Here is a 66976-nt window from a genome sequence, read left to right as displayed (position 1 = left end):
CACCAAAGATTTAGAATTAACAATATGTTCTCATGCAGTGTAGTGTCTTGTATATATACATGCATATATATATACTTTTACTTCTTTATTTAGATGTAAAACACATTTGAATAATAATTTTTCGAATGAATAAGAAGAAATTCTCTTGAAGTCTAGGAGAAACGTATTACAAAAGAAAAAAAAAAGAAAAAGAAAACAATTCGCAATATAAAAATACCTACATATTTCGCAAGTGTATATACATATATATATACACACACTCACGCACGTAAATATACATAATATATACATATGTATGTATACACGCGCGCATACAACACAATACACATATACATACATACATATATATTATCAAGTTATCCCGAATAGAGTTCTTTATAAAATTAATATAAGAAAGATAATAAGAAAAACACTATCCATAAGTAAAAGTTCTCATGGTTCTTTCGACGTTCCAGCGCAGATTTAATAAGACTCTTTGTAAAGTAATCGATATTGTTCGTGTTAAATTTGTTGGACCGATTGTGAGATGATAACACTGAAAACAGCAGACATTGCATATACACGCATATGTACGTACAGCACGTGTGTTACGAATGGCGTGCACGTTACATAGCCAATGGTATTAACATTTCTCGAAGGAGTATAAGTAAATTGTCAAATGTAATAAGAAGAAAAAAAAGACGTAATGAGCTTCGTGCATAAGTGCAAGTAAAGTAATTAAGTAAATAATCACAAGTTACTTGTGTTTTTCGTGTAAAAGAGAAAGAGAAAGACAAAGAGAAAGACATGAATCAAGAAAATATACAAAATAATACATATTTAAAAGGATAACAACGAAGCTTCCGTCGACCTCTCGACGCCTTAATTCGCCGTCTACTATCGACGCCTATGAGCATGAACAAAGATAAGAGAAAAAAGATAAGTAACAAAAATTTTCGATCGTGAGAAAAAGAAAAGTAAAAAGTATGACATAAAAAGATGACGTTAAAAGATGTTAAAATTGGAGGAACATAAGTATCGCAGTACAACATAATATACATATATATATATATATATATATATATATATATATATATTTGTCAAAAAATGTTCTCTAGCGAAGACGACGAGTCTACTTTGATGAATTTCTCTTCCAAAATTGTTAAAAAAAAACGCGACGACGCATATATATGTACATACGCATAAATGTACTATATGTACTTATAGGGTGCTTCCTAATGAATGGTACAACCGGGTGGGGAGTGATTTTATATGTAAGAATCAGTGTAAAAAAAAATTATTAAGAATTTTCTCAAATTGAGGGTCTTAAAGAATAATGGAAGTCGCGTGTGCTCTAATAATTTTGTCTTTATCCGCTCGCGTCTAACAATGGACTGTTCGTTCTTTATTCTTTTCCACGCTAGTATATTTCGGAAGAATATAATGAATTTGCATCCGTACTCGGTCTAACAATAAGCTTGCTCGACAAAGAGAAAAACTTTCTGATCGTTTGTTCGTCTCTCTTTTTATATTACACTTGAGCAAGCTTGATGTCGTCGTAAAAGCCATTCAACTCGAAAAGTTTCATTGTCACTATAGATTCGTCATCTATCCTATAAATACTTACGACAAAGAGAAATAAAGTGCGATCGATCCTCGCGAGTCTTACAAAAAAGTAACGTGTTTTAATTTGAGCTCCCGCTTTGAAAAATATCGTATTTGAAAATCTTAGCTCCGTCCGCCGTATCACCTTTTTATCTAGATGGCGACGATACTAAACCTAAGAGAAATGTCTATGTTAAAACGTAGTAGATGGCAATGTATACGAATGCGTAGACGAAGACAAATCTTTATAACAAATAAGACATTTTCAAAGACGATTTTTTCGGAAACGGTACCTCAAATGCATCACTCTTGCATCAGCCGGTTGTCCTACTCATCCAGTACACCCTCTATATTACATATCTACATATATATGTAACAAATATACATACGTATAAGTAGCACACGCGCTCGCTCGCTCGCTCGCTTACTCGTACATACGCGACAAATAAACAATAAATAACGCTTACGATTCTCTATTATTTCTATGTCGAATGGGCAAATAATTAATTACAGACAAAAATATAACAAATTACAGATGTTTCTATGTGTTGTATAAACATACACGCGATCGTGGGCGCGCATATGTATACGTACATACGTGTGTATATTACGCACATATATGTATATATAAATACCACAAGTTACAACTGCAGATATTGTTGTTATTGTTTTACAAAAAAAAAAAGAAATTACAACAAACGGGCCTATCCTACTGTACGTCGTACGTGAATGATCTCGATCTAAAATCTGGACGTGAAAGCAACGGGGATGATAAAAGGGCGAAGGCAATTGTCAAATAATTGAGAAAACTTGAGAAAAAACTGGTGAAGATCCTGACGCAACCCTGACGTGGACAAAAATGGGATAAAAAAGAGAACGCGAGGGGTAGAGAGACGGGAAGTAACCTATATCCTATAAATTTAAGAATATTTGAAAATATTTTACGAATTATTATAGTAGAATCGTATCGCTGTAATATCCGTCTTAAAACGATATCGTAATAAAATCTTACGGAAGAGGAGAAAGTAAAAGGAAGAAAAAACAATTAAAGAATGTAAAGAAAATAAGAAGAACAAAATAGAAATTCGCTACTCCTCCGCCGCCGCCGCCACCCTCTTATTAACAAAATGAACATAAGTGAAAACCGTTGTTTGGTTCTATCGTTTTTCATTCAGGACCAATTATCTCGCTAGTGCGTTTCAAATAAAGTACTCGTTCTTATTAACTGTGCAGCATTGTACTTAAATGAAATAACAAATTCTTTAAGGCGAGTTCGTAAGTTTAACACTGTTAGAATAGTGTCGTGAGTTGAACGATGACATCGATTGATATTTGATCAAAAACAGCTACGAAAGAATTCCTCGGAGAGTCCATTATTTCTTCTTCTTCGTTTACTTCATGTTTTCTTTTAATTAGTCTTTATTTTGTCAATTGTACGAGAGAGTAGATATCGAATTGATAGATCGATAACTGCACGAATACGCATATATATGTACATGCATACATGCATAGAAACATAGATGTTTGACGCATGTTTAAAAGCTAGATTTTGGTAATATTCGAAATTACGATAAGCATAGTGTGCAGTATACGTAGGTCGGAAGTTGTGGCTCACACGCGGTGACAGTTTATTATTATCTTCATTACAGCCTTTCCCTTTTATTTCGAAAATCTCTCGAGAGAGAAAGAGAAAGAGAGAAAATTTCACAATTGCAATTTTTCCGCGTGCGTACTTTTTAGTAATGCGCGACGTAATGTCGGATATCAAATTGAAGGAAAAGAGAAAAGCGATTTTAAATAAAAGCGTACGCACCTGTTACCCCTATAATTCACAACAACGATGGCGCGGACATACATATTAGTTATGCAATGAACGAATAGCAGCCGTCTTTCCTTCCTTTCCAAATGATTTTAGCGCATTCTTTATGCATTGCGTGGTCGCTCCATTATCGCAACCCTTCGATGTCACCGTTCACATGACGCGAATTCAAATCTTTCAATATCTCTAATTGTCGCCATGTGATTAAAAACAAAGAAAAAAGAAAAAGAAGGAGTACGTATTGCAGGTGAAGTTTGTTGATTTTGTGATTAGTTTTCACGACAGTGGCAATGTATATCTTTCGTTCTTATCTAATTAATATCGAAATTAAACGAATGATCATAAAGTGAAAAAACTATTATATTGAAATAACAAGTTGCCTGCTTTTAAGGAGACGATGTTTGATTTTGTCCACACGATCAACTTCTTTTTTCCAACGTAGACTTTTAAACGCCTTCTCATATTCGTGTAAGGAATAAAACAATAATAATAATAATAATAATAATAATAATAATAATAATAATATTAATAATAATAATACTAATAAAGGAAAGAAGAGATAAAATGGCGATCCTGGCGACATGCATCTTATGAAGCGTCTCGTCTGAAAAGAAAAAAAAAAAAAATATATATATATATATCTTCCTCGAAGTAGCGAGAAAAAGGGAGAGAGTGAGAGAATGAGGGAGAAAGAGTGTGTGTGCGTGTGTGAAAGAGAAACTGTTGAAACTCGTTTATATACATGATTATCTCGTGCAAATAAAATTTTGAAAAAAGAAAAAGAAATGTAAAGACAGTGAAAGAGCGGATAGGAGAAAAGGTAAAGGGAGGAGAGGAGAGAAGAAACCCGTAAACGAAGTAAGCTTGATACGATGATTGTATCGGGAACTTGTAATCATTCCATTACATATTATACATACATATTAAGGTTTAGCGCGACAATGTAAATCCATAGAAGTTATTATTATGTCCTTAATTATTATATAATAAATATTGTTGTTAACATAAAATCGTATGAGCACGTTCTCTGGCAACGAGAAACGTTGACAGATAAGGTAAGCGAATTTTTTTTTATGAGAAATCCAATAAACTCCCAGCACCCACATACATATATATATATATATGTACATACATACATGTGTAAATTTGTAAAGTTGCTTAATCGTATAACCTTATTTACAGAGGAACGAAATTGATACGCCGAATATTACATAATTCAAAAGCAACATATTCATATGGCTTTTATAATGTTGCAATAATTCGTATTCACAGATTGGAGGAGCCTAAAAAATGAGGATAAATTTTATTCGTATCGTTTCCTCTCGCAGAAAAATGATAGAAAAATAATAAAAAAATAATGAAACTATAAGCAACATGAAAGCGTGTCGATTACGTGGATTATTTTTCTTTCTACTTGCTTGCATTTCATTTTCATTGAAAAATGAATAAAAATCATGATCGATCGGCTTAGTATGTATGAATAAAAGATGTGATTAGGTCTCTTTAATTAATTCATAGATTTTCTATTCTATAATTATATTGATGAGCTGCTTAAGCAAGCTTAATACTGGCGGTAAGACGATCGCCTCCGATTTATCTGTTGCTGCTTTTTTACGGGAAGTCCTCGGGCGTACGGTCTGTGTGCGTTTGTTGACAGATAGAAGATGCCTCGTGCTCTTTATACGAATGCAATCGATGAAACAAAATAATAAATTATTCATCGAGAATTGTTGTGTCATCTATCTCACAATAGATGTTATATATATGATATTGAACATTTGATATTGAAAACTAACGTATGTGGCGCGTCCTCTCCCATGAGAATGTAGTTCTCCAACGGTGGATTGCACCAGCCGATCAGATAAGAGAAGAGATTGCCGCAGGGTGCTGCCCAGAATCCTTTTTTCGTCGTGATCGACTCTATGTAATACGGCGTTACTTTTGTGTGGTCGCAAGAGAGAGTTTCTAAAAGGGAAAACTTTGAGATTCGATAGATAATTCAAAGGAAAACTTGTTACAATTCAAGACAATTCAAGACAATTCATTATAATTCACATTGTACATTACTTAGTTCGAATTATAAAGAAAATAAGTTTGGCGATCGTACTCACGGAGTAGAGAAGAGGTCGCGCATCCGGGTTGACTCGATCCGCCATTGACATAAAAATCCGCGTGCCCGTTCGGCCCCCACTGGCCTAAAATTCCCGCGCCGGTATGTATAACGTCGACGAAATGGGCGTCTGTCTCGTCTAAATCCATCGAACGATTGCCGTTCATGTAGAAAAATATCGTCGGGTCGAGGCCTAATCGGATCGGAAATCCAAAAGTACACAAACAGTTTCGACTTTGATTTCTTTTTTCCCGAGCCCGAAACTTGACCAAACATTAAATAAGTTATCGTTTAGTAATGAGACTTTCTCAAATAAATGAATGATGCGACAATAGTGTGCTAGATTAAGTCCCAGTGAAAGTTGACGCTGGCTGCCGCGTTTATACCAACAGATAGGAAAGCTCTAGTGAATCTCTCTTTCTCTTTTTTTCGAAAGTAATTTCCACAAAATGACCGAAAGTAAAACGAATATACAGAACAGAGTTAGCAGAGGTATTCGTAGCGCAAACGCTTAATTAACAGAGGAGTGCAAAAGATATGTAAATAAATATTTAGTGGTAGTATCTATAAAATCGATAATAATCGATAATAATCGATAATAAATCGAAAGTAGGTCGAAAATTTACCCGTTATTCTGCCGAGTTTATCGTCAGGCAAATAATTGGCTATCAGTCCAGCGATATGAGCACCAACGCTATATCCAAGAACATGAATATTGTCCACCCTTGTTCCTCGAGGATGATCCCTCAAGTACTTAACCAATTGCGCGATACATCGCGAACAGAAATCCGGTCCCCATTGTATCTGAGAGAGACAAGGCTCGCGTACCAACGTGCCGTAATCGACAATAACGATATTGTAATCGCCTCGACTGAAGTACGCTAGAAATGAGAAGAGTTTCATTGAATTCATACACATATTCCTTTCCAACGCGCGAGATATGAATTATTTACCACGTCTTAGATCCGTACTAGGTGCCAAGTTTCTACCGCCACCAAAGCCGTGAATAATGATCTTGGTTGGATTGGATTTGTTGAATCTGGAATAGTAGAGCGACTCGAAGCTTCGGACGTCCAAGAGTAAAGGATTTTTTTGCGTGTCTCTGCAAATTTTCCGATAAATTCATTTACGATTATTCATTAAAAAGCTCACCATAGTCAAGGTATTTGAGAGACAGGTATATTACTCAATGGTAAATCTCCATTCGTATCTACATGCATAGACGTCGGAGAGAAAGGTACGCAACGAAAGGAGGACACACCACTTTCGATACGAGAGATGAGAAATGGTCGTGATCTTGAAAAGGAAAGTATCTTTTATCTCGAGGCTTTCGATATGTACTAAAAGTTCCTTCATAGTTATTAAACGTTTGCAAAGGTCGCTAGAGAAAATAATTCAAAAGACGCAGAAAAATCTTGATCGCCTAAACGGTTGAGCAAGTTTACCTCGTGTACAAATAAAATTCGATTTGAGGATGTGGACACTCGAAAGGTGGTTTAGCGCACGATGTACTGTTGAAAAGATCCTTCAGGGTTTTATTCTGTGCGCTTACGTTATCTGCGAACGAAATGAAAAATAATAAAGAGATAGAGAGCATGAATCGCTAAAAAGACGAGTTCAAATACATATTTATTATCCAATAAACAGCATATCTATTACTATTACTATTACTATTAATATTACTATTACATGGCTCTTGCTTGAATAGTTCATTATTATCGGATCGTTGCATTAACGTTATGTTAGATGAAAAAGAAAAAGAGAAACGAGGCAAGTGGGTGAAGGTCGAGCCGTCGCGATTACTATCGACCGGCGGTCACTTTTTACTTTCTTTATAAGATTTTTATCCCAACTAATTATGTGTTGCAAGGTGTTTGTAACCTAAATTGTATCATATGTTGTTTTTTCGAAGCTTCTTCCACGATGCCAATTCAAATGTAATAATATTATTATTTATGTAATCTCTTTTTAAGGTTCATTTTTATAGAGATAAATGTTAACGAATAATTACTCGTTAACGAATAATCGATTTTCAAATTAGTTTTCACTTTGGCGTTTTTGACTGTGCGTTCAACTTGAGATGAATAGTAATGGTCTGCCCGTCCTGTCAGTCAGTCCGTCCGGTTAGTGAAAATCTTTCTGGCATCGATCTCGAACGATATATGTATATTCATTCGTGGTCAGTTAAATTAATGAATAGTGTCTGATTTTACTCACGTTGATGGACAAAGATCGAGCAGAAGAGGAGGAGAAAAAAAAGATATCTCTCGAAATTGATCGCCATATCCCACACTCCTCTGATTCGTATTCGTAATATAACATTCAGGCACGTAGAAGATCGAAACACTATTAAGATCGAACAAAATGTTTTTGCAAAATGTTAACTAAGCTAGCACGTTCGGCGGTGATAATAAAAAAGGAAGGATATGGGGAAAAAATAAATATTAGAAAGTAAGGGAACTTTTGTTGTGAGAGAGCTCTCTCTCACTGAAGAGAAATAAAATGCGCAATGAACAAAGTGTAAAAAACATGCGTGCTGGGCCTCCGAGTGGCCGAAAGCACTGCAATGAAGAACTTACAGAGGAACGAACTCGAATGAGCTCGCGTTCCACCGGCGAACACGTGGAGAACTCACTTTCCCCTACTCCTCTTTTACTCTTTTACTCTTTACTCTTCCTTTCCGTTACAGAAAATCCATCTTGTTGTTCCAATTTTAATTAAACGATTTTTAAGTCGAATTTATTTCAAATATATTATACATTTCAGTTATTTTCAACATAATTATCAATCGAGTCAATCTTTATTTTATAGACGATTGGTGAGAAACAATACGAATTATAATAACGTATAACGAGATCGTTTTCATTTCGATAAAACTGCTATTTCTTGGCTAATCTTTCTTGGAGTATAACAATTCTGTTGAAACTATTCAAATGAAGTATCCCCTTTGGCATTTATTATTTGACGTTCAAATAAATAGTCCTTAATCCTGAACTTTTTGTGCCAACTACCATAAATGTGCATTAGTACGTAATACTTTTTTTCCACGTTTCGAGTGGCAACTAAAAAGGAAAGAGGAACAGGAAGAGGAAGCTACATCGAAAACGAATGATCTCCTTAAACGTCATACGAGAAATTTAAACGCGAAAATGTTCTTTATTATTTCGAACTCGGTGATTATTCGAACGTTCTTACGTTCTTTTCTTTTCTTTTTTCTTTTTCTAATTAGAACGTTGAATCGTAGAACGTACATAAGTATACTTACATACACACATACATACGAGCGCACGCATCCACACACACACACACACGCACATTACATACATACATACATACATGCGTACATTCATATACATAAGAAGATATATATAAGAATTAATCATCCTCTCTCTCGAGTCCGTTGTAAGTCTCTACGTACTACGTACTACATATGTATGCATTGTAAATAGATCCGTCGACGATTTTGCATGGCGACATGCAATAATGAATTAAAGTAAGAGGAATTTATCAATCGTCGGCTATCTAAAGGACATTATCGAGCTGAATACTTAAGAAATTTGAAAAAGAACGGCTTCCACTTAATTGTCAATAATCGTCAATAGCAGCGTGTTTTGTTTTAATTACGATATACATGTACATATCTCACGGTACCGGGGATATAACGAGAAGTAATCGATCGAATCAATTTTGCGAACGCTTAAGAACGTAACAGCTTAAGATGTACTTTTTAGCCTAAGACAAGTATCTTTCTACATAATAAACGTGAAACGTATTAAATGTATTATTAAATAACAATTTATACATAGATATTTATTGTCCGAGAAAAATGAAGATTTTGTCACGAACGTTTTATGGAACGTGGAAATAATAGAAGTGAACGATGCTATTCGTGACATTAGAATGAATTTAGGATCGATTTAAAAACACAGACACAGATTCAAGTAACCTCGTTAGATCGAGTTAATGTATAAAGACTAGGAAGGAAGCGCCTTCCTCGGTCTTCTTCGTTTACTAATTCAAATGAAATTTGTCTATATACATATTTGACGTTAATTTCTCCATCTGAAATGGAAATTCCTTATTCTTTCATTATTATAAAATGAATCTTGTCGATGTTAATTTAATACAAAAATATGGCAGAAGCTACAAACTGACTAAGCGGATATACAACATTATCATCGAACGGAATGGAACGTTCGTACCCAACGCAACGTTTAAATCGCATAGGAAACGGTCTAGCTAGTACTTCTCGGGACAGGAAACAGACGAAATGACAAAACGGTTCGCGTGACGCAAAACGCTCTCTCTCTTTTCTGATGAGACTCGTCGCTTCTAGCGCGGAGGCTTATAATTTTAAACTTTCACGAAAAAACAGAAATACGACATAACAATGAGAGATCGTGACTGTTATCTATACGAGTGCGTTTGCGTTGCGTTGCGTTGCGTTGCGTTGCGTTTCTTCGTGAATCTGTACGTTTTTTTATTAGCCTACATACATATATCTGTGTATCTTTCTTTTCTTTTCTTCTTACTTCGTAATCAATCGAGATTTAACGCTATGCCATCCGGAAAGCCCATCTTGGGTGTCGTGTTCAGATGAATACCAGTGTCAGACGAAAGAATTTTGGTCATACGTGCGGACGCCAAAAAGTTAATACATACATATATATATATATATATACATACTACATATTACTAACGGCGAACTATCGAAAGCCATCAATTATAATCATTTCATCGCAATTAATATGCTTATCTATCTCGTTGCGTGCGATCGTCCAAATCGTGGTAGATAAAAACGTAAAAATAAACGTAAAAAAATTTTGACCATACAGAAAATTTCCTCCTAAACGTACATGAAATAACTTGGAAGGAGAAAAAAAGTAGATATAAAAAAGGACGATCAACAAAGCTCGAGAAATTATTTTCTTTTGAAGAAAAGCATCGATTGAATTATAAACATATATATATATATGTGCATCGAGAAGGATAACATTTATCGATTGTGAGAAGACGATCGCACGACGAAAGAGAATTATTTTCCATTTGTCATCTTATTGTCGGTAAAATGTATTACTTTTATTTGCACTTAAATTTTGTCCACGTTATTGTCTATTATAGTAATAATAATAATAATAACAATAATCAAATTCAGCTATATGTACTTATTGTTAGATAAACGCTTGTGCAACCTGCTTTTCCGACAATGGCATACGAGTATATTAATTATTATCATCCCCTATAACTAATTTTATTACTTTCATTATCATCATTATCATCATTATTATTATTATTATTAAATATTTTGATAAGTATCGACAATTATTAGCTATGTCTTCGATCTTTATCACGTATAGCCATTTTTTCATTTCTCTTTTTTTTGTTTCACATCCAAATTCTTTCGTTTTCCATTTACTTTGATTACTTATATAGTATATCAGATGTAAATCAACTCCAATCTTTCAGTTCGCAATCGTATACGTTCACAAGATGAAAATAATATCTATTGCGCTCTCTTCTTTGCTACTGATTTCAAAGTGATGTACATAAACATATGTAGAATTATATGTCAAAAATTGATTTCTATATATACGTACATACAAGTATTATATCATGTATACGTAGGTACTTATGTTTATGTAAAGCTTATTATTATAAAGCGTTCTCTACCGAGTGTATCGATGACAGTAGGGCAGAAAAATAAAGATTAATGAATTAACGTCGACTTACGTATATTACAATTATATATTTATATCTAGTGGAACATAATGAAACATATTTTTTTGGAAAATATACATATCTCTTTAGAATAAACATTTATTATTCTATTTGAATCTATTTGAATTTATTCGAAATGCTTTCCTACTTGAGCGTTTATAAGTTGAGCGTATTGCGAGCTCTTCTGCATCGGTACACTCCGTATTTATAATATATGTAGTATATAATAAATGTAAGTATATTGTCACACGTTTAATTATTATCATCGTCATCATTTTGACTATCATTTTTCGAGCTATATTTGTATTATCTATGTACTTATTTGTATGCATATATTAATGCATCAGTATTATTGTTCGAACAGCATTAGAACTTATCCTAGATATTTCGTATAATAATTCTCTTACAATCAATGTTACATTATAGAATGAATTCATTATATTTTTTTCCCCAATCTCAATCCCCATTACTATTGCCCCATATTTCATCAAAGATGAAACCGCGTGTTAACTTTAGGCCGGTTACTACTCCAATGTATAATGGTGAATATTACATATAGTACACTCTTAACGAAATAATGTTACTGCAATTTTTCTTGCCACGATTACGATCTACATATTTGCGATTACAGAACAAATTTGTTAACGCGAAACAATAGCAGCGAATCGTGTTGGGAAGGAAAACGTATCGCATTTTCAGCTGATATTTGATACATAACGACTTTTTTCAAATTCTTTCGAATAAAATCTCGAAAGATAAAAAAAAAGATATCTAGCATTTTATTATTAAATATTATTGTCAGAGAAAAGACGACGTAATCGTGGCTCCTATAGTAATATTATCAGCACAGTCTCTCTATCGTCGAAAAATGTCATATCCAAGCGAGATATGCGTATATACATATATGTTTGTATATATGTATATATCTATATAAGTGTATATTTAACGCGCGATTGATATCCATATATATGTAGAATTATTTGATATAGTTATCAAATGTATGTGTATAACATTAAATAGACATATTTCATTAAAATCATTCAATCGTTGTCAAAAAATAACGTATGCTTGATCAAATTAAATCGACGACTTAATTAACACTTAAGGATTTAATAGATGCAAGAAAGGAACGATTCGAGTAGTCGTAACCGCTTTGTTGCTTTTTCGCTTTTTCGCTTTTTCGCTTTTTTCCGATGCCCCGGTATATTGTCCTAGGTAGCAATAACAAATATCCCACAATAAATCCTAATCTACTCTCAAAGTGTTGTTCTGTTCATTAACATGTGTAAACGTATCACTAGGAAATTCGTCATTATTGTCGACACATTGCAAATCTCATACAGATATTAATTATTACATCGACCGAATAGTCGGATAGATATCAAACATATTCTACATTTGCTTTTTTCCTCCCTCCCACTCTGGAGAGAGAGAGAGAGAGAGAGAGGAAGAGAGAGAGAGAGGGAGAGAGAGAGAGAGAGATATTTTCCGATATATAAATACCTAACTACATACATGTTTCTACCACATTTGACTTTTAAACTAAACGAGATTAAAAACGAATTATAAATCTTTCTAATCTCTAGGACAAAAAACATTTGAAAGTGAGTAAGTGTAGAAAACAGTACGTACGCGTTAAAACAAAATTCTAACGAAAATGAAGAATCAGACGACATTAATTCCGGTTATGCAACGTTTGTCATAAAGCTCCGGTCAATTTTAATTAACACGATTTTCTAACACGAGTATTACCCGCCCATACGTATGTATATTGCCCCCATTTAGGGTATAATTATTACAATTGTTAACGACGCCTATTTGTCTCTATAAACTCCCTCGTTTATACTCTTTTTTTTCCAATACGACTTATGAACAATAATAATAATAATAACAATAATAATAACAATGCATATACGTGTATATATTATGTGTTTGTGTGTCCTGCGTATGTATGTGTATATACGAATTTATCATTTCATTGGATTTACACGTATATCGATATCTATATAGACAACTGTCATCTTAAAAAGGTCTCGCATAAATTGACTAATTTTTTTAGATTTTCGAGCAACGAAAAGGGGGTTGTTCGATATTTTACACACCTCCCGCTTTTCCTTATTATCAACACACATGTATTTCTATCTGTATATGTATATGTATATGTATATGTATATGTATATGTATATGTATATAGTGAATTATTACGATTCGCCCCGCGAAACGATGCAAATAGATGATCCTTTTGTTTATCCACATAATCTGGTACTTATTCTTATTCTTTCATAACTTGTGATCAAATACGATCTTAACAATGCTGGGTATACGTATATACGTTAAGTATGCGTGTAAGTGTATATACATGTATCTTTATAATACACTTGCAGTAAATTTGGAAGGCGATACAAGTTACGTTATTTTAAGAAAAGGGGAGGGGGAATAAAAATGTTGATATTGATAAAAATTGCAACTTGAATTATCCCCGAAAATGTTGTTAAATAAAATGATTAAAAGAAACATTTTTTGTTTCTCTTGCGAGAACGAACGTTACATTGAAATTACGCGAGAAATTCATTACAGGTACTTAGGAAACACCTTGCGTATATACATTTATAATTAAGATCTCGTGTATATCTATATACGTAGAAGGGAACATGTATATATCCATATATATATATATATAATATCAATAGATAATAGAAATACATCTAAACCATGTATAATGTAACATATTTTTCTTAATTTTACACAATTAAACTTTATCGGTTTACTTTCAATTAACTTTCATCGTTTCACTTTGTTACTTTTTATTATTTCTTCTTTATTAATCTGAATTAAATAGTACTTTGATTGCGTTTAATCTTACTATAACGCTATTACTTTCAATATTATTATCACTTTCTTGCGGATACTTTCATTCGAACTTTGCGATACACGCGTTGAACTTTCTCGCGTGATTATAGACGAGAAGATTCTTTTATTGTAATTTATCCATATCGATGAAAAATGAATCTTTTTCTAATTTATTGCTATTAATTCTACCATCACGAGACGACGATTTTCATTCGTCGGTTTATAAAGAGAGATAGAGATAGAGAGAAAAATGAATAAATACCTAAAGGTTTCAACGATTGCGTCTCATTAGTCGCAACTGTTGAACAAATTTCGACTTTCTTTTTTTTATTTTGTTGTTGTTCTTTTTTCCCCTGGAAATTTCGCCGAATTAGGAATATCTATGTATTTTGTCATTATCGCGTAATCAATGAATCAATCAATCACTAATGCATACACACCTATAAGGGTATGTTTTCTATTAATTATTGTCGTAAAATCAGCTTATTGTCGGCAAAAAGATTCTTATTGTCTTCGCTTTGATCTCAAAGCGTTTGCCTATACGTAGATAACATTAATAATTGTTAACGAAAAGAGATGTTTGTTTCTCTTTTCTTACTTTCTTTTTATCATTAACGATTTCTTACCCGTTGTGCTTGAGTTTAAACTCAGCTTAAACTCTTCGCAAAATCTTCCTAAGCTAAATAAAGTTTCAATAATATTGTCTCCCCCCCACGAGCAATTATTTTAATAAATTATTTCTTTTTGTATTCGCAATAGCGAAATACTTGTAAGAAGTTTCTCATTCTGATTATAAAATGGTCAAATTTGAATCTATTCGCACGCAAAGACTTTTCTTTTTTTTTAAAGAGCATCGCCGTTTTCTGTATCCTATTCCTTTAGGTATACCACACAACTTCTTAATAATTAATCCAAAAATATTAGTTACAGTCATTCTCATCTAACATAAGATTCGCGTTTGCGTTTATGAAAGAATTGCAGTGAACGATAAATGAGTAGAATAAACGTTGGGAGTGGGTTGTCGCTCAACTCAAACCATCCTCCTCCCATTCTTTCCTATTTCTTCTTCTTTAGTCAGGAAATGGCGACTCACGCGAATAAATCTTTCAATTCCATTGATTCTGAGTAACGTCGTGCGCGTAATCGTCTCTAGCCGGTGGCTGTACCAAAGTCGTGTTTAAATCAGTGGCAAAGGGATTCGTCGAGTGGAAGGGATTGTTACTATTTGTCTCCGTCGATCCGTAACTTATAACAGGTGTCTTCTCTTGTTGTTGACCGTATGTATGATCGGCAGTAATCGACGATTGAGAATAATCGTTCCAATCATCGGTAATGGCTGGGTTGGTGCCATTTCCGAGGGACGGTTGTTTCTGAATTAACGTGTATATATATATATATTTATATATATATGAATATAATAATGCCTTTATAAGCGCGAGTAATTTAACTGAATGTTAATATAATAATGATAATAAATAATGAAAAACTCACAATAAATTCGGACTGCATTGTTGCCGGCGGCGGTGGTATAGGTGGTTTTGTCTGACTAAGTTCATTCATTGGATTCCAAGTTTTCTGTTCTTCGGCCGTAGAATCGGCCCAGGGTTGCAATTCTCCGGAGCAAAATATGGCGTAAAAGATTACGCCAAAAAAGTGAACGCAGGCGGCAATGATAAAGACGTTTCTCCACTCTTCGGCAGCCTAAAACGTTTATTTTTAGAAGTGAATTGAACGTTTTTCCTTCATGGACCGTAACTCGAAACGAAATCTAACTTACTGACCTTATTTTTCGTAATGTTATCGACGAAAAATGGTACCAAAAGGCCAGCTATCGTCCCGATACCGTTAGACATGCCCATCAGAATGCTCGCGTATTTCGGTGCGATGTCTAAATGATTAACGTTGAAGCCCGAAATGGCAAAACCACTGCAGGCGACACCAAAAATGAGAGCAAAGTTCGCCGCTGTGCCATTCTTGTGCATGGTTGCATTCGCGACGACCAAAAAAAAAATCGCCTCCATACCGAATCCACCACAATTAAAGAGTTTTCTGACGTTCGTCGTCGACATGATGCCACGTCTACGAAGATAATCCGCCAATAGACCACCGCACGGAACGATAACTGTCATCATCAAATGCGGAATTGAACCAACCATGCCAGTCTGATGAAAAATAATATCTTACATTAGTTTATTTGTTCTTTCGAAAGAAAGAAAGAAAGAAAGAAAGACAAGAAATTCGCTAATAAAAGATATACAATAGCAAGTATAAAGTAAGCTTTGTAATGAAATAAGCTGATGAAATAAGCTGATGAAATAAGCTGAATGAATAAGATTCTCTCGAAATAAAAGCGAGCGAATTAATATGGAAATTGTTAACTTTGAGAAGAGAGAAAAGCGTTAATAATAACTCGTAGGTACTTCGACGAGCGGGATATTGAAGGCCTCGTGTATGAAGCGGGCTTGAAAAAGGACCAAGAGATAAAAGTTCCAGGATCGGCAAAAGTTAGCGACGATTATCGCGTGGACCGGCATCGATGTGAAAAATTTTTTCCATGGAGTCGTGGAGAAAGTAGGTATCGGTGCTACGGTTTGTCCTTGACCTAACGAATCCTCGATATATCGAAGCTCTTTCGTAGAAATCGAAGGATGCTTCGATGGTTTCTCAAAAGCCAGCCAAAGCCAGAAACAGTACCAAATTAAACCGGCGATACCTAAAATGTGAACATTCTTGTTTTACCTAGAAATAGTTAAAGTTGCAAACTTGATCTCGGATTCGATACGAAATAATGACAAAATATACCATAAAAATAAAATGACGCAGTCCAGCCGAACCAATGACTCAATAAACCGGAAAGCGGCATTCCTATCACCATCGCTGCGTACGATCCACAAAATGCCAAGGTAGCCAATCGTGATCTTTCGAGTGGGGGCGCCCAGAATTTCCAAATACCATGGCAGGCTGGATATGTAACGCCCTGAAAACAAAATCAAAATATCCTAGTAGGTTTATTAAGTATCTAATTGATAATATGTAGGTTTAGTAGGTACATACGCGTAGGGGCATGAGAGTTGCAAAAATGAATCATACCTCGACGAAACCTTTCAAAGCTTGGACGATCATATCGACGATCGGATCGACCTTGAGAGCACCAGGCACGAGAAGATTCAAGAAGGAAGATATCGCGATAGCCATACCAAATATTCTATTGGCGGGATAGAGGGACGCTAGAAATCCACCCGGCACTTGTGTTATGAGATAACCCCAAAAGAAGGACGAATCCATGGCACTTTCCGTTGCGACCGTCCAATTAAATTTGATCTGTTCACCTTCCTCGGTCGTATTTTTCATCACCAATTTTGCCATTCCCATGTTACACCTCATACCAAAGGAAATAACGAATCCTGAAATCGAATCGTTTTTCTCTGTCAGTTTCCTCTGTCAGTTTCCTCTGTCAGTTTCCTCTGTCGTGCGAAAAAAGAGAATGAGTAATTCACCTAAACAAGCCAATACGGCAATGGTGTATCTCTTGGACAGACAGGGGCATTCCGGTTTGCAATAAGTATCGATATGTCGTAATGGTGGTCTTGCTGGTTCTGGGAGAGAATCGAAAGACGCTTGTCTGCTGTATCCCCGCTCATCCTCGAAACCTCTGTTGTCCTTGCTTGCCTCTGGAGGCATCTCGAATTCCTCATAGCCGGCATTGCTCCTTCTAAATCTATATCTATTATATTTTTCGTTAATATTTCAAAGGAATTCTTTTTTCATCGAAGACACGAGAAATTTTTGGCTGTAAGATTACTTTCATTCATTTTTCTTAAGGAACATTATATTTGACATTACCCAGAAAGTTTTTCCGACGCTTTAGACTTGAAGGAATCGAAGGCCACGAGACCCGCCGCCGCGAATCCAGACATTTTCCAATTATTGGGCTTGCTCCAGGACTATTTCCAGTCGTTGCGTTGTTATATTTACCGGCAGTCCCTCCCTACAGTGGCCCAATTCACGTATCATTTGTTTTTGCGATACGACGAGCTGTCGCAGACTAAAAATCATGTCATCCGTCGAATAAAGAAGAATCAGAATATTTGACAAATTAAAGGAACGACAGTTTTATAATTACTCGAAGAAAACAGATCGGAAAGAGGACTTTGAACGATTATATCCTGTTTAATGCGTATTCCTATTAAATCTCTTATCTACGTATAGCCCTATCGATATTATAGTAGAGAAAGATATAAGGGTGGAAAAGTACGGGAGTGTAGGGATGTTTATTTGGAGTGGCAGTCTCTCCATCCCTAATCCCCGAACTCTCGGGGGAATCTCTATCTTGAAGGGACCGAAGAAAAGAGAGAGAGAGAGAGAGAGAGAGAAACAGAAAACAGCCCTTCCGTACGTTTCTCGTATTTCTCACTTAAATTCTTAGAATTTCGTTTGTCCTATTTTCATCCGATCTCTATGTTTTAAAATAATTTCAAACATAAGTATAGAATAGCAATCAAGTATCGATTGCCACGTGATAAATTACGTAAAGGGTTGGTTGCTCGCGCGCCTTCCAAATCGATGGATACTTTTTTCAAATCGAGCCTACCTAGTCTTGCTTTTGACAAAGGGTGAAAAGAAAAAAGAGAGAGGGGCGGGGAGGGTGGAGGAGGGAAAAGTCACGTGACGTAATGATCGAGAAATGATCTTGGAAACAAAGGTATAAAGATTAGAAGGGTGAGCCAAGATGAAGAGATAAAAAATGAAATAAAAGGCAAGGAACGCGAAAAAATGACAGTCGGATATTAAAACGGCACGTGACGAACAAAAGGCACTAAATGCACAGCACGTGTTAACGAATTAGGGTGGAACGACGTTGATGGGAAACGCTGACACAACTCTTAAATGGACACTAAGCATCCTCCATGTCGATAACTACTTCATCGAGTCTTTTCTTCTCTCTTTGATCGGTTTTATCGATCTCTTTCGCGACCTCTTTCGCGACCTCTTTCGCGACCCCTGCTTTCATCGAAAAGACCAATCGGGAAAAAATCATTCGATCATAGCGATTACTGTATAAAGTTAATATACCGATAACTGAAGCTTGTCTAATTTTCCTTTAATCATTTTTCCTAAATTGAACATTGTCTCGTCCTAGGCCCGCAATCTCGATATACAAAACTTCAATTCCACCGAAAAGAATATTATCACAGTTCCTCGAAATGTTCACTTACCCCCGTATATTAGTGACTGAAAGAAAAAGAGAAAAACCTAGGGGGCAAACATAAAGATCGATGATATTTTTCTGAAAACGAATCTGCCAAAATCACTAAAGAAAACACGTCACTAGAGATACCACCACCGATCATAACTCCACTCGTCACTTGTCGTTAACACACGGAGAAGAGACAAGATTCCTAATCACTATCGTCAATCTGTATCGTCATCTCTGTTAGGTAATAGAAAATAAAGCACAAAAATGTGATTGTAAAAAGAAGAAAAAAGTATAAGGGAACTCACCAATAATGAAAAGTAGATATGGGCGCGAGTAGAGAGCAGGATGATGCGGGGTACGCGACGGAGAACGTCGTCGACGTTGCCTAACTCCGCCGCCACCACCACCACCAGCACCACCACCACCACCGTTGCCACCGTCGACGCCGTCGTCGTCGTCGTCGTCGTCGTCCTCGCTGTCGTCGTCGTCGTCGTCCTCGAGGAATAAACTTGAAACAGCGCATCTCGACGAGGTCGGTCGTTCCCATTGGGTGGCAAGTTAGACGCATCGATATCACTGACCAATCGGCTTTATCCATCGACCCCACTCGTGGCCACGCCAGGCGGAGCTTCTTCCATCCCATCTCTCTCAACCACCCCCACACTGGCATGGGAAAACCGTTTGCAACAACAAAACGGCACGCGCAAACAACCATAGTAACGGTATTAACGACGTTCAACGATCGTGCCTTGGATCAAACTCCGATTGAACTCTATTTTTTCCTTAGCTTCTTATTCGATATTAACAAGGGCTTGGCATTAAATGTCAACGAATTCGTTTCTTCAACATTTCGATATGTATTTAGATTTTGTAATTGTCTATCATGAACGATCTTAAATAGAATTACGTTGAGCGGTAAAGCGATTCAATTATCAGCGATAGGCTTTCCCACCCTATACTCGTATACCTACAATCAATTTTCTTCTTCTTTTTCGAACTTTGTCGTTAAAAAATCGTTCGCTTCCGATTAAGCGATCCGAGTGATTATGCAAAACAATATTCGCCGTGATTAATTATGAAGAGTAGAGCAGGTAACTGTTGCTCCTTATCGTGGACAAACAAATACGTTACCTAACTCGCGCATACAATACCGAATCGAATCCAATTTGACAACTCTTAAACGCAAATACTCCTTTCTAATTTGTCTTTATTATTTGGTCACATTCTAGTAGAATAACCAATTTATATAGAATAACCAATTATTCGAACATTCATTTTATGTAATAATATTTGAAGAAAGTAAGGTCGAAAAGAAAGAAAGAAAAAATGAGTTTTGGCGGGTCGAATCCATCGCTAGACGTTAGAAGGCGACTCGCATTGTTACAAACAGAGGGTAAAACGGCCGTGGCGTGGGCACCCTCTCCACGGTTGCCAGGAAATATCGATCTGCTCCAGAGGCTGCCTGCTATTCTCTGAATGGTAGTTCTGTCATTCTTTATCTTCGCACTGGCAGTATCTATGACCCGAATAACTCGAATTTCACTATCGTCGTCGCCCTCGTCGTCGCCTTTTTTAAGATCCTTCTCGCGAATCACGCCGCGCGACTATTACAATTTATTCCTCAGTTATAACATTGCCCATTAGAGAATACTTAATGTTCTTGCAAAGTGCCACATATTGCTCCAACTTTGATCGAAAATCTAGGCCGAGATCGTCGATAAATTTATCCTCATTTCTCATGGTACTCGATAGATCGACCATTCTTCTAGGATCTTCTCCGTAGTTGCTTTTCATTTAAAAAAAGCATCGGGAAGGAGATTTAGATCTCTTAATCGATCCCCGAGCACTAATGGGTAGATAATTATTCTTGCATTCTTTTGAGCATCGATCGCAAGGATCGTAAGGAAAATAGTTATCGCGACGAGTTGGGCCATTGAAATCGTTTGCCCTTCCTTTCTTTTCCTCCTTGTATTCTCTTTTAACATAAATCAAGTTTTTCTCGTCGGATAATCTTCTATCAATAGTCTCGCGTTGGTTACCTCTCCGCATAAATTTCCGTAAATTTAAACGGACAACGTTTCTCAGTCTGCGAATGGATCTTATGCCACTGAGATAAAAGGATTCGCAAAAACTCTTTAAAATCGAATTTGAGCCTACGTTACTTTGTATTCTCGACGAAAGATTTTCTTGCATTCGATTAGAAGAACTTGTCCAAGTACCACAGGTGCAAACGCTCGAGCAAGGATTTTTATATTTTCGCTCGTGAAATCGTTTCTCGCAATCAGTTGGTAAAAGTAAACGCTTTGACTCTTTTTTCGAAAGTATTTCAAAGGGGAATTTCTCCTTTTTTAACTGTTTCTTCGAACGTGATATTTGAACAATAATGCTCGTCGAATTTGCCCTACGATGGTTTTTTCTCGACATCGGGCATGGGACTTGATAATCTTTCTTCTCTGAAATATCGAGCAAAGAAACACCCATCATCGCGGATGCAATTATCGATGCATTTTGCGCTTCTTCGAGTTTTTCTTCGTTTATCAAGATGACATTAGATGCAACATTCTCCTCATTTTGTCTTCCCGCGAAAAGAAAAGAAGAAACTTTGGAACAGCAAGAACACTTTGAGTCGCAATCAAAGTTTACTTCTTCTTTAGAAAAGATTTTCTTAATCGTTAAACTACTGTCCACGTTGTTAACGATTTCTTCATTTTCTTCGGTACCAACTACGCGAATGATCTTTTCGGTTTCTAAGTTGCAATAATTTTGACTGCAAACGTCTTTGGTAATCTTTGGAACCTCGCTGGTCTGCTGCCCTTTTCTTACTTCCTTCGTCGAATTCAAGATTTGATCTTTGTTTTTGGAAATATTTGACGATGAACAGTTTTTCTCCTCGAAAATACTCGAATCCTTGTTAATCCGCGGTGATTGGGCGAATAAAATTTCTTCGAGTCGTTTTTCTGCTCGACAGGACAAACACCTCGGCGACAAATGATCGCTTATTCGATCGATATTTTCTACCAACGATTGCTTTCTTCTTTCTTCGAGAAGATTTTCTTCTGGACTCCTATTCGTTTTGAGAATGACATCTTTGTCGTCAGGCTCGCGCATCGGTACTCGAATTCGGCGGTTGTTAAAGATTAGACAGGATCTCGTCTCGTGACTTCTTCTACCGGTCAATTTGAAGTTGACGTAATCTCTACGAATGTCTAAAATCAAACGTAGTTCCAGGCTACTACTTTTGTTGAATATTTTTCGATTGACGGCGTTTAGGCAAAAGCAAACATTCAAGAGACACGACGATTCATGAAAGATCGGATCGAGCCTGAAAATCTCCCTTGTCATTAGGTCGGCTTTAAAAGGCAAAGATAATCGAGGTCGTCTTCTTATCTTTGGTTTCAACAAGACCATGCGAGGGCGACGACGACGACGACGACCACGACAATTCCACGTAGAATCTTTAAGCAAAGAAGCTACTCCTCCTAAGCTGGCCCCTTTGGACCATCTTTCATTACATTCTTTTTCATTACATTCTTTTTTATCTAGCAAGTTGGAAGAATTTTTCAATTGACGCGAGTCCTCGTTGCACGATGCGAAGATGTGTTGTGAATTCTTCGGAGTCTGCAACGACGATTCAATACTTACGGTCCGATCGATTTTTTCGTTGCTAGGAGAATCATAAGTAGCTGCTCTTTTACAAACACTTCCGTGCCGCGAATGGGTGGATGCTACCGATGCTATCATACTTCCTAAGATCATCTCTATCATGAAATCGCGACAAAGATCTTCTTTACTTTTTCCCATCTGTTTTTTTCTCATTTTCCCTCTATTTCTTTTTTCTAATAGACTGTCAATGAAGGAAGAACTTTTGTTAAATTTCCATGGCACCAATGTCATAACGTATATCAATGATCATTTTTTATCCTACAATATATTATTTTCTAATTTGCCTTTCTAATTTACCATTCTATGAATTGCCCCATTATTATTATTATTACTTGAATTTGAATTATTAATTAATTCGCTTACACGTTATCCTTGTCGTAGTCTCTCCTCGACAAGTTGAAATTACTAAAGACGTTCGGATCGAAACCCAAAGCGTCCAATTCGCGACATATCTTGATCAATCTATTGTTCAATATAATCGAATTGAGGAAGAAGCCGAACAGTCCATCGTTGAATAGATATTTGATCGTGTACTTGATGATCCCCCGCATCGCATCGGCATCAATCTCTCATTATTTTCCGCGAATCGTTCCCATAGGATATATTCAAAAAACGAGCTAGTTCAAACATTTCTTCGGTCATGAAGATCGCCTCGGTAAATCAGCAAAGTCCTACTACGAATACATCTACGAATTCCTTAGGATTGTCTTGACTGTTAATTCACGTTTGACAAAGTCATCGCGAATCTTATTTTTAATGCATAGTATAAAACCATTTGTTTATTTGAAAACATTAACAAACTTATCAAATGTAAAGATGTGCTTCGAAGTATGCACCGTTACCCTTTTAAAAAATAAACAAGTTCAATCGATAGTCTAATATCGATTAAGAATATGTAGATTAGTTCGATCTATCTTTTTCGCACGAACAAAGATGCGATATTTATATACACATACCTAATATGATACCATGATATATCAAGGGTTTATTAAACACGTGCTGTGAGTATAATAAACTAGTTTCGGTTGAACCACCTGACTTTGTTAACTCGGTGACTTGCAGTGCCAGCAAAATTCAGGGTCCACCGAATATGCTAATGTGTTTTACGTTAAGTGCTCTGACGCATTGGCGCGAGACCCTTCATCTAGTGGGATTCCGATAGGGGAGAGAAAGAGGGAGGGGAATTTGAAACTCTTGAAAATGTGAAAGAAAAAGAGGGGGAGGTATGCTTGTACGTAGAAATAAAGAAAACGGAAAGAAGCCAAATAGAGAATCGAGTAAAGGATGGAAGAAGATAGATAAAGGGCTAGTATTTCCGGAATTTTTCGGAATTTTTCGGAGAGAAAACTATATCCATACATACATACATATATTATACTTTATTCGCATAGTCTCTCCGCGCGGATCAATACTTGTGACGCCACGACAGAGCGTAATAACTGCACGCTGGCTGACATCATTAAACGATATATGTATACGTATTTAGATACATATGGATATGTATAATATATATTGCAGATTTATTAGTAACGTATCCCTGGCGTAAGGAGCGATGGCTCTTTATCCTATGCAGCTCAATAAGATTGTAATTAGCTTTAAGCATTGTCAATAATAGTGGCTGAAATTTCGCTCCGAGCTTCGTTCTTTTATCGGCTGGATATACATAAGAGATTCATTTTGCAGGGATTTATTTGATAAAAGGGAAAGAGAAATATCAAAGGACCCTTCCTTCCGTTCTCATTACGGTCGATATATACATACCTAAACGTTCTTTAAACGTCTATTAATCGTTGTCGTCCCTCGTTTATGAGCTTGAAAATGCAATTCTTCTAATTGATTATAATTCCTAGGGTGACTGTTTCGTATACCGATACAAATCAATGATCTACTCTCTCTCTCTCTGTGTGTGTGTGTGTGTGTGTGTAAAATATTATCAAATCTCTCTTCCTCTTTCCCTTGTTCTATATTTTTCCAAGATAACAGATATTAAAAAGTTGTCGATAAAAGAACAAAGCTGGAAATGAGAAAGAGATTTCAATGTCGTTGTAGGCGTCATTTATAGTTCCCTGAAAAATTCCTAACAACGATTCGTTGTTAGCAGCGTGTATAGCAGCATATGCATGTAGATGCATAAGTATATACTCGTTTTAGTTGAATTGGCTTTACGAATGTGGGTTGACTAAAACATGATAACGGAGCGAGCAGTGCGTGGGAGTTAGAAGATTCCCTTTTCGCGATGCTCCCGTAAAATCGAAAGGATCAATACTTTAGTACTGGGCAAGACCACTAAGCGCGCTCTCTTCTTGAGAATGTCGTGAGTGCGGTTGACGTGAAAACTGGCAGCCATCGGGGAAAATATCTCGTCAAGGACCTCTTCGTTTGCTCTGTTCATCTAATTGGACCAACCATCCTGGTAATGAAAAGAATTTCTATCTTCTTTTCTCGCAGACGCGCATAGACAAGTTTAGAAATATTTTTGTATTGTTCGATGAGATATTAAATATGGCGTGTAACCATTAATCAATAAATATCGATTAATCAATGTTTCATTATCATACACCGTTTTCTCCATTACAGTTTCGTTAGAGCTGTATTAGAGTATAATTCCCTGTTCTCTCTCTCTCTCTCGCTATGCCGCACTGTTTTATACTTCTCTCGATAGCGGTTGCTACTCAGGCGTCGCTATATTTACCACCTGAGATTCAGGTAATATTAATCTTGATTATTATATCTTGACTACCGTTAAACGAGTTAATCGATTTCAATTAGTCAATCTATCGATTTTTTTAGGAGGATCGTCTTTGGGATGCGAGTCTCCAAATTTTCTTGGACAGTTTAAACAAATTGAATGGCGTAGTTGATTCCTACGCTGATTACGTAGATAATTCTCGATTGCCTGATGATTTTGATAAGGCCAAAGAGATACCGATAGATCTACCGGCTGATTACGAAGGCGTTGATAGATTTAGTCCTAATCCAAGTACTCGCGATCAAGAATACCTGCAACATAGTACTCTGTGGAGTCATCAGGACGCCAATGATTATTACAGGGGTAATGATAGACACAGGATACAGGCTACTGGTGGAATAAAAGGTGGAATAAAAGGTGGAATGAAAAGTGGAAAAAATGAAAAAACTGAAAATGCATTACCCGCTTATTGCACACCACCGAATCCTTGCCCAATAGGATACACTAGTGAGTGATCCTTTTTTGTTTTCTCATCAAATTTCTTTAAGACGTCCATCCCAATTAAAATAGGCTACCTGAGAAAATAATTAGGTGGCTTGTTTTACACGGTGACGTGATGGCTTTATATGCTGTTTATAAATTAACTTGAAAAAACTATACTTGATCTCGATCACAGGTGAGAACAACTGTCTTACCGAATTTGAGAACACGGCAACGTTTAGTCGCCATTATCAAAGTATACAGGATTGCATGTGCGATACCGAACACATGGCAGATTGTCCATCTAATTCTAACAGGCTTCCTGGTATGCATATTTCCAATTCCGATTTTGATCAGATCGTCGAAGAATTTCGGGTAAGTCCACGAGTGTCCGAGATTCGATGTTCTTGCTTATTCATGATTTTATTTTTAGGAAGAGAATCCTTTCTTCCAAGGAGAAAAATTACCAATAGCTGCAAAGAAAGGTATAAATGTCGTTTACTAAAAACCCAATAACATATGGAAATATTATTTATCGAGTATCTACACTCAAATTGAATAACTCTACGTACTACGCTCGATGGAAAAATATTATATACGTATTAAATAACAAAATTATTATAATATTATACTTATGTTGGAGAGAGAGAAAAAAAAGTTATGTACTTAAGTTACTTATTTGGTCTGCATAGATTATTACAATTTTTTTAAATATATGTGCATTAAAACGACCACACGAAAAAATTCTATTACCAAATCGAACAGTATAGTTCATTGATGTAAAAAATGTGTAAAGTATATATATTGATATATGTAGGATGTTGTATCGGGACGGAGGATTTTACATGTAAAAAGAAGAAACATTTTTTCGTTTCAGACGATTCGTTCTATACATTTTATTATCACATTTATCATGCAGCTTTATTTTAAATTCCATAAAAAGTAACGCTGCAAACTTTCCATTACGATGCTGTTGATAGGATATGAAATAATTGTGCGGAATAATTTATTATACATTCTCGATTCACATATAAACAACCACGAGTCACAAGGAATTACGCCTTACTTAATAATAAATCTATATTTAGAATACATATATGTATAAAAAACATAATTTTATCTTGCAAAGGAATAAATTCGTTCGAGAAATTGTTGATAATTCGACTCGTTGCGAAGATTTCCTTTTTTCTTCGAGATGTAACACGCGAGAAAATTGCAGCTCAGTCCTCGTTAGAAGAAATTGAGTTCTTTTTTCAATCAAATTAAAGCCGGTTTATTTTTTTTTCGACATTTTATTTAATATTTAAACTAATTGCACTACCTTTGAGCTGTTCGTCGATTTGATATTTTTTATTACACTTTATACCGTTCACTTGTTTCTGTCAAGATCGTAAAAAAGGACAATAAGATATATATATACACGCACGCACACAACACACACACACACACACGCGCACACGTGCACACACGCACGCACACACCAAAATATTTAAGTAATACTTTTAATAAATGAAGTTTCGCGTTTATATGTAAGTGTGTTTTGATAAATTATGAAAAAAATATTACTTTACAAAGATACAAAATAATAATTATAATGATTATGATATAGTCTTACTACTTTCTAAAACTTTTTAATATTGGATAAATATTACTTAATGCATCTCGTAATTCGGATCGATCTTTTGCACCTGCAATATAAAGTATGTTGATATTGACAGATAAGTTAATAGAAAGATAATCTTTTAAATCTTACAAAATCTTACCAGTTAATACGATCTTTCCATTGACAAATATAAGTAACACTACCCTTGGCAAAACCATCCTATATATTAAACCAGAATATATTTCTGGTTCATAACTAGAAAACTGACCATGCTTGTGGTTTAAATTTTCTAATTTAATAGGAAATTTAAGATCACACGTAGCAACTATATTTTGTATCTTAAAATTATAAAATTTGACCTACAATGAAAAAGCATAATAAGAATATAATTAAAATATAATTCTATAAAAAAGAAGGTGCTTGTCACCAACATCTTCTTACCGGAAAGCCCAATTTTTGTATAATTCTAGCAAACTTTCTTGCTGCTAAACAAGAATCTTCTTCGCTTCTAGCCCCAGTGCAGACTAATTTTCCAGAACGAAAAATTAAAGCTGTTGTTGTGGGATTACGGATTCTCATAATTAATCCTGTGAATCTTGCTGGATTATATTCTGAATTTCTAGTCCTTGTATTAATGTACATAAGTTTTAGCTCTGTACCTAAGTTAACTGTAGAAACGACATTTCTATAAAATAGAATGAGATTAAATAATCATTTAATAACAATACTTTAACGAATACTCTAGCAAAAAAAAAACATACTGTACACAAGCCTCTGGAATTTCATTAATAGTATTTGGGATATTAGGTACCATTGGATTCATGGTAGTCGATGGATTAACATTTTGTGACGTACTGGGCCGTGGCACGGTAGTCTGTAATCAACTTGATCTCTACAAATCATTCTTTAGATAGAATGAATAGCTCAATAGATTTGTATGTTATAGCCTACCGATAATGGCGGAGCCATACATATATCTTCTGTAACATTTCTCGCAGGAGTATTCAGTAGTTGTTTTAACTCGTTGTCGTATTGCTCGGAAGCAGTCATTTTTCTTTATTGCTAACAAACTAAACACTTTTAATTAAAGGCACTTCTTTGGACACGTGGCTGACCGGTTTATAACTGTTAGATCTGAAGTTATTCTTGAAACTTGCTTCAGGAGTAGTCGATGGATGGCGCTACTTACTTCATCGAGCTTAATAGAAACTAGACCATATTTTAATTGTAGAGAAATTGATGAAATCACGAAGTCTATATACAAGGAGAACGGTCGCAGTGTTATAAATGTGTCCTACGTATATACGCTATGAGAGGAAGATTTCTATTGCCACTAGAGAGCACTAGAAACACTAGAAAGCTCAAGAGAAGCGGCAAATTTAAAAATACATACACGTATGCGTTGTTTGTCATTTGTGATTATCATCAAAAAATTACAAATATCATCTACATATATATATTTCACTCTTTAATGATGTTCTCATTAAAACTATTCATTATAATTAAAACTATGCATCAGGCTTTGATACAAAAATACGTACTAGGCTTTGATGTCAATTTGTTGCCATTGACAACGTGACGTTTCGTTATGGTTACAGAGTTTTTTATGTTATGAGTAAATGAAGAGTATTTACCTCTCTTCGAAAGAAAACAAAAAAAATTACGATGAGTTCAATTTTTGGTGGTGAGAGTGGTGACAATAATGTGAACGTTATCATTTTCGATGCATCAAAGAATGGCAGAAAATTAAACGAGGAATTCAAAGTACTACAAAGGAAATTAAAACCAAAATGGAAATTGATCGAGTAAGTAATATTTATCGATAATTTTTTCCGTACAAACGCGTGTTTCGCTTTCCAATTGTAATGTAATTTCTTGTAGAAACAACGATACCATCACCGAAGAATCACTGGCGAGTGGCAAGGTATTGGTACTTCCAGGGCCGAGAAATAAATTCACAGAAATAGAAATGAACACGATTCGGAATTTCGTCAACGCTGGCGGTAACGTTTTGGTGATGCTAGGTGAAGGTGGCGAAAACAAATCAAACACGAATATTAATTTTTTAATAGAAGAATTCGGAGTAATGGTGAACAATGGTAGAAAATTATATGAGGTCGACGGGCTTTCGTTTTTCATTGTAAATATGTGACAAATTATTAATCATATTAACGTTTCAGATAGTGTGCTACGTATGAGCTATAGTCAAACGTTACATCCGAAAGAGTGTCTCGTTTCTCAAGGCTTGTCGAACAAATCGACGTTTTTGAAGAACCACAACGAATATTCGTAAGACCATATTTAATAAAAAAGAAAAGCAAACGATATTTGTTATATACTGTATATCTATCTATTCTATATGGTCTAATCAATCAGAGATATCAATTTCCTATATCCATACGGTGCAACATTGAACGTGGTGAGACCATCGATGGTCGCTTTGTCAAGCGGCTCGATTGCTATTCCAATGAATAGACCTATATGTGCTTACTATTCTGGTAAAAACGAATCTGGTAAATTGGTCGTTTTGGGCTCGGCTAGAATGTTTACGGATGCCTATATCGAGAAGGAGAAAAATAGTGCCTTGCAAGAAATGATTTTTGATTTTTTCGATTCAAATGATACAACTGAGAAAGATTTTCAACCGGATGATGTCGATGTAAGTCTATGAAAGAATATTATTTAAAAAAACAGGGAAATAGATTTTTAATCTAATTTATACGAATATTTCAGTTTTGGGAATACAATTTCGTACCGGATATAACACAACAAGCAGATAATCCAAAAGTTTGTACGCAAGATCTCGACAATATCGACATTCCGCGAGAATATATGAAATTGTTTAAGCATCACTTTTACTCGATTAATTTGAACATGGTACCGGCTGCTATAAAGGCATACGAAACTTTGGGAATAAAACACAAACCATTGAGCTTAATACCACCTAATTTTGAGGCACCTCTGCCACCCACCCAAGCATCGGTAAGAATTTTACGAAGATATTAATATGAAATTTGCGAATTCGTTGAAAATAATTATTCTCATCGAATATGGTATTTCTTCCGAGGTCTTTCCACCGAGCTTTCAAGAATTACCACCACCAGCATTAGAATTATTTGACTTGGATGAAGCATTTAGCTCTGACTTATTAAAATTATCTCAATTAACAAATAAATATATGTCGACGAAGGATTTATCAAATGACGTTGAATTAGATCATTATATTAGAGAATTTGGAAGTATATTAAGGATAAGTAATTCCGATACACATACGGCCAATGAAGTATTGAATCATGTTTTCCAAAAAATTTGTAGCTATAAAACTATGCAAGATAGAAATGAATATTCTTGAACAAAATACAAATAAAAAAGCAAAAATTTGTTGCATGTAATATAGAAGGATTTTCTTGATAGATACCGCACCCATACTTAGATTTTTAAATACTATATTTAGATACATACATAAGTATATCGATTAACAATCGAGATAATGAAGGTATTCGATACTGCCGGCCTTCGACTAATGCATATGTATATGTGTATCATTCAGGCAACCCATTGTGTTATGCAATTTTGTTCTAAACAAATGAAAGATTGGCTGGACCCTAGCTATGCGTTCAAAACTTCATATTATTTGTTATCCTGTTTATTTTATAAATAGTGTACAAATTGTGTTACGAAGTGAAAGAAAAGATAATTTACATGATGCTTAAAAAATCACAACATATGCATACAACTATTCATAGGTACATTATGTACATATTATGTATATATGTAGAGATAATTTTGAAGAGAAGTACTTTGGCGCCTGTCGGTGTTGCAGTACCTGATGCCAAGAAATGTGAAGAAAGATGGCAGCACCATACGCATTATAAACATTGCATCTGTTGTGCATTTTCCTTGATAAGTGATAAAAAACATTGTTGTCTGTTTTAGATTTTAATGTAATGAGTTACTTAACGTTGGTAACGCGTCCTAGATATTTTAGCCTTAAGCGCAATAGGAAGAGGTCGATTCTCAACCCAGAGAGTCCTAGCAGCATCAGTTGAAAAAATAGGTCGTTACGCAGAAAGACAGTTGAAAGATAGTTCACATTAAGCATCTTGTGGCCAATCTTTCCGTAGAATAATTGCATTATATATATATATACATATATATATATATATATTTGATTAATTCCACAAACGTGTATATAGTGAAACCAGAATGTCAGTGTTCTTCGTAAATACGTAAGTATATATATATATATATACGTGTGCGTATATATTGTGAGGTTATATTTAAATGATGCGATTCATGGATTCCTATAATAAAAAATCTATAAGATTTTAATCATATTATTATACTGTTTTTTACATATTTTGTAGTAATCAAGATAGCGAAGTTGAAGGAGATTCCAATGGTGATTTGCAAATTGCATCGCCAGGCAGCTCCGAAGCCCAACAAAATTTAATACAATTTTGGCCAAAAGTTGCAGAAGAAATAGGAAAGATTAGAACGGTAAGAAAACTTGTTTTAGTTGAATGATTAAATGCACCTAGTAGAATTTCTAATTGTAAGTTTTGATATAATCCATTTGATTCTCAGATAGATCAAAAGACACAATCTCTACCACTGGCGAGGATAAAAAAAATAATGAAATTGGACGGTGATGTTAAAATGATAAGTGCGGAAGCTCCAATGCTTTTTTCTAAAGCAGCAGAAATCTTTATTCACGAGCTAACTCTTAGAGCGTGGGTACACACGGAAGATAATAAAAGACGCACACTTCAGAGAAATGATATAGCAATGGCAATAACTAAATATGATCAGTTTGATTTTCTTATCGATATTGTTCCTAGAGACGAACTTAAACAAAGCAAAGCGCAAACAGAAAGCACAGTTCGCACATCTATGAACTCGGATCAAGTACATTACTACTTTCAATTGGCGCAGCAGCAAGCTTCGGCAAATCAAAATGTACAAAATAATGGTACGGCAATGCAGCCTATACAAATTGTACAACCCTCTACGGGGCAAATACAAACAATAAACATCGGTAGTCCAGTTGAACAGGTAATCTCTTTTGTGTTTATTAGATGGTACAACGTAGCGAACGTAGCAAAATTATTGTTATATAAAAATATATCTATCCTTCATTTGAATAATTTTCTCAGGAAACATCTAACACGAATACGACTCAAACCGTTACTGTGCAGAGTCCGCAACAGTCTTCGGGTCAACAAATAATCCAATTACAACAGACGCAACAAACTCCAACTTCTCAGACTGGAGGAATTCAAATAGTACAACAAATTGTAACTCCCACTGGAGAAATTCAACAAATACCTGTAACTATACTATAAAAGAAGATAAGCTCTTATTATACCAGAGATCTTAAATGTAACTTTATTGATTTTCTATATTTTGATTATTTTTTTCAATTCACATATTCGAAATGTTTTACAGATCCAATTGACTCCCCAACAACTTCAAATGATACGCATGCAGGTTCAGGGAGGTAGTAATCAACCTATCATAATTCAAACTGCTCCCATTCAAACTCAACCTCAGCTTATACAAGTCGCGCAGGGTGCACAAGCACCAGTTTTCTTACAAACCAGTGCTGCTGACAACGAGTAACACAGTAACGTATAATAGTTTTAAGTAAAATATTATTTGTTTGCATTAAAATTTGGAGATATTTACGTTACTTTCGGAGCAAACGACTGTTGTTTCAAAAATGATATCTGCGCTACTTACCTATTATTATCGCGTTTTCTTATCCGCTGTGTAATAATATGGAAGATAAAGAAGCGAAAAATATCTTAAAAATCTCATCCGCGAAAGGAGACAAACTTTCCTATAATTAATTAATTATTATTAATTAAGATGAAAAATTCGTTCGTTACGTCAGAAATTCCGATGCTTCGTGTATACCCATTTCTACCGTAGCGTGTCAAATGACTCATTTTTAAAAAGTCATATGTCGTTTAATGATGTATGTATAGGAAAAAATATTTGTCTATTTTTTTTCATGCAATAAGAATTTTTGACTCACAAAATAGCACTGTAACTTGTAAGAAATTCTGCCAGAAAGTTAAAAAGAGTTACGAAGGGGTTCGTCGTTAATATTAAAATTTAGTGTTAATAGTAGGTGAGCTGTTATGCGAGTGAAAATCATTACGACCAACAACAGGGTACTCATTGAAAAAAAGTATTATTATAACAAAGAATTAATTATAACTAAAGGGGGTACCGCTAACAGGTTAAATGATTAATATAAAATTGTATGATAAAAAATAAAATCTTTTGTAAATTATTCGTAACATTTCAGAGAGAGATCCTTTTATCGTTTTTACCCTGATGTCTCGTCAAACCTGGTCGTAGGTGTGTCCATCGACCCAGGTGGAAAGAATTAAAAAAGCTTATCTATTAAGTGATTCGAATCGTTCGTAATTTCTTATTGGGTATTTTTTCAAGGACGATCGAATATTGCGAGCGCGTTATAAGATGTCTCTCGAAGGGGGGTTGTCACTGAAGTGAAATGAGGTGAATTGAAGCAAGGTAAGGTGAAGAATAAAGATAAGCAGCGAACGCAAGATGTAATCTGATTCGTGCGTCGCGTTTCTTGGCCGCTGGCTGCCTCGCATGGTTGAGCTTAGGACTGGCTGGTGCAACTTGTATTATGTTTCACGTTACTGTGGTTCTTGTCTGGTAAATCTTGAGACTTCTTGCTGCCTTTGACGATCTCGTAATATCGCGCTGCGATCAAATAATAATCTATACAAATTTATAAATACGGTTAACTTGGGTACTACGTACGTAGGAAATTATTGGTGAGGAAAAGTTTGGAGTTTTCGTAATATCGCGGAGAGAGGGAAAATCCGAAAAATATGGCAAGTTCGTTCGATGGGGAGGAAATGGTGGAGAAAGAGGAGGAGAAAGAGGAGGTAAATGATGGTTTGCGTTTACTATTGTAGGCGTTGACCCTCCAAACTAGCGGAAAAGAAAAAAGCAGAAGGGAAGAGAATAAAAGAAAAAAAAAAGAAGCTTCTATTAGCACGGAACAAAGATGTACTCCACACATTTAGTGACGTTGGCCGAGCATAGTCCTCGGTGGTCGTCAAGGATACGAACCAAATGCGCACGCAACGTTGCGATCTCTTCTCTCTTCTCTTCTTCAAAAAGAAAGAGGATAGAGCGAGGAAAAGAAGGAGGAGAAGAGGGTTGAGAAGGATCTTGGAGGCGTCTGGAATACGCGCCGTGACGAGGCTCTTACATTAGAGCACCAACAAGAGATATATATTCCAACCAGGCCACAATCCTACGCCACTGCCTGGATACTCGGATTTCACGACATGTTTACAAAGATCCTAGAGATAAGTTGAGAATGGCCGCCGTACAGCCCCATGCCTCCTACAGCATGGGTGTAAGGTGACAGCTGCCTGCGCCTGCGTTATGCTTGCACACAGGGTGTCCGAAAATTAGCCGTCCGGCCCGTGGACCCTCGTAAATCACGAGTAGTTCGCGCCACATGATTGACCCGTTAGAGTAACGCCTTCTAACTTTCGCCAAATTGAAATTTCCATAACTTTTTCTTCCTTCCCCTTCCTTCCCCTTCCTTCCCCTTTCTATTATTCGAATATTATTACAATCGTTTGATCCAAGTGTAAAGACACTTGACTCGATTCGAGACATCGACGATAGTTTTCTACGAAACTAAGCGAAGAGTTAAAAAACTGGTTTGGCGATTAACAGGCCGCGATAACCGACGCAATCATTTTAATCCGCTCCCTCGAGGAACGAGAACGTCGTGAAAAAAACGTTTATACATTTCTACGCGATAGCGATCAATGAATTTTGCCGATTTTTCTTTCATCTATTCGCATACGTACATACGTTATATGTATTTGTTTCTTAAGAAGTCGGGACACCCCGTATAACGTGGCGAACGCGCGCGTTCGTGTTCGTCTACTACTCTCGTCGATGTTCTCCAAAATGTTCTTGTGTGAGAAAGTGTTCCCCAATCCGCTCTCTCCCACACAAGAATATAAGAGAGAGAAAAAGATATGTCGTTTACTTAGTTTGTTCTCTACGAGCTCACCTTCCTAAGAGCTTCATGCATCTGCATGTAAAAACATTTTTCCTGCCTACACGTAGATACTTTTGCAATCAAATACATATACATATATATTTGTATACGATGCCAGCGAGAAACGTGACGCGAAGAAATTGGACATTTTTCTTTCTTTACTTTTTATCCTCCCTATACGATGAAATCACTGATAATACGAATACTCGATACGTACGTAAGTCGGTATATAAATACAATTCCCACATTATGTAATATTATAAATGTTATGCGCCAGATTATCGATTCGATCATTCGTCGTATATTTGACGTACCAAGGAGGAAGACGACTCGGGCGATGGTTCATGCATTCGCCTATTTTAAGTTTACACATCGTGGTCGTCCGCGTACTTTACGATATATATATATATATATAAAAGGGTTGGATCGTGAGCTTTCTTTTATTAATTTGTAGTAATTTGGACGAAACTACGAGTTACTTTTGATTCGGAGGAACTTTCGACTCGCGGGGGCTCGAACACTGTTTTAGGACGGGCGTGAAACGTGTATCTATCGAAACATGTGCTTAGAATTTTTCTTTCCTTTTGAGAATTTATGGATTATCGTTGTTAGAATAAAAATCTTGGCAAAATTTGGTATATCGTGTATTCCAGTTTTACTTACGAGTCGAAAACACGCGCACGCTTGCGCGTACAAACAAACGAACAAACAAACAAACGGACAAATTTGCACGTGCTTTCGTACGAGTTAGACGAGTTAGACAACGGCGCGGACACGGGTCGATAATACGAAAATTTCTGACGCGCCTTTAGGAGAGAGGGAGAGAGAGAGAGAGAGCGAACACGTGCTGCCCTTTTGCACGACAAATAGGAATTATCCGAGGGACAAGAAAACGAGCCGCTTTCGTTGGGGGTTGCTTCATAGCGAATACTCGACAAAGGGAATTAGTATGTTCGCATAATGACGGATAAGTGGCAGTCGGAAGAATCATCCACTGACTAATCTCTTCCTTCGTTTTACTCGAAAAATATAATCGTTGAAATGATACGGTAACGAGAAGTGATTCAGAAATTGCAGATATTATAAATGCATTCTTGTAGATATTCCTAAACCGTCGTCGAGTCGTGCTGCTGTAAGAGCACGTCATAACGCATAACGGAACAAAGTTAGGTGCTGAACTATATGCATTGCAAATTAGGAGTATGTTAGCGCACGTCGTCCTTGGAAACTTTATGTACAGTTTTCAGGGAAATTTGAGAATCCGTCTAACGGAGAACGCAGCAATCCACGACGATGGGGGCGATGTAAGTGATGGAAGCGCTGAAACAAAGTTCCTACCCCTATTTCGCTTCCTCTTCATTAGCATAATCAAAAGACGCAGGTACAAGTTACTTATCTTTTCGAGAAGTTTTATTTTCAAATAGCTCGATATAACGGAGGAACGATAAGATGATGATAAATGCAATTATCGCCAAAAAATCTCCAATTCCATATGTTAAATATTTATCATTATCTTTCTCATAGGGCGAGATAACTAAACAATTATTATTATAACTCGATATTTCATTATCAGATCGCATTGCGAGAGAAAAAAAGGCCGAGAGTTTATTTAAACGTTAGGACGAGCGAAAGAAGCTAACGTATCTCGACTCAAAGGTTCGCTTATCGTATACCGTGATCGATAGTAAAAGAGAAGAGAAGAAAAGAAAAAAGAAAAGAGTCTTCTTTCTCTTTTTCCCTCGCACTTCCGAGAAATCGAACGTTATGACGCACCGACGGCGGACCACCTCCCATCAAGAGGAACGTGTCCTTTTACGAACTTTGACCTCTCGTCTATGGACGAAGACAAAAAATAATATTTAATCGTGTCCAGCAAAAGATCCGAGTTCATTGATTATCCTTTGTGCTCGTCGATAGATTTACAATAAAATTTCGATAGATCGCAAAGTAATACCGAGAGATCCTTGTTAAAAATACATTAAGAACATGCAGGTGTGCATACGCATAATGTATGCGGATGAAAATTGTAGGATTGTAGGACGAAAATTCACGCGAGATTCGCATATACATACTATACTTGGCATATCCTGTTGTCGCTCATCGGTTAATGAGCTTCACTCTCTCGGCTTAAGGTCAAGAACCCGTTCTCGTTCTCTCTTTTGTCTTTGAGTTTTGAATAAGGTTACGCGATCAAATGAGAAATAGAAAGTAAAGGATTGCCTTGAGGAAACGATCGAAATGCATCGAATTCCACCAATCGCGATGCGGCGTCTTGTTATCAAGATCGTTTCAGGATCGTCTCCTTTAATTACTTCTTCCGTTCCCTCTTTTTCCTTCTCTCTTCTCTCTCCTGGTGGCTGGCACCTCTACAATTCCCCCTACCTTCCCGAAAAAACCTGTCTTTACGAGACACGACAATGTGACGATCCAAACGACGAATCATCGAATCTCGCCAGAGAACGAGGATGCTTCTCTACTTTTGGTTCATTCCAATTCTATTAGAAGTTTGCGAATAAAACGACGAATTAATACGAACAAAATAGATTTATTTACAATGCAAACTAGTCATTCGGTTAAAACACAGCATCCGTACAGGGACATTGGAAACACGTTAAACGTTTGACTCGAATCGAAATCGAATCGTCGAATAAATCCAAACAACATTTGAACAATTATTATTTTCGACGAGACAATTAAAAAGCTCGGAGAAGTAATATTTATAAATAATATCGAAGACATTTTTTCGTCTGTGTGTAAAGTTGCATTCGAAGGACCGAATAACAGCGAGAGAAATTCACTAAACCGAATGAGAAAGAGATGGGGTAGTAGGAGAGGGGGTAGTAGGGAGATGGAGGGAGGCGGACGACCACGTGACCATCGGGCGGGGGTGGCCAGGCGACATTTCGCATGCTCAGAACACGCCAGGCTGCGGCGTATCGCACATTGAGGGACGCAAACAGAGGGAAAAAAGGTTCAAGGAGATTTTCAAAAGAGACAAAATACAGGAACAACGGAAGAAGAAGAGCACACTGAGTGAGCTGCTTAGCAGGAGTTCTGCTCGACGTTTTTTCGAAAATCCGTTAAAATTCCTTTAAAATCATATTAAACGGAAGAGAGAGAGAGAGAGAGAGGGAGAGAGAGGGGGAAAGAGAGAAAGAGAAATAAACTGTTGGGGAAGAAAGAAAGTGGCTACGTTGGTGTACAGCGCGTGTGTCAGATCTGTTTTTTTCATTTGAAAAGAAAAGAATCGCAAAATAGGGTGGAAAGATTGAACCCCCCGCCGTCTTCCCCTTTTGTTATTCGAGAAGTGCTCGTTTCTTTTTATAATTGATACTTCCTTCGAATTTGTTGATCGGTCGAAGACTGAAAAGAACAAAGAATACAAGAAAGTTTTTTCGAAGAAACGTGTTTGGTTCGTCGTTTTGGACGTTAAGTCCTTTGTGAGCGAGATGCTACTATGGATGTGGAAAGTGCGAGAAAAGTGAGATAAAGAGAGAAACGAAGCAAATAGATTAAGATTAGGGCGAGGGAGACGATAAAGGGAAAGAAAAGAAGAAACAAACAAAAACAAACAAACATACGTATAGCAACGGAAGAAGGTATATCGTGAAAGTACGTAATCAAATTTTTGCCAGGTACGTTACTCATTAGTTATTTTCATTTTTAAGTAAATACGTTATTATTAATGTTAGAAAGATATTCAAATTTTTCTTTGTTCTTTTCTCACAATGTCAAAATCACACGTGGCCCGCGAACTTTGAAAAACATTCTTTATATAGATACGTGCAAGTCGGACGATAAATTTTATAACCAATTGCAATATTTGGATTGTTCACATTGCACTGCTATTTTGTATTCAGTATACGCGGAACATGCATAAATGTTAACGCGTACAAGCTAACAGCTGTTGAAAACCGTCATTATCAATTGAGCATGCGTAACATATGCATCTAATTCGGCTCGTTACCAGTAATGTATTTTAATTGGTCTTACGCGTTCGCAGTATCAAAGAACGCAAGCGTTTACTAAAAGTTCTTTCGCGCTAAAGATAATCCGCCCCCCCAATCCTAGATTCAAATTTAAAGGAAAACGTAGTATTTCAAGAGTATTTAATCGATTACATTCTTTATGGGATATCAATTGAAAATGTTGTTTTTTCTTGTTTTTTTTTTTTTTTCCAAATAAACGAAACTGGCTTTGCAATTATCAATATTTTTAAACGATAATACAAGGTTTCTTAGAGTTGTATATATGTTTACATTTAAAAAAAGAAATAAATTCTCATGGCCTTGTTTGATAGAGCCGTGAGAAAAGAAAAAAGAGAAAAGATTTTTGAGAATCGAGGAGCACGCATTCGTAGGCACGTCGAGTCGTATCCATCGAAAAGCAAACATCTTAAAAGCGGTTGGTCTCTCGAATTTCTTCTCTCTATCCCTTGAACGCTCGTAAGGGGTCTGCCAAAGGACCCGTACCAAAGCCCTGGGTCCTTTTGGACGAGAATCCTTTGTCTTGCCCGGCTGCAACTATTCTATTTTTCTTTCTCTCTCTCTCTCTCTTTCCCTTTATTTTTCTTTTTTCCCTTCTTTCGAGCGCATAAACGAAGAATGAACTAGAAGGAACGAGCGTGCGTGTCATGACCGAAAGAAGGAAGCTGCGAGTCGCACGCGTTTTCAGGTTTTCTTTTTAAAAGAGGAAGGAAGGAAGGATCGTACGTAAGTACACGCGCGAATGCGTAATACAGAATCATTTTTTACGTGAAATTAAATTAGATAAGTATCTTGATTAAAATATAACTTTGATAATGCGCTAAGTATACGTAATATCTATCTAGAATGTATATGTGTATACGCGTACACGCTCGCGTCTTCGGTTATTGTGTAGTAGTATGTGCGGACTAAGCAGCTTCTTCCGACGACGAACACTTTGCTGGTAAAGTCTGTCTATGTAAGCGTGGACATACCGGTAGATAGTTCGTTTAGATAAACGGAATTCTTCCGTTCATCTCGTTTCTCTTGCTTATCGTTCCCGGTGAAACTTGCAACGCGACTGGCAAATCTTTCGGCTGAATCAGCGCCTAATTATTCTTTTCTTTGCATAGCTTTCCTTTGTCCCGTTCCCTGTAGATCTAAGAGAAATATTAGGGACGATTAGATATGATTCCGTTGCTTCTCGTGATCGCACTCGATAGAGTTAAGAGGGCCCCCTTACGCAAGAGTCTCTTTCAGCGATGGAGTTGGCGATGGGAGGTGGTCGGAGGAGGTGGTCGGAGGTGGTCGAAGGTAGTAGACTCACGCACAAGGGCGGAGCACGCTGAGAAAAAGAGAGAAAGATAGTGTGACTTGGCAACATAAAGAATACGTAATGCAAAACGACGCGAAAAGAGATTTCATTGGCCGACTCCAAAGGTGTTCCTCGTGCACGCCTACCACCACCAATCCATGCTTCACTCCACCTCCTCTTATTCGACACGCAATTGGCAGGGCTTGATGACGCGTTCTCCGTACCAACTAACTCCGACATCATCCTTCCTATATTCCACGATCCTCTTGGAGATCTCCTCGAGAGACCCGAAAGACCTCCTCGACCACTTACAATTACTATTTTTATTCTAATAAAATCGAGAGGCATAGATACAGAGAGAGAGAGAGAGAGAGAGAGAGGTGTACGCGAGCTGTATTCACAGGTTTCACGTGTAACCCTTCAAAGTTTAATACGAAAAAAATCATGTTAATGCTATCCTGGATGAAATTTCACCTCACCGTATTATCTTTCATTTTACATAGCAATAGGAAAAACATAAATGCGATTAAAAATTTGGATTTTATTATTTAATATCGGAATAAGAGTACGGAAGTTAATTATTGGGCTGAAATTCCAGCTGCGATACCTTTTCAAGATTAACAAAATCATTTATTTATTTATCACATTTTTTATCCATTAATTAGATGAAAAAAGCTCGAAGTAGAATAAAGGATCGACACCGTGAATACCGGCGAGAGTCGTGGTGTTGCGCTTATATATCATAGATTTTCAAGCTTCATAGGGGGTTTATTCTCTTACCTTTGCCCGCAATTATACTCAAGTATTTAGAAAAAATTTGGAAGAAAATGCTTGAAATCAATTGATGTGTTTTAGGTAGAGTGATATGTTAACCGAAGACAATGACCCGACAAAACCAGCAGGCGTTTTAGACAATGCTGGCAGCGTGTCTTCCTCGACAGAGGCCTCGGTACAGCACCCCCGCAATGCAAACAATGGTGGGCAATATTTCTTCTTCATTGGCGTAGAACTCGGCAAAAGATACATAGACAAAACATAGAATTGTCCAATTACTTTTCGTTTTGTTCAATGTTACGCGGTAGTAGTAGTAGTAGTAGTTTCTCGGCTTGATTGTTGGATGACCGGTCTAACGAATTTTCATTGAATCGAAAAATGATCGGCGATGTGTTATATTTTTTTGTTCGTACGAACAGAAACCGAAGTTAAAAACGAAGTTCAGGATTGTCCAGAGAACGAAAGTGTGCCGGGTAGCGAATTATACATCGACGAGAATGCCGAGGAAAAGGAGCAGGAGTATCCGGATTCCATGGAGAAGACTGACTACGGTACTCTCTATGGCGCCAATCAATACTATAACAGGTATACGATTGATTATCGTTGATGGAATAGCAAGCTTTTAGATAGTTACGTTGTATCTTGAAAATCCACGCTGTGCACGATTTCGCTTAGTTTTCTCTCGGTACATTAAGAATTGGACATTGCGTAGAATATGTTTTACATTTCGTGGTCAAAGTTGACTTTAATCGGTGGTAGAAAATTGTTCGATCGATAACACGGAATAAATAAAATTGTTCTTATTATTATTCGCGTTAACGAATTCGATTTTAGCATATACAATTCGCCTACTTATGGATCGACGACGGCCACCAAGAACACGTCGAGCTTGCAAAGCTCTTATCTGACTTCTTACACAACGCCGAGCACGATGACGCAGTATTCGTCGTATGCCGGTTACAATAGCGGCACCACGACGTTTCCTAACGTAGGACAAAATATATCCTCGGCTTCTCAGGTGAAAAATATAAGAAGGAAAATAAAATAATTCAATTATATGGCAAGTAAGTAATCTATCTACTTTCCTTTCTAGAAGCTGGACTACACCGCTTATGGTAGCAGTTTGTACGGAAACGACAGGGTACCTCTCCAATATTCCGGATATTATCCGATGCCTGGTTATCACACGAGTCATGCGTCTTTCAACATAGGAAATCTTAACTTTGCTGGTAAAACTGGCTCTCTCTCTGTTCGTAAATTTTCAAATAGATTTGCAGCGTCTTATTACTCATAACGTTTTATCTTTTCAATGTAAACGAAAAAGATTCGACGAAGACAGCACTGACGTTGGACACGAGTGCTCACGATGCGAGTGACCCGACCGCACGAGACCCGACCACAAACGTCGAAGGTAATACGAGTCATTTCGGATCGATCGTGTCGCGTCGTGAGCGTGCTTTATCGCTGCTATTTTCGATCAAAGTTTTTATTAACAACTTAGATATTACAACAACAACAACAAAAAGAAAGAAAAACTTTGGAAAACGGAGTGACGAGAAATTCATTAATTTCCATAGGAACAACAGCGAAGCCCTGCAGACGCGGCAGGCGACAGAGCGGAAGCGGAAACAGTATCGGTTCCGCGGACACGACGGAAGCCGGCCCCGATCGTATATTCATTTGGGATCTCGACGAAACCATAGTCGTGTTTCATTCGCTTCTCACTGGTCAATTTGCTACGAAGCACCGAAAAGATCCTACCCTGCTCGCCCAGGTAGCTTACAGGATGGAGGAAATGATATTTAATTTGGCCGACACGCACTTTTTCTTCAACGACGTTGAGGTCAGTCGAGAGGTCTCCGATTTTTGTTCTCTCCCTCACCGTCTCCCTCTCCGTCTCCCTCTCCCAACCCTTCTCCCAAGCCCTCTCCCTACCGACCTCGAATAGTATGTCTTGCTTGACAATATTTATTGTTATCAGGATTGCGATCAAGTACACATAGACGACGTATCGTCCGACGACAACGGACAAGACCTATCCTCGTATAATTTCGCAACGGACGGCTTTCAATGTGCTTCAGCGAACAACGGCATATGCCTGGCCTCCGGGGTACGCGGGGGAGTCGATTGGATGAGAAAGCTCGCCTTCCGTTATCGCAAGATAAAGGAGATCTATTGTAATTACCGCAACAACGTTGGCGGCCTTCTCGGAACGGCGAAACGCGAACAATGGGTCCAGCTGCGTTCAGAGATCGAACTTCTCACCGATAATTGGCTCACGTCTGCCGTCAAGTGTCTTAGTTTGATCAACAAGAGAAGCCATTGCATCAACATTCTCGTAACCACCACCCAACTCGTTCCCGCCCTCTCCAAGGTCCTCCTATTCGGTATCGGAGGAATATTTCCTATCGAGAATATTTATTCCGCATCTAAAATAGGTTGGTACGCGAATATTTCATTGTCACTCCTTTCATTAACTCTCTCTCTCTTTCTCTCTCTCTCTCTCTTTCAGGGAAAGAGAGTTGTTTCGGAAGAGTGGTGGCTCGTTTCGGTCGCAGATGCACCTACGTCGTCATAGGGGATGATTCCGACGAGGAGACGGCAGCGAGAGCGCACAATTTTCCTTTTTGGCGAATAAACAGTCATTCGGATACTCAGGCGCTTTACAATGCTTTGGAAATGGGATTCCTTTAACGTGTTTCCCTGATCTATAAGCAATGGCAAATTAGATAGAAGACGAAAAGAGAGAGGGAAACTTCCTTCGAAGACGAGTCTTTACGAAATTAACGATAAGGACGAAACGCGACAAACAAATGGGTCCATGGTCCAAAAGTGATATAATAAACAAGTGAAAGTATAAAGAGCAGAGATAATCGAGAAGATAACACGCTACATACATAGGCAGGGAGTATTTTTTAAGTATCCGCGATATACATTTACATTTTAAATTAACAATTATTTCATTACCATAAGCATTATGTGTCATTTGGAATTTCAAAGAAAATAACGCAAGCGCGTCTTGTTTTATTTACGAGATACGATGGAAAAATGGATACGTACGATTAACATCCTGTAAAACAGATAGTCGATCGATCAAGATCTTTGACGTTTTTTTTTTCTTCCCTATTAATTAATTACGCGATAAGCAATTATCTTTTCTGTGTACTTAAAAACGTACGATATACGTATATAGTAATATCAGTTTCTTTCTTTCCTCTTCTATTTTTCTTTATTTTCTTTTGTCCTTGCCTGGTTTGTCGACACTTGCGAAAAGCAAATCTAACGGCTTATTTGTTTCTTCTTTATTTTTTCATTTACAATCGCTAATAACGAGTTTTAATGATCTCGAAGTTACATTATAGTATTAAAAGAATATATCTTTTTCCTATATTACATATTATACCTAACTTGATACCCGAATAAATACGTGAATTTTATTTTTTGTATGGAAAATAGTTTTTGACAATGTGATCGACGTGAAAAAGCAAGAAATTAGAAAATGATTGAAGATGAATAATTATTAAGAAAACAACAAATTAATGAATATATATATATATATGTACACTATAGCGAAGAGAGGAGGAGAGAGAGAGAGAGCGAGCGAGCGAGCGAGCGAGAAACAAGTGCAAGTGTGATCACAATTAATTAGATAATTCTAGTAAAGTATAAGATGGGACACGATTAGCGTAAATGCTAGCCAAAGTTAAAAACATTGAACGACTGTGAAAGTAATTTAATGTAAGTTTCATGAAATATAAGCTCGTTAGGGGGTGAGTGTAATTCGAAATATAATCAAGTTACATTGTACAGCGGTATTTTACATTTTATCGATCACCGAGAGAGTTAACGAAGGAGGGTAAAATAGAGCAAAATGAAAAAGGGGAGACGAAACGAAAGCAAAATAACGAAATAGACATTTCTTTCGTATGCGTACACATGCAACGTATACGAGTAATTCCTTTTTTAACGCTATCTAAGGAAACTAACAAAAATGTACGTAGACACATTTTGAAATAAGTACTTTTCTTTTAGAATACTTTTTACTTACATACAAGGCACAAACAAATTACGCATACGTTTCTCTCATTAATAGAATTTAACAAAGTGTTTTAGTAATTCGACCAAATCGAAAAGATAAATTATATCAACATTCCAAAATGTTATTTAACGCACGTTACTTTTCTTTTTTTGTCGCTGGTTGTGCGATGTAGCCATCATTATCGGCTCCGAACCGTTTATAAGAATATTTATAAAATCTCTCTCAAAGATAATTATGTTTTTATAATAGATTATTATCGTTAGAAGATTTTTATAGCTATAGCGTATTTTTCTAAAACGCTTCCATCGAAGTCCTCCGATAATGTCCATTCTTATGTATGACCGCATATCCACCATTCGCAACTTAAGCACAAGAGATATGCGACAGATCAATTTACCTGTACTTACGTCATTCTTCTAATACACTTACCATATCATAATCTATGTTAGATTATTTGGATTTCTTTGTGCTAATATATATCCCGATCAAGATGAATTAGATATTGCTTCTTTGTTCAAATAAAGTGCTCATTTTTATTTTCAAATTACAGGAACGTAGATTAATCGTCGAGGCTCTTCAAATTTCTCACTCGATAATTAAAAGGACATACAAAATTCCATAAGAAAACGAATATATACTACTCCTCAAATAATTTCTATTCAAAATATCATTTTATTATTTTCAACTGTTTCCTTTTTGTTTTTTTTTTCTCTCGAAAAATCATTCTGCGATGAGTAAGTAACGTACGATAAAAAGCATAAACTATCAACAAGTTTGTACATCATGATAAACCTTTAAGATACATAGTTAACTAACTGCATAAAGAGAGAGCTAAGATTATTATTCATTTACATTAGATAAATCTGTTTTCCACATTATAAAAGATGGAAAAAAGAAGAAAATAAAAGAAACATATCCTTGTTATATTTTAACATACGTTGGGGTAGTTAAAACGCCACAATTATTATCCTGCTGCGCCATAAGTATGTAACCATCGTTACCCCAATAATTAGACCATGAATTCTTGATTAGCCAATAAGCCTTTCCTTTCAACGTACCATAGCCAACAGCCAAGACAGCGTGATCTAACTTGTCCTCCGTATTGCCTAAATCACGAGATGGGAATTTCATTTTGACACTGCATATTCTATTGTTTTACCAATAATTCATATTAGGAATATTTACCACACGCGGGCTCGTAATAGACACCATGCGAATAAAAGGAAAATGTCTTGTGAGATGCATCGATAGCTACGGAAATTGGACCATGCTTGGCCAGAGCTATCTTCAAAGCATCCGCGTCTCCTGATGTAACATTAACGTATCCCGAAATCTTAGCCGCCATAGTAACATTGTTAATATGACAAAATCCATCCTAAATATAAGCAAAATATTTTAAAACATTTCTAACGTTTCCGACGCGAGTCACCGACAATGCGCGCCTTCTTCAAAGTTCCCTCACCTGACCCAAATAACCACCATATTCATCTTCAGAAGGTAGTCCGCCATGTTTCATTATCCACTGATAAGATCGGAAATCTTCGCCACCGTCGCATCCGTTATTACCAAAGCCCCATGAACAGTCGATGAGCGCCTTGTTAATTTAAAGAAAATAATAGTTGTAAGATTGAAAGGAACGTTCTATTTTGTTGAAATTGTTCTACCTGTTGAGATAAGCGCACTAATTTTCCATATCTCATATAATACGCCCCTTCCACTGCACCGGTCGTACCAAAACTCCAGCAGGATCCGCAAACAGATTGATCTGCGATATATGCGATTGCATTATTATCTAAATCTATACAATTCCGTAATAATATTACCTTTAACGGGCGTCACAGCACCGTACAGCCTCCAATCTAAATTGTCAGGAACACTGGCTATTTCTTTTTCAATATCATGAGGAAATGCTTCACCGCCGTTATAACCTTTTGTATATTGTTTTCCACGCAAAGCATACATTTCTAAATCGGAGAGATCGGCCAGATGATTCACGTCCAATTGATACCCCAAATTGGCGCGATTGATCGAATGGATAAATCTGCAAAATATCCCCATAGATTATTTGACTGTAGAGAATTTCATTCGAAAAGAAACAAAATTATATAAACCTCATATTCTGTCGAAATAATTCCTTCCGTCTAGTATGTTCGGTTTCGTTCTTGTAATATTTTTGATGGGTTTTCTTGAACTTTTTAAATGCTACATTCACGTGTTCATCATAATTATGAATAAATTCTTTCATAGGATTGAAAGTATATATATGGTTATCACCAGGTCCAGGGAAACTAACGCAAGTAGAATCTAAAATAATATGATATTTTGATAGTAATCCATTAAACTTAATTTCTTCCTGGACGATTCGAAATATTCGAATAAAAAGGAAAAATGTGACTAATACTTTCTGCAACTTTGAACACATCCGGACTGGGAGCATCGAAAGAGTACCAATCGTAATCCAAATAGTAATGATCGTAATGGGAACCAAGTAAACTGTTAAAACCAATCATTTCATATTTCACTGGTATGGGTTCTTTCTTCTGTGGCAGATGTGGAGACTTCTGTGGAAATAGTATATTCGTATAATAGAAAATATTAATAGCCCAATTTTGGTACGAATCATAAATTGATACCTTATAACGTATCCATAGTGTATATTTATTTTTTTTATCTCCAAAGTTTTCAACGAGCCTCCATTTTTCGCAAGGCAAACCGTTTATAACTTCCTCTCCGATACACTAAATATTAATTTTTAATATAGTAGTATAAGTTGCCAAGTGGAATAGGAAAGAAATAATAGTTACCTCCATTCCAGTTGTATCTGGAATAATGCTCTGCGGATGAATTTTAAAATTACTCGATCCATTTACTTGTAGACACGTTTCTTCGTTCATGACAGATTCTGTAGTAATAGGTGCAATTTTGATACTAGCACCGTATGATCCTTCACTGCTAAGTTGGAAAGTTTTAACTATTCCTAAAAGAAAAAACGAATGACGTACGAATAAAAACTGCTGTAAAATGGATAAGAATGGCGAACTTTGAATGAAGATTTAGACTCGCCATTTTGCACTCGGACAAGAACAAGTGCACGACGAATCTCACAATCGGTCGTAAATTAATTATACTCGAAGGAATAATATAAGAAAATTAATTACCTCCATAATAATCTATTCGACTAGATCCACTTTTTCCATCGTACCATGCATAGAAAGGTTCACGTATTTCGGCATATGGAATATACAATGTACCTTTCACGGTATAAGCATTACTAAATGTTGGTGATTTGAGATTTGTGGCATAAGCGATACCTGAAATAACATAAATTTGTTCGAGAATCTCCTAAGAAGTTCCATAATCTATTAGAAATAAAACAATGAAACTACTAAACTTACTGCAAAGCAGTAGAACCAAAGCACATTCGATCCGAATCATCGTATTTGCCTAGAATAGAGATACTTCTCCAAGGGAGTATTCCTAAAAAAAATAAAACACATTTTTAACACAATAACTATATTTAATAAGAATTAATAAGAAGGGGGGGTACCTACGTATTTTCTAGATGCGTAATTTATTTCCTTCCAACTTGTTACTATTTTCTCTCTGAAACTCTTCTTTGTGACGCTCAGCGAAATCGCTTTAATCGCTGCGTCTTTCTTTCTTATACTATCTTATCTACAAGAAAACAAAGTAAAATAAAAGAAAAGGAAAACAAAACAATGGCAAGAGATGCCCTCTATTATACTTCTCATAATTAAATGTTTTTGATATACCCTGATGATAGATGCATTATATTATGTAGTATCAAAAGTCAGTTCGCGTATTACCAAACATCGAATATCAAAAATCCCCAAATGAAAATGAAAATCTTCTTTAGCTATGAATGTAATAGAGACTTTAGGCTCGTGGCGCTCGCCTCGTGGCATAGATAGAACCAGATCTTGCTGTGTTGCGCGCCACCTTCTACTGATCGAATTTTCGGTAGACGCCGCAGTTGCGCTACCTATGCAAGCAGTGGATGTCCGATTAGTTCGTAGACACGACACTTAGTACGCATTATTAAAGTGTCACGTCAACAATACTCGATTTTGTTTATACAATTATTTTTCGTATTATTCATGGAAATTAATATCAACGATGTCATTAGTGTTCGATGCAAATCCTGGTATAGATTTACCAATAAATATTGCAAAACAAAGTATAAACTTAGATATCTTAGAAAAGATAGAAAATGATTTGGACATAGACGATATAATTTCTATTCTATTTTTAATGGTTAGCGATTATAAGAATGCATTTTTCAAAATATATAAACTTTATTGTAAAGCTAAGAATAACGGAACATCTGCGATCGCAGAAATTGTCAAAGACAATCAAAAAAATTGGGAGGAAAAATTGTTAGAATCTATTTGTATCTGTAACAATCGGAAAGTTACGAAAAAATTAGGTTTACGGTTCGAAGAATTGGAAATAATGTACTTGCCGAAAAATAGATTATTTACGAAAACATTAAATCCTATTGCAAAATGTTTATACTTCTTATGTGAATCTTTAACTATGGAAGAAACAAAAATGTTATTGCGTCTTGTTAAAGAGGATAAAGTCAAGTATGAACCAATATTGGAGGATATGGATCAATTAGAATTACATCTATTGTATTGGATGAATATCGAATATATCTCTATTTTATCAGGTAAATTTTCTTCAGAATATTCTTTTGCATATTTCTTGAACTCGTAAATATTTGGTATATTTTATAAAATAAAATTGTTAAGTAATGAATCTACAGAAAAGCAAGGAAATTTGAAAAATCTGTTGAAACATTTGAAGACCTTCGACGACGTAGAGTCAATAACTCTAGACTTGGCAAATTATGACGGACATCATTCGCATTCATCGAGCACGGATACTTGGGAAAATGTTGGTTCCATACAAAATTTCAATAAATCCAATTTAATGGAAACAGAGAATAATGAAAAGAGTATACGTAAAATAAAAAATGGATTGTGCGTAATTATAAATCAAATGTATTTCCGTGGATCGCAGGTAATGTGCAATTTTTCGTCAATTATTAAAGTATGTCATAAAATTAAACGTATTCGTGTTATCGTTATAAACTTTAGTACGAAACTCGCTATGGAACAAATGCAGATTCTGATAAATTATCGAAAACGTTCAAAGGATTTGGATTTGCTGTTCATACTTTGGAAGATTTGAAGAAAAACGAAATGCTCACGAGTATCAGAAATCTATCGAAATTATTTGGCTCCGATTATGACTGTATATTTGTATGCATATTGAGTCATGGCAGCAAAGGTAAATGACATCATCATAGTCGAGTAACGTTGCATTTCAATGTTTTTACATGTTTACTTTTATAAAGATGTATACACAACTAAAGAAAGTTTATATTTAAGGAAGTATTATTACGTCCGACGAAGCAGAAGTATCCATCGAAAGTATTGAAAATGCTTTCTGTTGTCCAGAATTTACTGAAATAATTAAAATAGTTATCATTCAAGCTTGTCAAGGGAAAATAGCAGGTAAGAGTGTAAATATATTCAATTAATATTTGATAAAGAGCAATTCATTGTATTTCCTTGTAATGTGTATCAGGAAAAGTTCCTGTTAACGGAAATTCGTTAACAACGGATGGCCTGGATGGCCTGGATGGCCTGGATGATCCTGTGACAGCTGATATAACGACGCGTAAAAATTTTTGCATCTTTATGTCAACGTTGCAAGGCTATGTATCTGTGCGCGATAAATTACGAGGTATCAGCACGAAATGAAATATTTTTAAGAAATCTCTCTACATGCTCCTATCTTTCATCATTTTCTAATCATTTATATTTTGATTTTCAATTTAGGTTCCTGGTTTATTCAAGTATTATGCGATGTACTCCAACAAAAAGAAAGAAAAGTAACATTTTTCGATTGTGTTACGAAAGTTATGCAAGTGGTAGAAAATAAGCGTGGAGTTATGGGTGACGAATTGGTTGCTCAGTTACCCGAATTACGCATGCTTCGTTTGAATACTGATTTCGAATTTCCTCAGTACAATAATCCTTGAATACGAGAAAATATAACTTAATATAAATAATTAAATGACAAATTTTGATACACACTTTCCTATCTATTTGAAGCGTAGTTTACTAAATATAATGATATTACAATAGATGGCGAGATATTAGATTTAGTAACAATTGGATATGAAGTTAAATTATCTACTACAGTATCGCGAAAGGCTTTGCATAAAACAGAGTGATATAGATCATTTTTAATGACTTTGCTGCATTTCGCAGGCTAAGATTCTTGATTTTGCGCGATCCTCTTGATTGTCTTTTACGAATTTATCAGTAATTATTCTAATGATAAAGAAATATATTAATTCGAAGCCAGACATAAGACTAAATCCAACGAACAAACCCAAGAGTCCTCCGAACGACGCTGAAACGAGTCATTTAGATTCTTGTAATATTGTAATACGATGTATTGTAATTTTGTCGATGCAATGGATCTTTCGACTTACCGAACAAATTACGCCAATTATAATGAACGCTTCGACGATACTGAATGGCCACCAAATCGCTAAAGAATACATGGATTATACTTTGATTTTGGGATCCTTTGTGTTTCCTAAAAATATAATAACACGATGGGAGAATAATACAAAACGTTGATTTGATCGACTCGATGAAAGTTCGTTACTTTGATTTTTTTAGGAAATGAAATCCATCGAAAGAAATGTTATCATCCAGAATCCCTTGGGAAACGTCAATTGGATATCGAAACAAGGTACAATCGGGAACACATCCGCAGGGTCTCTTGTCTATCTCGTCCAAGTTTTTTTCCAAATTTACTTGCTCCACGTCGATACTTTTTCCAGGCCACGACGTATCGTACCAAGCTGCGAGAGATCCATTTGCCATTTCTATTTGTTCGATAAATAAATGAGAGAAATTTCGTCTTAGTTGCTACTTACATCTGTGTATCGATAAACATTTGACGTCTTTCAAATTACAAACCCTGACTTCTGCAACGAGGATGTGTAAGAGAAGAAGGATGTTTAGAAGAAATTTCTAATTTAGTTGGAATGCAATGCATACTTACCACTCGGTGGAAAATAATAAGGAATGCAATCGCACTTTTTCTTGATGATATTGGCACGACATTCCGCCATGCAGTTAACATAAGAGTATTTTTCTGACGTTAATCTTCTATACTCGATGTTTTTATTCTTAAGTATCCTATCCCCTTCATCGCTGAAAACGCAATTTCGCGTGGAAATGGCGAGATCTTTAACGTCCAACGTCGCGTAAGTTTCTTCGGGGGCAATACTGAGGAACGCTTGCTTATTCAAATCGATCAACTTATCGTTCGCATTGTGGTCCGGATAATCGTATGGATAGTGAACTAAAACCTTTCGACAAGTTTCATCGGTGAATTATTTTAATCGAAAAGCTTTAGCTTGTTTTCATTTACCTTTACACCGAAAGATCCAAGAAAGGTAGCCAAATAATCATCCGGATCAGGATTCACCATTACGGCCAGACCAGTTTGATACCCGCAAGCTGGTATTCTTCTCGGTTTCAAACTTCGATAAGAGAATAGTTACGATTAAATAAAAGAGATCGACGAATCTGTCGGTATACTCGTAGACATTTTCATACTCGATTGAATTTTCCATATGGTAGGACGATACGTAATTGAAGCTGCAACAGAGACCGTCTCTGGTCAAGCTCCGATTAAAGAATTTGTCGCAATCGAACGAGTCGTCGTTCCACTTGCACAATTTTAAGAGATCGCTGCAGTTCCTTGTAACCTGGAAATTTGTATTTTTGTCTTGTCTTGTCTTGTCTTTATTTTTTCCAAAACAATCGTTAGAGTCATCGAATATTTCACTGACCTTTTCCATTACTTCTGGTATCGTTAATCGATTATCGTCAAGGATGTTTTGTAAACGAGTAAGATTTTCCGCGACGTCCTGCTCGAACACGCCAGGATCGAGTAATTCTAAGAGTAGTCTGAATTCCTGAACTAAAAACTCCTTGGATATATTGGACGGATGACTCCTACGAGTAAATGCAAGTTCGAAGAACGAACACGTAGGTATTATCCTGGGTAGCGGGTACTCACAACATATCGACCAAGCTTTTCGTCAAATTCAGCGATATTCGATTGATATTGCAAATCGTTACGGCGGGAAACGGATAATTCCATATACCTCGATGAGTAGTTTCTATCACCGTGAGCGTTGGGTGAGAAGCATAGTAATCCCAAGCGATTTTCATCAGAACAATGGCACAGCAGAAGGAGGCAAACAAAACGATGGCCCAAATTATTCTAAACATATGTCGTCATCATATTTTTATAAAATCACCATAGCGGTCCGATATTTCTGAATACGAATGTAATGAAAAACAAAAGAAAAACTTGAAAAACAAAACACTTCCTACCGTTCGATTTTGGAACGTTGCGATTGTGCGACGTACTTGTATCCGTGAAGCCCTGTCGCGAGACAAAATTCTCGTGCTTGATTCCTCAAAACGATCCAGAATATTTTCTTCGACTCGGAGGAATCTCTTTTTTCGTTCTTCCTTCGCAACCTTTTCATGCTTCAGGGCGAATCGAAGAATTAATCGTCGTTAAAAGTTATTATTTGGTCTCTCGTTAGACGAAAAGACAGGCAACGTAAACGGAACGGTATTTAAAGCGGAATGTCGCGCGTACGACAGTCAGCTCGTCGTACGATATTAAATATTCATTCGATGTTTTTCATCGATTCTCCTCGTCGACGCGATAAATTCAAGCTAACCGATTATATTCGATATGCAAATGGTAAGGGTGGTGGTGGTGGCATCGATCGGAAGAAAAGCACGCGCGTGTCCTAGAGCTTCCTTTTGGCGACCTTGGCATTAGATAGTACTTTTTCTCTCTCGCGTTTCTTCCAACACCATGCATGTTGCAATTAACGCGTGCATGAGAATACGAAATGCAAGAGCAAGAATAAGTGCGATCCTTGATACGCGTTTGCCATCGGACTAAGCGATTTTTCGAGCACCCTCGCGTCCTGGTCGTTGGATCGAAATGAGAATGTTCTTGCAAAGAAGGCAACCGATATTGAAAGTCGAAATGTATCCTCAGTTTCGTAGATTCCCTTTCCCTTATAGGCTCTCGTTGACTCGAGGACTGTCGGCCGAGTGACTCGGTTGTTCGGATATTAAACTTTGAAGATGCCGCTTCTTCTCACCGTACTGGCGTGTCTGACTCAGCGAGTGTCATTAATAACTTGGAGGAGATAGATAAAGTGTTAAACACCGTGAACCGTGTGCTCGAGCACACGTCATTACCCTGACTACCTTTTAAAGGGCCCTGATGCTAATGTACCTCGCGAATTGGCTTCTATAATAGACGCGACCTATAGGGTACTACCGATGGCGAGACAAAGCTCTAATGGGTAATACGGTATATTTGTCTTTTTTCTATTTTATTCCTTTTTGCCTGGGTGCGTAAACCATATCTATATAATCGAATATTAGGGCGATATCGCTGCGGCACGAATTCAACGAGCCGAGGAACTTTCGTTAGGCGATGAGCTTTTAAATCGGCGCGCCGGGGTTGAATACTGGAAAGGGGCGAAAACTGGCGACTGGTATTTGATATCAGCCACCCTAACGATTCTCAGAGACACTTAAAGGAAGCGCGCGACGCGAGGGAACAAAAAGATGAAGAAGAAGAGAGAAGTTAATGGAGAGACAAATTCGTATCGATTGTAAATCGTTGCTAAATCTGTTTAGTTAACAAGGATTAACTAAAAAATAGTATCTCTCGTATCGTTTAAGGATCCTAGAGAGAGAGAGAGAGGGGGGGCTGCGTCTATTTCAAAGAAAATAGTTTAAACTCGTGGAGGAGTTGCTTTAGGAACCTCTCGCAGTTCAGTCTTTAAACGCGAGAGTATAGTGGGGTCATTTTAATTATGAGATAGTTCATCCAGCCTTCTCGTATAGGGAAAATTACTGATCGCTGGGTCGTACCGAGGCCGGTGGATGGGGTAACAATGTATTATGCGTTCACCCTGTCAGCCCCTCGTGCTAACCGCAAACCCCTTCTATTCATCCCCAACAATTCGTTAACTGCTATCGAATTGACTTCTACGGCACGGTTGGTTTAGAGCTTACGCTCGTTAAACTTTCTCCGTTTCCATGTTTCTAGCATTCGACGAGGTTTTCGTTCTTCTCTTTCTACACCTACATCTATTGTTTTATTTTTGTTTAGTCAGGATAGAAAAAGGCGACGTTCTTATCGTCGGAACTGGGACAAGAACGCGCGCGGGTGGCAATTTGTCAAAGTTTGGGAAAAAATGGAGCGAGGGGTCGCGGCGTGCGATGGAATTGTTTAAAACTACCCCGTAGGAAGGTTTCACGGGTTTTCGAGAAGAAGATGGGCAAAAGAAAAAAAAAAAGAAAGAGGAGCTTATAGATAGTATACCTATATGAAGAGTTTCCCGGGGATTTGTATCCATCTATATAGCATCTGTATTACGAGGGCGATGGGGATTGCATGACGGGGATTGCATTATGGGGACGACGTATTTCGCGGCACATTGAGTCGACGGACTTTAAAATACACCACCCGCCGCTCTTTTCGTTCTCAGGGAAAAACGTTGAGATCTATCTCTAACTCTCAGCCCATCGGCTCCGGCCTTTTCTTCTTACATGCTTATATCTTATATAGTTTCCTATAATATATTTCTTTTAAAGGCTCTCGATAATTATTCAATTATAAGCACGTAACAATGTGCGTTGCAAAAGACATATTATTTCGTAATACCCCATCGTTCTTATTTTATTTAGTTCTCCTCGAGAGAGGTTTTTCCTTTTCAGAAGGCTCGTCTTATCCTTTGGCATGTGCACGTCGCCGTTAGATTCGATTCGTAAAAGACGGGGAAGCACATAGTAGAAGGGAAGTACATACGGAGCATATAGGGGTTTGCACGCGGGGAGAGATTTTATGGGGGCTCCGAGTATATTTCCTGATTGAGCGAACTAATCCACGCAAAGGAGGTTTTATCGTTGAGGTATACCTAATCGAAGGGGCTCCGAGCGATCGTTCTCGTCTCCTGCCTCTTCTTTCGATATCTTCGATCGGTGTACCGATATTTTCCAATAAATGACTAAATATTCCCGATGACTAAAAGAGAAAGAAAATAGGACTCGGTCTAGCTCCGCTTTGGAATCCCTCGTTAGGATGATATTTACGAGAACGTATCGCGTCTTTCTACGAGTTCTTCCTCCAACGGAGTTTGTCTCAAACTCGTTCGCGAGTGTTTACGATAACCCATCCCCCTCCTAGGTTGGGTATCCTCTCGATTTTTCTTCGATTCCAACGGCAAAGAAAAGAAAAGAAAAGTTAAGGAAACGTTCCGTCTTCTTTCCTTTCCTTCGCAATTCGCGCAACCTTGAATTCGAAACACGGTCTGGGCGGTCCTCCGATGCTTTTAATCGTAACTTTCAAGCTGGCCCAGTGACGCGAACCGAATCGAAAGTTTACTCCTACGGAGAAAGGTTTCTTCCACGGTTTTATCGTCCCTAAGATAGTTTCTCTATTCTGATACGCTTGTATTTATAGTGATTGGGGTAAAGGAAGAAGGATAACTGGAGAGAGGGTTGCGAAATGGAATGAACGCGCATTTTCATCTATACTTTGATCTATCGCTTTTGACTTTCTTTTCAAAATTTGCGTCCGCTTGCTTGCTCGCTGGCTCGCTTGCTTCGGAGGTATGTTAAAAAGAAGAGAAAGTAGTTAGGGCAAACGTATGGTCAGCCTGAATCTGGTTAATGTGTGGACATAGAAAGAAGGAGAGAGAGAACGTGTTCACGAGCCGCGTCGGGATCGAAGAAATGAATATTCAACGGTAAACACCGCTTACGCTTGTAAAGGGTTCCCATACGAAGATGTAAGCGGAGATAGAGAGGGAGGGAGAAAGAGAAAAGTCGACTCATCTCGTTCTATCTCTTTCCTTTAAAACAGGGAACGAGAGAGCTCGTGACTCGCGTGGATATAAACGCGCTCTCTCTTCTCTACGTCTCGTGCAAGCTGAGAGAAACGTTGTTTACGATATTACATCTATAATACCGGTCAAGTGGGCAACGTCCAGCCGTGGTGTAATCTCCTCCACAGCAGGACCTCGTTCCTGACCAGATACAGCACGTTGAGTCTTTTGGAATTATGATAATGCGCTCTAGCGGACTTTCTAAACTGGGAAACTATCGTTTTATCCAGTCTTATCTCGGTAACAATAAGATGTCGCGTAAGCAACGCTGCGGTGTATCTATGAAATCTTGCGATCGGAGAGCAAGCGTATCTTCGAAATCGATTACGGACTCCGATGGATTTGTAAAGTAACGCAAGGGACATTAAAGGAAGAAACCTAGAAAGATTCCAAGACTAGTAGTTGTTAACCGTAATTAATGCGAGCAACGTCTCGTTGGAGATAGCTATTCGCGTCTACTGCAGAATCCAAAGGACGCGGGACAAACACCGTTCTACTCGGCTAAGGGGAAAAGGACTGCCTGTTTTGATTCTGGACGTTATAGGAAAGACATATATCACTCGGTCCACCCTATTGCCAGTAGTTAGGGGTAGCGATGCCGGGTAAGGTCCACTGGACGCGACTCGATTTATTGCTTCGTTCGATATATATGATTATTTAAATCTCATTCGAGTTGGACGTCGTCGTCGTCGTCGTCGTCGTCGTCGTCTACCAACGCTTATTCCTATCGCAATGATTATCTTTAGACGTTGGCTTTGTTAAAAAAACATTAACGAGCTAAGACGAGAAAAGAGGGGAAGAAAAGGGAATGCAGGAGGAATACGAAAGTCGAGCATACGGAAATGCGTTCGCGAGTCTCGTTGAAAAATATTCGAAGCACAGGGCGCATTTCACGCCTAATTTCGCGCAAATTCGCCGTCGAATATTCCACTCGTGGTTCTCGTTCTCGATCTCATGCGGGCCACGTGCCATTTATCTCGCGGGAAAGACGTTACGAGTAAGATATCTGCCACGCCGCGCGAATTCATATTTATCATTCGGCATCGCTCGATCGCAGTCAACTGCAAGACTTCCAACGTCTAGGTCAAATAATTCTTCTCGGGTATGTTCATTTTTTCGGAAAACAAAAGAAAAGAAAACAAGAACCGTGGAGACAAATTTGAAGAACGCAAGGAAAGATAAAAATGGACGATCCTCTTGCGGATTAATTACCAAAAGCGTGCGAAAAAGAGGAAAAAGCTGGACAGGAGAGTTCTACCTAGCCTATATTTCTTTCTCCTCGTTCTCCTCCTCCTCGGCGCGCACACGCTCGCAGAAATTCATTAGGGGTATCTGATATTTCTGGTGGGTGCTTCGCGCCGGAATAAATCATAGGAAGGGAGCGAGCGCGTCGACTCGCTCTTCTTTCTCGCTGCACGCGCGATCCATTCGCGTTTATCTTCGATCTCGAATGAGAGGGAAAGAGGGATGGGAAGAGAGAAGGCTAAACGATCGAACGTGATCCGAGCTTAAAGCGTCCGTGGACATGGAGAAAATCTCGTTAGGAACTCGAGGAGAGTGTCCCCCTTTAGGCACGCAGCAGACAGCTCTGCGGAAGGAGCTTTGCTCAAGGATATCGGATCGACTCAATCTTAGAGGCATATTCGTGATCGACGAAGCGTGCTACGATCGCCGCCGTCTTACCAGTTACGTTAGAATATTCAAATTAATTTCGATATTGGACGATTGAAAACTCCTTTTACCTCTTACGAGATGACCACCGCACCCCGTCCTCTCGATACGAAGATTACCAAGAGAGATAGCACCAGCCGCCCCGATCTCTCTCCTTTTGCCAAAGGGAGGATACAGGGATTATCGATATCCAGCCCTTCCACTCTCTTTCGTCCTTTGAAGAGAGTCGTCGAATCTTTTTTTTTTTCCTTCGACTCGGTGCAAATGATTATTCATACATTACCGAATAGAAATTAATTTCACGGCGCGGCGCGGCCGTAAATCAAAAGCGTTCCGCTCTATAACGGGTAGACCCTAAATCACGTCGCGGTAATTGCGGTCCGTGCGCGTTATACGTACCGGAACCAACGCTTAACGAACAACGGATATCGAGCGCGGGACGCGATTTCGTTTGCCTGGGAAAAATCGAAACAAGAAAAAGAAAATCTAAAAGGAAAGCGCACCCCTTGGCAAAGAACGCGCAAAGGAATATATTTTCTACCCTTCTCGCCGGGGTTAACAAGGAAAAGGTAAAATTTGGAGCTACAGGCGGCGACGGCAGGCAGGCACGTCAAGGTACGTACGACGTATCGAATTCAACCTACTATCTCGATTTTCGGGTCAGTTTAAGGGAACCTACGTACGAACCTCCCACATACGCAACATACATAAAGAACTCGTTCTCTTTTCTTTCGCGAGCCCCGTTCGGCAACAAGGCTAATTTTTTCCCAAAGACCCTTCTCCGAATCGAGATCACGTATGCTATTCTCGCCTCCGGGCACGATCTCTTCCCTGGAATTTCACGCATACTATTCTTTAGGTATTCTTTGGGTAAAATGTTGGATTTAGTTTTGCACCTTCCTAAGATTGTAATCGTGTATTTTCGCGCGAAAAGAGATAAAGTGTCTGTGCGTAGAGTGATCATCGGGAACGTGTCTCTCGGTCGGAAGAGATTGCACTCGAGTACCTACCACCAACCAGCTACGACGAAGACGATCATCGAGCGACTCTTGGGGCTCCAGCAGAGGGAGGATACCGTCAAAGACGTATAGAGACGTTTTTCGCTCCGATAGAGAGAGAGAGAGAAAGAGAGAGAGAGAGAAGGAGAAGGAGAAGGAGAAGAAAGGACCGTGGCTAGTGATTGGATTACAGTCAGGGAGTCCCCGTGGACTCGCCAAATGACCGGGACAAATTGCCCCTCGCCTTCGGGAATACTTATATATCCAACGGCGATCGAGCGTGTCTCTTTCTCTTCCCTCCTCGCGAAAGAAGCGTCGTTACCAAGGAGTCTTGTATATTCTAAGGAATGTTCAATGAACGAATATATCTATGGCAACGTTTGTTCTCGAGTAAGTTTAGCAGTTGCGCGAGTCAATCGACTTGGCGTTGATCGATATCTCGATCCTAGGAACGGATCGATGGATCCTCCCTCTTAAAAGATCGACCCTATTTCTCCGTTGACGACATAATAACCGGGCGTTTACCCCATTGTTTATAGTCTCTCAGGATCGTAAATCCTAGCGGTGGTAGTTAGGTGTTACTGCTCGGCTCGGCTCGAATTCGAAAGGATCGAAACGACCGAGGAAAAAGAGCTTGGCTCTCTCGCGGACGATGCTCGTGCATCGTCTCGTTGTTGCACCACCACCCCGTGGTGCATTCGTAAAAAGGGGATGGTAAAGAGAGAGAAAGACGAACTCGGTAACGACTCTCTCAGGATCTCTCGAAGCGCTGTCGTCGTCGAAACGCTTCTCGACTCGCTCTCTTAGGACGCGTAAAAAAACAAAACGAACAAAATAGAACGAGCTGTCGCATAAGTTTCCTCCAATGAGTCATATCTATTGTCTTTATGCGTAGAATATTTTTCTACGAGGGCTACAAATAAAATCTCGCATCGATCGTCGTCGTTCGTATTAATGCGCGAAAGTGCGTGGATTGGAAAAATGTTGAAGGAGAAAAATATACTATAGAATAAGACGGGAGAATCGAAGAAGAAACGAAGAAATTAGACAAAGGTTCGACTCTGGTCCAAGGTACCAGCAGCGATTAGTTCGACCATTAAAGAAATCGGTGGCTATGGGAAGGTTATTACCCGGGTAGAAATCGACGGTATTATCTCCGCGCTCAATTAGATTTCTAAAGAATCGCACATAGTCCATTTGGTCCTCTCGTGTGATCTCAACCCTGCCGCTGCCACTGCCACCGCCGCCGCCGCCGCCTTCCCTCTTGGCCATATTTTTTTTCTTTCGACGGGAAGCGAGTCCTCGCATCCTGAGATATCGAGTTAATAATTCCTACACCTTATTTTCTGCTTGCAACGTAAGACAGGCCTGTCAAAATAAGACGAAAAAAAAGCAGTAGGAACACTTTGTCGTTTCAAGATCTGCGTCAAAGTTGCGTTCGTTCCTCTCTCGTTATTCCAAAAGTATTTATCGTTATCGTCGATCGATTGGCTAAAGATTTACGTTTAGACTTTTCGGGAGAACGACTAGGAGAATTTAATCGTTACGAGATAAGCGTTGCGTTTTCCTTGAAAAACTTTTCGATTGGCCCTGCCGATAAAAATACCAAGAGTAGCACGACTCCTTTCATATTAGGCAACGAACAGACGAGTCTTTCGTTCTCCGTGTCAGTGACACGCGTATCGAATTTGTATAGGTCTGACTTGTAGCTTCGGAATAGAAAAAGACTCCGACTATGAGATCTTTCAGTAGTAAATGGGTCAAAAAAAAAGAAATGAGAGCAAAAGGGAAGATAGCCCCGAATTTCGAAGCAGTCGATCCATTGTTGTAGTCTTTTAGTATCCTGTGCGAATCCTCCCCTTTCTCGGTTGTTATATCGCGTAGGGTTATAGATGCAAGATATCCTGTCGGCCGTTTTTCTATACGAAGTAGTTCATTTTCGCAAGAAACTTTCCTGCTCGAAAATCAAACGAAATCTTTTCGGCAAAAATGTACTATTCTATTAAAAATTGCAAACGCGTATAAACGTGTACACCGGAATGATAAAAATTGATAGAGTCGTGCATCATGGATATCAGAAATCATCCTTATTCTATCAATACAACCGAGAGAGAGAGAGAGAGAGTTTGGCCAATTAAGTAGTTGTAGTCCTCTCCTCCCAATTGACGAGAAGAAGAAGAAGAAGAAGAAGGGTGGAAAGGATTTACTGCCGTTTAACCCCACGGAAAGTTGTTCGATAAATAAGCTATACAAGCGGTGCTTTCTGAGCCAGGGATGCCAAGAGGAAGGAAGAGATCGAAACGAAGGGTAGGACCACTCCGTGTTGTCCCAACAGAGGCGATCTGATTGCCCGTTAACGGACTCGAGTTAGCGTCAGTTCTGACTTTCACGGGTCCGTGCTAGCAACGGAGAGAGGAGGAGATCTAGCAAAGTGTTGCTCCGAAAATCAAACTCGTTTCGACGAAAAGAGGGCCGCACCGCCGCCGCCGCCGCCGAGTGCAAGCTCCTGATTAGTGGCCATCGTTGGTCCTTCCAACAATCGTCGTTCAATTTAGCTGCCGTTCGTAGCCTCCCCCTGTTTCTTTTTCCGTCTTTCGAGCGCAACGATCGATCGCGATGATCGATCTTTCGATCTTTCTTTCCTTTCTTCCTTCCTTCGGGGACTTGAATGCGGTAAAGCAAGATCGTTTTTGAAAGAAGGAACTTGCTCGGTGCTTTGTTAATTTCAACGAGAACGAGAGAAACGATAATGTTCCAATGGTAATCAATCTAACGGAACGTTCAAGAAGATTTCTTATCGAAGCTCGTTTCTCTTCGAATGTTTTCCTTTTGGCACGAGACTCGGTTCCCCGAGGTGCATTACCTAATTGCTTTCTTCGATGATTTTCCGCAAGAGCGAGTAGATATCCCGAGTACATTCCCATCCAATTGGTTTACGTTCGAGCAAATGTTTGTCTGTATCTCGCTCGTATGTTGATTCTTCGACGTTCGAAGAAGAACTTTTCCACAAATGTTTTTATCATTAAAACTGACATTTGCATTCGTCATAGCAGCGGATTATTCGTGAACGCGTATGCCGCGAAGAAAAAGAAAATTCTATGGATAGGATCGAAGAACTTTAGTCGAATATTTGGGATAAATTGAAATATGCCCGCGGTAGTAAATCCTATCGCTTCTCGATCCCACCACACCGGCACGAATCATATAACTGTCTTTGAGAGGGGTAGTTGTTAAGGGGTTGGGGATGGGCCAGAGGTTGACATATTTCTAGGTGAAGGGTCGTGGAAGGCCTTAAAGTCGTAGCGTGGATAGTCCTCGGCATGGATTTAATATGGCAACGATCTTCTCCTATCCGAGCAGTCACTAACTCACGATCTTCGACGTTTCAGGAAGTAAACGGCTAACCTCTTCGGAATAAAGGCCAGACGACGTAGAAACTTTAGCCCCTTTTTCTTCTTCCGACTTCTTCATCCTCCTTTCATTTTTGCTCCCTTTTCTAGGTTAACCAGCAGCAGCAGCAGCAGGGGCCAGAGAGAAAAAGAAGCGAAGGAAACGAGCTAGAAGAGAAAATCACTTTCGAGAAAGCATTTCTTCAAAGGTGTCGCAAGTTTTTACTTTGAGAGCTTTTCAAAGATTTTCAGCTCTCCGGTTGTTGTTTCTACCCCGTTTAAACGCATTACCATTGGCAAATTTATCGTGTAATTGTGAGTAGCGAGGTTTGGGGCGACTCGGTGCTCGATGATCGGTGATCGACGTTACGGGTCACAGTCCCGGTACTCGGTTCCAAAGAACTCGTCCAAGTTCTCCACGTAAGAGATACCTACCCAGCTACGTACATAGAGAATATATAGATGTATATGGGTGGCAGGTGTAGCCTCACGGACAAAAGAGCAATACTCGCTTGTTCTCTCAACGGTTCCGATAGCGTATTGTCGTTCTTCTTGCCGGCAGCGTGCAACGACGACGTGTATTGTCCTCGCCATGGAGGTCCACTTGATCACGATCCAGCGGCACTCTAAGCTCGCTCGTGTACCAGATAAGATGTCGATTGAAATTCATGCAGACCTCTCGAGCATCTTCCACCCCTTCGTAGGGGTAGGTGGCGTAGCCCTACTCTTGGCACCTATCGCAGCCGCAAATCGCGGTGGTCCACGAGAGTATTGTTTCCGGCCTCGAATCCGCAACTCGATCGGGTTCGAACACACTCCTCCTCGGCTTTTCCATACTTTTCTCGGCTTTCCCGTCCTGGAAAGGACGGATTTACATTCCTTCGAAGAGAACCCTTGAAAAACGAACGAGTTGGTACGTAAGGAAGTGGCGGCATTGCGTTTTGCATTGTCTTTCAGATTGGAGATAACGCTGCTCGGTGTTAAGACGTTAAAAGGAAATGTTAGGGTTCGAAGTGCGCGTCCGATTGACTAACGTCATCGTCGATCGGAAGGATTTGACTTTAGAAAAGTAGAGCGAACGTCGATAACGATTTACCCTGGTGTAACGTTTGGGAGCACAAATTCTCAAGGATCGATCAAAAGCTCGAGCAAGTTATAACAGAGGAGCCGACGAACGACGAGGGCAAGGATAGAAAGGGTCCTTCCTTCTTTCTTTCTTTCACATCCCCGAGGAGTAACTAACTGAACGAGAGTCGGGATAGAGGGTGTTAAGGTAATGCCCCATTAGTATGTGGAGCCCGTAGTAACACCGTAACACCACCACAGACGGTGGTCAAACCGTGGTGGTTTGTCCCTTTTTCCTTGCACCAATACGTATACAAACGTAAGGTCTTAAGCACTCGTCTCTCGGATTTGTAGGAACCAACGTACGCCACACACGTATGCGAACGTCGTAGGAGAGAACGAGACCTGTCAATAGCCGGCTTGTTACAGCGACAATGATCGGCTTAACCAACGGGAAAGATCCACCCGCACGTACTGGATTTTCACGAGAAAGGACACGGGATAGCGATGTCAACATCGTTTCCTTTCCTCTTCTTAATTCCGCAAAGATCTCGCGTCATCTTTCTTTCCGAATTTAGCAGGGACACCGCCAAACGAGGGCTGATTTACTGATTAATCGTACGCGTAATTCATTTATTTCTCTTTCCTCGTTGAAATTCTTTTTCAAATCTGTGTCTCGACAATGTAATTCGAGATAGGGAGAGCAGTCTCGAGAGGCGCAATAAACTGGCATACAATTTCCGAGATTTGTTCTCGAAGTCGAGAAGAGCGAGAGGGATTAGGTTCTATATATTTTTTTCTTCTCCGTAGGTTCGTGGGTCACACGAGACGCGTGCGTGACGAGAAGCTAGCTTGGTTATCAGACAACGGAGGAGCGGCGTACATCGGCTATCGCTAAAACCACCGTCGCCATCTCTTTTGCTTTCGTCTTCCGAGAAGCAAAACTGTACACCCGGCTATCAACTGTACAACACACCTATATACGCATAGCAACTTTACGATTTGGATTTTATTCTTCGTTAACGAACACGTCCCGAACTATTGACTTTTCAAACGATACCTATGAGAAGACTATTTCTTACTCGGTTACGGATTATTTTGACTTCGATTTCACTCTCCACTTAACTCGCCGAACTTTTGGAGATAGCGAAAGCTTCGTCGTTGTTTCACGACAGTTGTTAGACTCGTTCCATCGCGATCTTCTCTCCGTAACGTGCCAATCCGATTTTCCTTTCCTTTAGAGTTTTAGTACGAGAATTATCGTACATAAGTTTCCCTCTATTTCTCGCTCTTCGACTTTTCAAAATGATATTGTTCTTTGTTCAAAGAAAATTCGAAGAACGTGCGACACCCCCACCCGCGCACCGTTCCAAACCGACGAACTTATTTTCTAAAGGACAAAAAGAGATAAGAATGAAAAGAGATAAAAAGATATAACAATGCCAGCTCTCATTGTGAGCGTTTACTTTATTTTCTTTTTCATAGTTTTCCAAGGAAATGTAATTTAATCCCTTAAATCTATAAAGAAACTCTATATATCTCGAGATTAGATAAGCTTCGCTCGGAAGGCCTTAAAACGTAGAAACGCCACATATTTTCTGCCTTCGGATTTACAATTGTGCGATGAAAGAAACGAAATGAAAGAATATAATATTCTTTTGATCTACGTTATCCCTAAAAGGCGTAGTTATTTAACGAATTAACCGAATGCCGACATATTCGTATACTACTCTTATAACTTTATAATATGTACCTACTACTCGATAACCTTATCCTAGAAAGTTGTAGGAAGGAACGTGACGTAAGTAGAGGTATCCTCTTTCGAGAGCCACCACCCATCGACTTATCTCGATTCTGCAACAAGGATGCAAGTCACCCAGCACGTACTATAGGAAGACGTTGATGTGAATTAATGGAG

General features: G+C 37.9%; 10 protein-coding genes and 2 long non-coding RNA genes across 21 annotated transcripts; 6 read left to right on the top strand and 6 right to left on the bottom strand.

Annotated features, from left to right (window-relative positions):
- Window positions 1–4817: 4817 nt before the first annotated feature.
- Window positions 4818–12153, bottom strand: LOC122515456 (pancreatic lipase-related protein 2). Of its 2 annotated transcripts, none has more exons than XM_043632828.1 (7): window positions 7731–12153; window positions 6959–7070; window positions 6467–6615; window positions 6140–6394; window positions 5515–5706; window positions 5200–5368; window positions 4818–5079 (listed from the first exon to the last, which is right to left on the bottom strand). In XM_043632828.1, the coding sequence occupies exons 1-7, from the start codon at window positions 7795–7797 to the stop codon at window positions 4965–4967; spliced, it is 1059 nt and encodes a 352-aa protein (XP_043488763.1). In that variant the 5' UTR covers window positions 7798–12153; the 3' UTR covers window positions 4818–4964. The 2 variants fall into 2 exon arrangements, with proteins under 2 accessions (XP_043488763.1, XP_043488764.1); XM_043632829.1 differs by having other exon boundaries at window positions 5515–5652.
- A 254-nt stretch (window positions 12154–12407) lies between these two features.
- On the bottom strand, window positions 12408–19734 carry LOC122515450 (vesicular glutamate transporter 1). 4 transcript variants are annotated; one of them, XM_043632819.1, is made up of 9 exons: window positions 19584–19734; window positions 17925–18069; window positions 17579–17799; window positions 17172–17485; window positions 16884–17058; window positions 16502–16794; window positions 15863–16243; window positions 15573–15782; window positions 12408–15451 (listed from the first exon to the last, which is right to left on the bottom strand). In XM_043632819.1, the coding sequence occupies exons 2-9, from the start codon at window positions 17996–17998 to the stop codon at window positions 15188–15190; spliced, it is 1932 nt and encodes a 643-aa protein (XP_043488754.1). In that variant the 5' UTR covers window positions 17999–18069; window positions 19584–19734; the 3' UTR covers window positions 12408–15187. The 4 variants fall into 4 exon arrangements, with proteins under 4 accessions (XP_043488754.1, XP_043488752.1, XP_043488751.1 ...); XM_043632817.1 differs by having other exon boundaries at window positions 17579–17805; window positions 17925–18126; window positions 19584–19731; XM_043632816.1 differs by having other exon boundaries at window positions 17579–17805; window positions 19584–19731.
- A 5486-nt stretch (window positions 19735–25220) lies between these two features.
- LOC122515458 lies at window positions 25221–26986 on the top strand. Its single transcript, XM_043632833.1, has 5 exons — window positions 25221–25354; window positions 25519–25647; window positions 25732–26137; window positions 26307–26485; window positions 26544–26986. The coding sequence occupies exons 2-5, from the start codon at window positions 25573–25575 to the stop codon at window positions 26613–26615; spliced, it is 732 nt and encodes a 243-aa protein (XP_043488768.1). The 5' UTR covers window positions 25221–25354; window positions 25519–25572; the 3' UTR covers window positions 26616–26986.
- A 624-nt stretch (window positions 26987–27610) lies between these two features.
- LOC122515459 (TATA-box-binding protein) lies at window positions 27611–28941 on the bottom strand. Its single transcript, XM_043632834.1, has 5 exons — window positions 28665–28941; window positions 28475–28587; window positions 28155–28398; window positions 27874–28072; window positions 27611–27798 (listed from the first exon to the last, which is right to left on the bottom strand). The coding sequence occupies exons 1-5, from the start codon at window positions 28761–28763 to the stop codon at window positions 27725–27727; spliced, it is 729 nt and encodes a 242-aa protein (XP_043488769.1). The 5' UTR covers window positions 28764–28941; the 3' UTR covers window positions 27611–27724.
- An 86-nt stretch (window positions 28942–29027) lies between these two features.
- On the top strand, window positions 29028–31321 carry LOC122515455 (intraflagellar transport protein 52 homolog). Of its 2 annotated transcripts, XM_043632826.1 has the most exons (7): window positions 29028–29108; window positions 29312–29518; window positions 29595–29812; window positions 29894–30002; window positions 30090–30372; window positions 30447–30695; window positions 30781–31321. In XM_043632826.1, exons 2-7 carry the CDS (start codon window positions 29379–29381, stop codon window positions 31063–31065), a joined length of 1284 nt encoding a protein of 427 aa, XP_043488761.1. In that variant the 5' UTR covers window positions 29028–29108; window positions 29312–29378; the 3' UTR covers window positions 31066–31321. The 2 variants fall into 2 exon arrangements, with proteins under 2 accessions (XP_043488761.1, XP_043488760.1); XM_043632825.1 differs by lacking the exon at window positions 29028–29108 and having other exon boundaries at window positions 29140–29518.
- Window positions 31322–31655: 334 nt separating this feature from the next.
- LOC122515457 (nuclear transcription factor Y subunit gamma-like) lies at window positions 31656–33398 on the top strand. 3 transcript variants are annotated; one of them, XM_043632830.1, is made up of 5 exons: window positions 31656–31942; window positions 32081–32213; window positions 32301–32768; window positions 32870–33043; window positions 33162–33398. In XM_043632830.1, the coding sequence occupies exons 1-5, from the start codon at window positions 31920–31922 to the stop codon at window positions 33333–33335; spliced, it is 972 nt and encodes a 323-aa protein (XP_043488765.1). In that variant the 5' UTR covers window positions 31656–31919; the 3' UTR covers window positions 33336–33398. The 3 variants fall into 3 exon arrangements, with proteins under 3 accessions (XP_043488765.1, XP_043488767.1, XP_043488766.1); XM_043632832.1 differs by having other exon boundaries at window positions 32870–33095; window positions 33204–33291; XM_043632831.1 differs by having other exon boundaries at window positions 32870–33095; window positions 33162–33248.
- A 497-nt stretch (window positions 33399–33895) lies between these two features.
- Window positions 33896–37329, bottom strand: LOC122515462. The gene is made up of 2 exons (XR_006303268.1): window positions 34975–37329; window positions 33896–34457 (listed from the first exon to the last, which is right to left on the bottom strand). It is a non-coding gene; the product is annotated as an uncharacterized LOC122515462 (long non-coding RNA).
- Window positions 37330–38557: 1228 nt separating this feature from the next.
- LOC122515452 (eyes absent homolog 4) lies at window positions 38558–44695 on the top strand. Of its 2 annotated transcripts, none has more exons than XM_043632823.1 (9): window positions 38558–39422; window positions 41923–42044; window positions 42261–42426; window positions 42676–42859; window positions 42935–43070; window positions 43166–43252; window positions 43419–43684; window positions 43823–44279; window positions 44354–44695. In XM_043632823.1, exons 2-9 carry the CDS (start codon window positions 41933–41935, stop codon window positions 44533–44535), a joined length of 1590 nt encoding a protein of 529 aa, XP_043488758.1. In that variant the 5' UTR covers window positions 38558–39422; window positions 41923–41932; the 3' UTR covers window positions 44536–44695. The 2 variants fall into 2 exon arrangements, with proteins under 2 accessions (XP_043488758.1, XP_043488757.1); XM_043632822.1 differs by having other exon boundaries at window positions 38560–39399.
- Window positions 44696–45847: 1152 nt separating this feature from the next.
- Window positions 45848–49761, bottom strand: LOC122515451 (digestive cysteine proteinase 1). Of its 2 annotated transcripts, none has more exons than XM_043632820.1 (13): window positions 49654–49761; window positions 49432–49555; window positions 49276–49357; window positions 49039–49191; window positions 48685–48857; window positions 48514–48618; window positions 48282–48441; window positions 47992–48184; window positions 47704–47921; window positions 47545–47645; window positions 47343–47474; window positions 47066–47255; window positions 45848–46986 (listed from the first exon to the last, which is right to left on the bottom strand). In XM_043632820.1, the coding sequence occupies exons 3-13, from the start codon at window positions 49313–49315 to the stop codon at window positions 46802–46804; spliced, it is 1650 nt and encodes a 549-aa protein (XP_043488755.1). In that variant the 5' UTR covers window positions 49316–49357; window positions 49432–49555; window positions 49654–49761; the 3' UTR covers window positions 45848–46801. The 2 variants fall into 2 exon arrangements, with proteins under 2 accessions (XP_043488755.1, XP_043488756.1); XM_043632821.1 differs by having other exon boundaries at window positions 49626–49703.
- Window positions 49762–49867: 106 nt separating this feature from the next.
- LOC122515454 (caspase-8-like) lies at window positions 49868–52864 on the top strand. Its single transcript, XM_043632824.1, has 6 exons — window positions 49868–50573; window positions 50670–50926; window positions 51004–51196; window positions 51298–51423; window positions 51497–51655; window positions 51751–52864. Exons 1-6 carry the CDS (start codon window positions 50018–50020, stop codon window positions 51951–51953), a joined length of 1494 nt encoding a protein of 497 aa, XP_043488759.1. The 5' UTR covers window positions 49868–50017; the 3' UTR covers window positions 51954–52864.
- Window positions 51996–55295, bottom strand: LOC122515460 (sodium channel protein Nach-like). Its single transcript, XM_043632835.1, has 10 exons — window positions 54340–55295; window positions 54020–54226; window positions 53790–53955; window positions 53554–53705; window positions 53366–53477; window positions 52994–53303; window positions 52866–52916; window positions 52592–52790; window positions 52413–52519; window positions 51996–52330 (listed from the first exon to the last, which is right to left on the bottom strand). Exons 1-10 carry the CDS (start codon window positions 54495–54497, stop codon window positions 52161–52163), a joined length of 1632 nt encoding a protein of 543 aa, XP_043488770.1. The 5' UTR covers window positions 54498–55295; the 3' UTR covers window positions 51996–52160.
- A 9494-nt stretch (window positions 55296–64789) lies between these two features.
- LOC122515463 lies at window positions 64790–66056 on the top strand. Its single transcript, XR_006303269.1, has 3 exons — window positions 64790–65266; window positions 65413–65676; window positions 65869–66056. It is a non-coding gene; the product is annotated as an uncharacterized LOC122515463 (long non-coding RNA).
- Window positions 66057–66976: the final 920 nt, after the last annotated feature.

The sequence above is a fragment of the Polistes fuscatus genome, unplaced genomic scaffold (assembly GCF_010416935.1).
Source record: "Polistes fuscatus isolate 324 unplaced genomic scaffold, CU_Pfus_HIC Scaffold18, whole genome shotgun sequence".
Classification (NCBI taxonomy): domain Eukaryota; kingdom Metazoa; phylum Arthropoda; class Insecta; order Hymenoptera; family Vespidae; genus Polistes; species Polistes fuscatus.
The sequence above is the reverse complement of the archived record's forward strand: the minus strand, read 5'-3'. Positions and strand labels throughout refer to the sequence as shown.

Bases quoted from the DNA above. Each gene is read 5' to 3' on its own strand.
- LOC122515456 (XM_043632828.1), bottom strand. From the start codon at position 7,797: ATGGCGATCAATTTCGAGAGATATCTTTTTTTTCTCCTCCTCTTCTGC. The intron at 5,707-6,139 runs GTAAATTTTCGA...CGATCCGATTAG, and splicing joins TAAACTCGGCAGAATAACGG to GCCTCGACCCGACGATATTT. The intron at 5,080-5,199 runs GTTAGTTTTCAA...ATTCGTATAAAG, and splicing joins GGAGAGGACGCGCCACATAC to AGCACGAGGCATCTTCTATC.
- LOC122515450 (XM_043632817.1), bottom strand. From the start codon at position 17,998: ATGTCTGGATTCGCGGCGGCGGGTCTCGTGGCCTTCGATTCCTTCAAG. The intron at 17,059-17,171 runs GTATGATTCATT...TTTTGTTTTCAG, and splicing joins CTTTGAAAGGTTTCGTCGAG to GGCGTTACATATCCAGCCTG. The intron at 16,795-16,883 runs GTATATTTTGTC...TTCACATTTTAG, and splicing joins TGCGTCATTTTATTTTTATG to GTATCGCCGGTTTAATTTGG.
- LOC122515458 (XM_043632833.1), top strand. From the start codon at position 25,573: ATGCCGCACTGTTTTATACTTCTCTCGATAGCGGTTGCTACTCAGGCG. The intron at 25,648-25,731 runs GTAATATTAATC...CGATTTTTTTAG, and splicing joins ATTTACCACCTGAGATTCAG to GAGGATCGTCTTTGGGATGC. The intron at 26,486-26,543 runs GTAAGTCCACGA...TTTTATTTTTAG, and splicing joins AGATCGTCGAAGAATTTCGG to GAAGAGAATCCTTTCTTCCA.
- LOC122515459 (XM_043632834.1), bottom strand. From the start codon at position 28,763: ATGACTGCTTCCGAGCAATACGACAACGAGTTAAAACAACTACTGAAT. The intron at 28,399-28,474 runs GTATGTTTTTTT...TCTATTTTATAG, and splicing joins ATTCCAGAGGCTTGTGTACA to AAATGTCGTTTCTACAGTTA. The intron at 27,799-27,873 runs GTAAGATTTTGT...TTTATATTGCAG, and splicing joins TGGAAAGATCGTATTAACTG to GTGCAAAAGATCGATCCGAA.
- LOC122515455 (XM_043632826.1), top strand. From the start codon at position 29,379: ATGAGTTCAATTTTTGGTGGTGAGAGTGGTGACAATAATGTGAACGTT. The intron at 29,813-29,893 runs GTAGAAAATTAT...TTAACGTTTCAG, and splicing joins CGGAGTAATGGTGAACAATG to ATAGTGTGCTACGTATGAGC. The intron at 30,373-30,446 runs GTAAGTCTATGA...CGAATATTTCAG, and splicing joins TTCAACCGGATGATGTCGAT to TTTTGGGAATACAATTTCGT.
- LOC122515457 (XM_043632830.1), top strand. From the start codon at position 31,920: ATGTCAGTGTTCTTCGTAAATAC. The intron at 31,943-32,080 runs GTAAGTATATAT...CATATTTTGTAG, and splicing joins TCAGTGTTCTTCGTAAATAC to TAATCAAGATAGCGAAGTTG. The intron at 32,769-32,869 runs GTAATCTCTTTT...TAATTTTCTCAG, and splicing joins TCGGTAGTCCAGTTGAACAG to GAAACATCTAACACGAATAC.
- LOC122515452 (XM_043632823.1), top strand. From the start codon at position 41,933: ATGTTAACCGAAGACAATGACCCGACAAAACCAGCAGGCGTTTTAGAC. The intron at 43,685-43,822 runs GTCAGTCGAGAG...TATTGTTATCAG, and splicing joins TTTTCTTCAACGACGTTGAG to GATTGCGATCAAGTACACAT. The intron at 44,280-44,353 runs GTTGGTACGCGA...TCTCTCTTTCAG, and splicing joins TTATTCCGCATCTAAAATAG to GGAAAGAGAGTTGTTTCGGA.
- LOC122515451 (XM_043632820.1), bottom strand. From the start codon at position 49,315: ATGATTCGGATCGAATGTGCTTTGGTTCTACTGCTTTGCA. The intron at 47,475-47,544 runs GTAGAACAATTT...TAAATTAACAAG, and splicing joins TAGTGCGCTTATCTCAACAG to GCGCTCATCGACTGTTCATG. The intron at 47,256-47,342 runs GTGAGGGAACTT...GCTTATATTTAG, and splicing joins ATGGTGGTTATTTGGGTCAG to GATGGATTTTGTCATATTAA.
- LOC122515454 (XM_043632824.1), top strand. From the start codon at position 50,018: ATGTCATTAGTGTTCGATGCAAATCCTGGTATAGATTTACCAATAAAT. The intron at 50,574-50,669 runs GTAAATTTTCTT...ATGAATCTACAG, and splicing joins ATATATCTCTATTTTATCAG to AAAAGCAAGGAAATTTGAAA. The intron at 51,424-51,496 runs GTAAGAGTGTAA...AATGTGTATCAG, and splicing joins TTGTCAAGGGAAAATAGCAG to GAAAAGTTCCTGTTAACGGA.
- LOC122515460 (XM_043632835.1), bottom strand. From the start codon at position 54,497: ATGAAAAGGTTGCGAAGGAAGAACGAAAAAAGAGATTCCTCCGAGTCG. The intron at 53,478-53,553 runs GTATGAAAATGT...CTCTTATCGAAG, and splicing joins CATATGGAAAATTCAATCGA to TTTGAAACCGAGAAGAATAC. The intron at 52,917-52,993 runs GTAAGTATGCAT...TCCTCGTTGCAG, and splicing joins TTATTATTTTCCACCGAGTG to AAGTCAGGGTTTGTAATTTG.